At 40.4% G+C, this 71,188-nt stretch overlaps 7 protein-coding genes and 1 long non-coding RNA gene across 8 annotated transcripts; 7 read left to right on the plus strand and 1 right to left on the minus strand.

Moving 5' to 3' along the window:
- Positions 1 to 4,212: 4,212 nt before the first annotated feature.
- LOC130139064 (protein CANDIDATE G-PROTEIN COUPLED RECEPTOR 7-like) lies at positions 4,213 to 5,404 on the plus strand. The gene is made up of 2 exons (XM_056315288.1): positions 4,213 to 4,996; positions 5,067 to 5,404. The coding sequence occupies exons 1-2, from the start codon at positions 4,213 to 4,215 to the stop codon at positions 5,402 to 5,404; spliced, it is 1,122 nt and encodes a 373-aa protein (XP_056171263.1).
- Positions 5,405 to 7,556: 2,152 nt separating this feature from the next.
- LOC115687965 (protein CANDIDATE G-PROTEIN COUPLED RECEPTOR 7-like) lies at positions 7,557 to 9,451 on the plus strand. The gene is made up of 3 exons (XM_056315289.1): positions 7,557 to 8,430; positions 9,213 to 9,319; positions 9,428 to 9,451. The coding sequence occupies exons 1-3, from the start codon at positions 7,557 to 7,559 to the stop codon at positions 9,449 to 9,451; spliced, it is 1,005 nt and encodes a 334-aa protein (XP_056171264.1).
- Positions 9,452 to 9,562: 111 nt separating this feature from the next.
- Positions 9,563 to 10,353, plus strand: LOC115687930 (uncharacterized). The gene is made up of 3 exons (XR_004006526.2): positions 9,563 to 9,854; positions 10,044 to 10,173; positions 10,276 to 10,353. It is a non-coding gene; the product is annotated as an uncharacterized LOC115687930 (long non-coding RNA).
- A 9,874-nt stretch (positions 10,354 to 20,227) lies between these two features.
- LOC115687964 (protein CANDIDATE G-PROTEIN COUPLED RECEPTOR 7-like) lies at positions 20,228 to 21,496 on the plus strand. The gene has a single exon (XM_030613680.2). It carries the CDS (start codon positions 20,228 to 20,230, stop codon positions 21,494 to 21,496), a length of 1,269 nt encoding a protein of 422 aa, XP_030469540.2.
- Positions 21,497 to 26,641: 5,145 nt separating this feature from the next.
- LOC115687963 (protein CANDIDATE G-PROTEIN COUPLED RECEPTOR 7-like) lies at positions 26,642 to 28,030 on the plus strand. Its single transcript, XM_030613677.2, has one exon. It carries the CDS (start codon positions 26,642 to 26,644, stop codon positions 28,028 to 28,030), a length of 1,389 nt encoding a protein of 462 aa, XP_030469537.2.
- Positions 28,031 to 41,835: 13,805 nt separating this feature from the next.
- Positions 41,836 to 42,384, plus strand: LOC115687962 (protein CANDIDATE G-PROTEIN COUPLED RECEPTOR 7-like). The gene has a single exon (XM_030613676.2). The coding sequence runs from the start codon at positions 41,836 to 41,838 to the stop codon at positions 42,382 to 42,384; it is 549 nt and encodes a 182-aa protein (XP_030469536.1).
- Positions 42,385 to 45,840: 3,456 nt separating this feature from the next.
- On the minus strand, positions 45,841 to 49,296 carry LOC115687961 (protein trichome birefringence-like 9). Its single transcript, XM_030613675.2, has 4 exons — positions 48,926 to 49,296; positions 47,541 to 47,930; positions 47,267 to 47,425; positions 45,841 to 46,171 (listed from the first exon to the last, which is right to left on the minus strand). The coding sequence occupies exons 1-4, from the start codon at positions 49,294 to 49,296 to the stop codon at positions 45,841 to 45,843; spliced, it is 1,251 nt and encodes a 416-aa protein (XP_030469535.2).
- Positions 49,297 to 57,206: 7,910 nt separating this feature from the next.
- Positions 57,207 to 57,986, plus strand: LOC130139065 (agamous-like MADS-box protein AGL82). The gene has a single exon (XM_056315291.1). The coding sequence runs from the start codon at positions 57,207 to 57,209 to the stop codon at positions 57,984 to 57,986; it is 780 nt and encodes a 259-aa protein (XP_056171266.1).
- The last annotated feature ends 13,202 nt before the right edge of the window (positions 57,987 to 71,188 follow it).

A 71,188-nucleotide genomic window follows, 5' to 3' on the forward strand; every position in this document is an offset into this window, starting at 1 on the left:
GGATTTGTTTCGAACCCTTTATGTACCAACTTTTTCCCGCAATTTAGTTTCTTTGCCAAAACTTGATGTAGCGGGATTCTCTTTTAAGTTTGGTTGTGGGTCTTTCAGTTTGTATAAGAATAATAATCTCATTGGAACTGGAATTTTATGTGATGGTCTCTACAAGTTTAAACTTGATAATGCTTTTGCTGAGACTTTAATGACCTTGCATCATAATGTTGGCACTAAACACAGTTTAGTGGATGAGAATTCTGCTTACTTGTGGCATAAACGTTTGGGTCATATATCCAAAGAAAGAATGCAAAGATTAGTGAAGAATGAAATTCTTCCAAATTTGGATTTTACTGATCTTAGAGTGTGTATAGATTGTATTAAGGGTAAACAAACAAAACACACTAAGAAAGGTGCCACAAGAAGCACAGAGCTTCTTGAAATCATACACACCGATATATGTGGTCCTTTTGATGTTCCATCTTTTGGTAAAGAAAATTATTTTATCACCTTTATTGATGATTTTTCACGTTATGGTTATATTTATCTATTGCATGATAAATCTCAATCAGTGAATGCACTTGAGGTGTATATTAAAGAGGTTGAAAGGCAATTAGATAAAAAGGTGAAAATAGTACGCTCGGATAGAGGTGGTGAATATTATGAAAAGTATGATAAATCGGGACAATGTCCGGGTCCGTTTGCTAAATTCCTTGAAAGACATGGTATTTGTGCTCACTACACAATGCCAGGTACACCACAACAAAATGGTGTAGCAGAAAGGCGTAATCGTACCTTAATGGAAATGGTTAGGAGTATGATGAGTTATTCATCTCTACTCTTATCATTGTGGATGTATGCTTTAAAGACTTCTATGTATTTATTAAATAGGGTTCCTAGTAAGGTAGTTCCAAAGACTCCCTTTGAACTGTGGACGGGAAGAAAACCTAGTTTACGACACTTGCATGTTTGGGGTTGTCCAGCAGAAGTAAGAATTTACAATCCACATGAAAAGAAATTGGATTTAAGAACAACCAGTGGTTACTTCATTGGTTATGCAAAGAAATCCAAAGGGTATAGGTTTTACTTTCCTAATCATAGTACAAGAATTGTTGAATCCGGAAATGTTAGGTTCATTGAAAATGTTGACATTAGTGGGAGTGAAAGAATGCGTGATGTTTGCATTCAAGAAGTTAGGGTTGAAGTTCCTCTACCCAAAACTTCTAAAGTTGTTGTTCCTGATATTGTAGTTCAACCCAACAATAATCAAGAACAACAAATTAATGATCAAACACTTCATAATGAAAATGTCAATATTGAACCTACAGTAGTTGAGCCACAAGAAATAGCATTAAGAATATCTCAGAGAGAAAAGAGGTCGGCTATTTCTAACGACTACGTGGTTTATCTACAAGAGTCAGAAATTGACTTAGGAATTGATAATGATCCAGGTTCATTTTCACAAGCCATGAAATGTGATGATTCTACTAAATGGTTCAATGCCACGGAAGAAGAGTTAAAATCTATGGATCAAAATCAAGTTTGGAATCTCGTTGAATTGCCTGAAGGGTGCAAAAAGGTCGGGTGTAAATGGGTCTTTAAGACCAAACGCGACTCAAAAGGTAATATCGAACAATATAAGGCCAGACTTGTTGCTAAATGTTTTACTCAGAAAGAAGGCATTGACTATAAGGAGATATTTTCACCAGTCTCCAAGAAAGACTCACTTAGAATCATTATGGCTTTGGTGGCTCATTACGATTTAGAGTTACACCAAATGGATGTTAAAACTGCCTTACTTAATGGGAATTTAGAGGAAGAAGTTTATATGGACCAACCCGAGGGCTTTTCAGTTAAAGGAAAGGAACACATGGTGTGTAAATTAAAGAAATCAATATATGGACTTAAACAAGCTTCCTGACAATGGTATCTTAAGTTTAATGATACCATAACTTCTTTTGGATTTAAGCAAAACACTGTTGATCGGTGTATATACATGAAGGTCAGTGGGAGCAAGTTTATTTTTCTAGTTCTGTATGTTGATGACCTTTTGCTTGCTACTAATGATCTTGGTTTGTTACATGAAACCAAGAAATTTCTCTCTAAAAATTTTGAAATGAAAGATATGGGAGAGGCAACGTATGTGATAGGAATAGAAATATTCCATGATAGATCACAAGGATTGTTAGGGTTGTCTCAGAAAGCCTATATTGATAAAATTTTAGGGAGATTTAATATGGATAAATGTTCAGCAGGAGCAGTTCTAATTCAGAAAGGTGACAAATTTGGTCTTATGCAATGTCCGAAAAGTGAATTGGAACAAGAACGAATGAAAAGTATTCCTTATGCATCTGTTGTCGGAAGCTTAATGTATGCACAAACTTACACCAGACCAGACATTAGTTTTGCTGTAGGAATGCTGGGCAGGTATCAAAGTAACCCAGGATTAGATCATTGGAAAGCTGCAAAGAAAGTTCTCAGATACTTGCAAGGAACGAAGAATCACATGCTCACTTATAAAAAATCTGATCATCTTGAGGTGATTGGATATTCAGATTCAGACTTCGCCGGATGTACCGATACAAGAAAATCAACTTTTGGTTACTTGTATCTTTTGGCTGGAGGCGCAATTTCATGGAAAAGTGCAAAGCAGTAAGTTATTGCTACATCTACTATGGAGGCTGAGTTTGTGGCATGCTTTGAGGCCACTATTCATGGGATATGGCTGCGGAACTTTATTTCAGGGCTTATGATTGTCGATAGTATTGCCAGGCCGCTGAAAATTTACTGTGATAACTCTGCAGCAGTTTTCTTCTCTAAGAACGACAAGTACTCCAATGGTGCTAAACATATGGAGATTAAATACTTGTCCGTTAAAGAAAAAGTTCAGAAACAAAGAGTGTCAATTGAGCACATTAGCACCAACCTTATGATTGCAGATCCCTTAACAAAAGGATTGCCACCCAAAATATTTAAAGAACATGTTGAAAGGATGGGTATTATTGGATGTCATTAATGATTGTATTCTGAGTGCATTAAGTTTATTTATTTGACACTATGAGCTCAATTATGTGTTTATGATATTTACTGTTTTCTATTTGGTATATATGATGGAAATAGATGAATGTATAACAGGACAGTCTCTAACAGAGACATTATAGTTGGACCATTACTATACTTATCATTTATGGATCATTTTAAGTAGGGAGCTATAGTTGTAGTACATGGAAGGGACTATGTCGATTAATGGCATACAACCGCTATGACTCGCATTAGTTTCTTTATTGAACTGTGATCATTATGTGATAGGCAATTTAAGAAAGGTTTTAGCATAATGTTATTGTGCACATTATGGTCTTTATTAAACCATGAAAGGAAGGTCATATGGGCCAAGTGGGAGAATGTAAGAATAATGTGGCCCACATGATATTATGAATTAATGGTTTAATAAATATTTAAGTGCTAAAACATATTGGCTATGAAAATAGATGAAAATGTATAATTCTATTGAGAAGTTAAAATTCCTCCGAAGAGGTACGACTCTTATGAAGTGGGATATGCTTTGATGGAAGGCACCACTTGAAAAGGGTATATATAAATAGAGTCTGGTCCTCTCTCCACCCAATATAACGCACGAAAAGAACGTTCTATTTTTATCCTCCATCGATAAGATACGTTAAGAGAAAAGTGGGTAAGGGAGAGAAATCAGATTTCTTCGTTTCTTCCATTTTCTGCAACAATTATCTTCAAGGGAAACGCTATGGATAAAGGTATGTCTTCATATCTCTTATTGTGAAAATCATGAAGATCTAAGATCCTAGATGTCATAAATTTTCCGCATAAAAGGATTACTTTATCACTTACAATGTAGAGTAGAGTTGGATGTTCTTCATTATTATTCAACCGGCGACGTCTCAGTTTCCGAGGGTTATGGACTTTTACCTGGTAGTTCTCTTTGGATAGATGTAGCTTAGTTCTCTGGCCATTTGCCATCTCTTTCCTCTGTAGAATCATCTCTTGTCTGGACATACCTGTCCTTTACATGGGCGCATGGCATTGCTTTCGACGTCAGCCATTGTTCCTGAAGTAGTAGACCCTTTTAAAGTCGTCCGAGGATCGCCCCAGCTCGCTCCCATCCACAACAACGTTCAGGATCTTTAAAAGAAATGGCAAAACTGTATTACGCTCTACTCCTCCTCGTCTCTCTCATTTCCCATTCTGATGCCGTCTCTCATTTCCCATTCCGATGCCGATATCAAAACCCAACGTCTAACTTCTGATCCTTGTCCGATCATCCTTCTTGATAAGTTCACCTTCACACACTTCAGCCGAGTTACAATCTCCGTTTCTGATGTCTCTTTCACTAGTTCATTACTCTGTCCAAATCCTTCTTGTTTGGACTTTTTCCTTCTCTCGGAGGAAGTTGGGATCCAAGCCGTCCTCCAAGCCAGACAAAACCCTAATTTCTGCATCCTCGATTCGTGCCACATCCTCGTTCTCGACACCTTCCACGACTTGTCTCCGCCACCACACAGCTTCTTTAACAGAGCTTATCGTGTTACTTGTCCCAGTGGATACTCCCTGTTCTTTGCCAACTGCGATCTGGTGGCCCGTGTATCCATGAAGGTCCACACTGAATTGTACAATCTCGATCTTGGCGGCTCCAAGACTTACCTCTCGCCTGGACAATCGAAGCTAATTCCACTATTCTTCGAGTTCTCTCTTGCTTACTTCTTCGTCTTAGTTCTCTGGGACTATTACTGCTTTTGCCACAAGGAATTCACGAATCGGGTCCATCACTTGATCATCGGACTAATTGCCACGAAAACACTGAGTCTCATCTGTGCCGGGCTGGATAAGTATTCCGTTAAACTTACTGGGACACCTCACGGTTGGGAAATCTTAATTCGAAGTTGCTCTAGTGATGTCATCATTTATCATCACGTCAATGATCATAATCGGATTCTTGTTCTTCAAGAAGTTCTTGCCAGAGAAGGAGGCCAAGGTATGGATCGTCCCCATTGCGCTTCCGGTTCTCTCCAATCTCACTTTCCCTTTTGCTGTCATGATGGCAGTCACTTGGCCCAACGTTTCGTTGGTGCTGGCTTTGCTGGACATGATCTGCACGTGTACCATCCTCGTTACCGCGGGGAGGTCTATTTGGTTGCTGAAGGAGGTTCCAAAGACTGACGAGAAGGCGGCGATAAGATTGGCAAAGATTAAAAAGTTTGCCTTGTTCTACGTCTTGGCAATCGGTTATTTTTATGTCGTGCCGATGGTAGCACTCGCTTTGAGGATCTTCAGGTACGAGTGGGTGAGCAACGCGGTGGAGGACGGTGCGAATCTGACGATATATGTGGTCACGCTTTGTATGTTTAGGCCGGTCAATGATTACACTATTCTTCGCGCATAGGATGAGAAGGAAGAAACAATGGCAGAAGCAAATGAAGAGTCCGAGGTTTGAAGGAGAGAGGAGCAATTATATTTGAAACCAGGACACAAGTACTTATTTCTCAGTAAGTATCCATATTCTCTCTGAGATTTAAACTGGTTGTGGTGAATATTTTCTGCACTACATATGTTGTTGACGAATAATAGAACAACCTGTAGAGACATGCTGCGAGTGGACAAATTAGTGCCTTGTAATATCTATGTAATAATTCAATCTCGCAAATAAAGTACATTTCTCCGCTTAATGTGATAATATATTTTTTCTTAAATCGCTGAACTAAAGAAGTTATTACATAGCCATAGACCACGTGGGTCCTATTTTGGAGCCCCACATTCAATTAGTATGATGGTGTTGGTTTACATAGACTGAGTTTATATAATATATTTTTGGTAAAAACCAATATGAATTGTAAGTTTGTGATAATTTTCCTCCCATAATTGGAGGAAAATACTGGTCTTTTGGAAAAAAAAAAAAAAGCATGTTATCTGTGTGTAATCGCATCAGTCAATGTGCTAGTGACTAGTGAATGCATGGTTGCAAGAGAACATGACAGGGAGAAAAGAGACGGACATCTTTTTTTACCTCCGAAGCATCTGACTGCACCCGCACGACGGCGGTACTAGGAGGTTGCTGCCGCCGTCTTCTTCTTCTTCTTCTTCTTGCTCGGAAGTCCAAAGCATAGAGACGTAGCAAGCGTAACATAATTATGAAGACCATGTCAGTCAACTGAGACTAGGTTGCATGATAACAAAAAGGAAATGATACAATCCAGCTAAGAATATTTGTATACGATCTGATGTACTCACCCCGGTATATTACACAAACCGCAACTGCCAATGCGCATCGCCCGAGACATCAAACACGTTTATAGACTCCATGAAAGCATGAGGATTTGTCCCCGATACTGACGCTGCACCCAAGGAAAAAAACATAATTACCTTTTGGGACTACAAGGCAGAAAAGACAACAACTTCATATGGAGGTTCCCACAATCGCAACTAATTGATTAAAGAATGACACAGCGGTTGTCATTTAGTGGAAACAAAGCAACAAAGCTAGCGCACCGAATTGATTGAACAAATTGAGATCCTCACAATCACAATTCCACTATTGCATGATTCCTTCTCTAGTACCGTCGTCCCCACGATTGCACTGACAACCCTATTTTTACCCTTCGAGCCTCAATTTTGTCCTCAGAACCCTAATTTTTCCAGCTAATCGATCCAAGCCCCCTTTTCTCTCTCTGTCTCTCTCGGCTTTTATGGTGGCCGGCCACCTGCTTATTCTACTCTCCTTTTGCTCTACGTCTCCTCTGCCTGGCTGTGGAGCGTTCTGCCCGTTGCTTGGCTCTCCAGCGTCCACCGCTCTTGTCAACTTGCGTGGGGAAGGAGGAAATGGAAGAAAGAGAGAGGGAAGGAGGAAAAGCAAGGAAGAGAGAGGGAAGGAGGCCGGGCCAGGGAGAGGGAGAAAGCGGCTAGGCTAGGCCCAGCGAGGGAGAGAGGGAGAGGAAAGGGAGGCCGAGCTGGGTCTTCCTCGGCTCAGTTTCCCTTTTTTTTTTTTTTTTAAACTTATTAATTAATTTTTTAAAAAATGAAAAAAGGAAAATATGTCCTAGTAAATCCTATTTATGCAAATGCACCTAATGTTTATATCCCATGCATTTAAATGAAAATATTTTTGTTTGGGGGTTAAAATTTAACCCCTAATTTTTGTGCAATAATTTTAATCGGGTAATTAAAATTTAGGTGTTACCAGATTTCGAAAATGTGAGTGTGAGTAAAGTATGATGTTCTTCATTATTATTCAACCTGCGAGGTCTCAGTTTCCGAGGGTTATGGACTTTTACTTCGTAGATCTCTTTAGATAAATGTAGCCTTGTTCTCTCGCCATTTGCCATCTCTTTTTTCAGTGGAATCATCTCTTGTCCGGACACACTTCTCCTCCATAGGCGCATGTCTTTTTGTCACCTTGTCTCATCTTATTGTAATTCACATCCCCAGCTTGTGCATTGCATTGCTTTCGACGTCGGTCATTGTCCCTGACCCTTTAAAGTTGTCTGAGGATCGCCCTGAGCTCGCTCTGATCCACGACAACACTCGGGATCTGCGAAAAAATGGCGAAACTGCATTACGTTCTGCTCCTTCTCATCTCTCTCATTTCCCATTCCGATGCCGATATCAAAACCCTACGTCTAACTTCCGATCCTCGTCCGATCATCCTTCTCGACAAGTTCGCCTTCACACACTTCGGCCAGGTTACAATCTCCGTTTCCGATGTCTCTGTCACTAGTTTATTACTCTGTCCAAATCCTTCTCGTTTGGGCCTTTTCCTTCTCTCGGAGGAAGTTGAGAGTCAAGCCCTCCTCGAAGTCAGACAAAACCCTAACTTCTGCATCCTCGATTCCCGCTACATCGTTGCTCTCGACACCTTCCGCAACCTGTCTCCACCACCACACTGCTTCTTTAACAGAACCTATTGCGTTCCTTATCCCGGCGGATACTCCCTGTTCTTTGTCAACTGCGATCCGGTGGCCCGTGTATCTATGAATGTCCACACTGAATTGTACAATCCCGACTTTGACGGCTCCAAGAATTACCTCTCGCATGGACAATCGAGGCTAATTCCACTATTCTTCAAGTTCTCTCTTGCTTACTTCTTCCTCTTAGTTCTCTGGGCCTATTACTGCTATTGCAACAAGGAATCCACGAATCGGGTCCATCACTTGATCACCGGACTAATTACGGTGAAAACATTGAGTCTCATCTGTGCCGGGCTGGATAAGTACTTCGTTGAATTTACTGGGTTACCTCACGGTTGGGATATCTTGTTCGAAGTTGCTCGAGTCATGTCATCGCTTATCATCACGGCATTGATCACAATCGGATTCTTGTTCTTTAAGCAGTTCTTGCCAGAGAAGGAGGCCAAGGCATGGATGGTCCCCATTGCGCTTCAGGTTCTCTTCAATCTGGCTTTCCCTCTGGCTAGAGGTGAGCGCGGTTCCAGGGTAGAACCGGGAACCGGAGAACCGGAACCGGGTCCGGTTCGGTTCCAGGTTCCATGGACATAGGGTCCGGTTCTTGGTTCCCCATTTTTATGACCCAACTGTTCCGGTTCTGGTTCCCGGTTCCTATAGGAACCGGAACCGGAACCTGGAACCGGAACCGGATCGGAACCGGGAACCGGGAACCGGAACCAAGAACCGGGACCAGGAACCGGATCCCTAAAAATTAAAACATAAACTACACATTTGGTATTTAGAAACCCTAATTCACCTTGTCCCTCCATCTTGTCCCTCCTGCTTCCACTTCCGCCTCGCTCCCGCTTCTGCCTCGCTCCTTGCTCCCGCTTCTTGCTTTCGCCTTGCTCCTCGCTCCCGCTTCTGCCTCGCTCCGCCTTCTTCGCCGCAGGTCTCGTGATCTCCCCACGCAGATTCGCTGCGATTATTCGGGCTCGCCGCCGTCTTCCTCCTCTGAAGCTCCGTCGCTTTGGTACGTAACGTCTTCGAACAACCCCTGCCATTCACGCCTTCTCTCTTTGAATTCCCACCGTTGCTTCTGTTCATGTTTTGCATCGATCTATTGAATTAAGTCACGACGATCGTGCCTGAGTTGCGTGAAATCGTGCTCTTGCGTGCACATTCATCTGGATTCATCGCTTAGTGAATGTGAGGAGAGGGAAAATGCGGTGGATCTGTCCCCGATTGAATGTGAGGAGAGGGAGGGGGGGAGTTAACCGATTGGTTAATTGTCGATTGCGATCGTCTCTTAAGGGCCTTCGAGATTTGCTCTTTTTGTTGCTGCTGCCAAAGGGGAAACAACCATGAGTGAGCTCATGGTTGGCCTCACTCTCATTGAAGGTTCTTTGCCAAAGGAGCTGGTACTTTCTCGGACTTTTCTTATGACCCCCATTTTTTTAATGACTTTACGCTTGTAAGTGGTGCGGGATTCATAGTTAAGAAGGTTGGTGTTTCTCTGTATGTAGTAGTGTCTGGGTTCGCTTCATTCGTAGGCAACTTATGGATTTACAAGATTTTGGTCTTTCTTGTTTATTAAGTTGCGTTATTTTGTGTCCCCGGTTAGAATTCTGCTCTCGCTTTTCCAGATATTGATTATTGGGCTCGTGTCTTATTTCTTGGAGATTTTCTTTTGGTTGATCCACTGTTCTGTTCCTAACATCCTCGTGCCATTGGTTGTTTTGCCTGTTTCGTTTGAGCTCACGGTAGAATGACAAGGTTTTTCTTTTTTTTTTTTGGGTGTTTTTTTGAGAATATTCGAAGCTGAAAAATTGATGTTTGAGGTTCTCATTTAATCTTGTTCTACAATGTTCAGTCTGCTTAGATGGTACATTGCCCGGTTATCATCTTCACAATGGCTCTGGATCTGGTGCAAACAGTTGGGTGGTCCATTTAGAGGTTTGTTGAATGGACTTTATGTTATATGATTTAAAATAGCATACTTAAGCTAGTTAATTTTGCAAACTTATGTTATTTCTTCTCTACTGCATGGTTTTCTTGCTCAGTTCTTCATGGCACTCCAATTCTTGATTCTTTTTCTGTCTGCATTTTCTATAAGCCATTTGATGTTGTTTTACATTGTTGTAGGGTGGGGGATGGTGCAATACAGTGACGAATTGCGTTTACAGGAAAACTACTCGTCGTGGTTCATCAAAGTTTGTGGACAAGGAAGTAGCTTTCACAGGAATATTGAGTAATAAAGCTGAAGAAAACCCTGGTATTTAAAATCTATTAACGATTCAATCTGTCTCGAAACGATTCTTTGCCATAGTTTATTCAAATTGGAACTGTCATACGAGCAATTGTGCTTTGCTGGCAGATTTTTTCAATTGGAACAGAGTAAGGATACGGTACTGTGATGGGGCTTCTGTCAATGGAGCAGGCCAGGACGAGGTTGGTTGGAAGATTCTAAGCTTTTGTATTCTCTATTATTACGTAGAAATGATTACTGTTGTGGTCTTAGTATACAATCATAAGAGTCTACATCATAGGCCAGCCAAATATTTAAATGATTCATGAAACACACCTGGGAATGAGCATTTATTCTTACAGTGGTCTACCTTCACCAAGATCCAAGTCTTAACTCTTAAATAAGATTACCAGCTCTCACTCCCTATGCTAAACTAGCTAAAGACGATGCTAATATGTTCTCGTGTTGTTTGCTTGGCCAGCGTTGTTTGATTGACATATCAACTATCAAGAATTCAAGATAACATGTCAATGGAGGTTGATGGATGTGAGGAGATGACTCCGATCACAGAATTTGAATTGTCGGGCGATGAAAATGAAGAAGAGCCATCCCCTACCACGAGTGCAACAAACAAGGTACTTGGTTCTCATCGTCCTCCTCTTAATAAGAAATATACATCCGATTGTTGGAATCATTTTGCAAGAATCAAAGATGGGGATGGAAAAACATATAAGGTGAAGTGCATTCATTGTGGGTCTGAGTTAAAGTACAATGTTGCTCATGGTACTTCCGCAATGAGGAAGCACTTGAAAACATGTAAGAAGTTTCCTTGCAATGTTGATAAGAGGCAGAAATTCTTTGCACCGCGTAACGTAGACTTGGCTGACAAGGCAGGGGGAGGTTCTAGTACTGGTAGTGTCTTATCGACATGGTCATTTAATCAAGAATGTTGTAGGCAAATGCTTGCTTGGTTCATCATAGTTGATGAACAACCGTTTTCTTTGGTTGAGCGTGTTGGATTTCGCGAGTTTGTCACCGAGTTACAGCCTCTCTTTAAACATTTGTCACGTTTTACAGTGGCTAAAGATTGTATGAAGCTATATTTCTGTGAAAGAACTTGTTTGAAGACTTACTTTGGTAAGATAAATTCTAGGATCGCACTCATGACCGATACATGGACTTCCATTCAAAACCTGAATTATTTGTGTCTCACTGCACATTTTATTGATGAAAATTGGAAGTTGCATAAAAGAATCATCAATTTTGTGGTGATGCCTAGTCACAAGGGTAGGGAGATTGGGAGAATGGTGGAGAAATGCATCAACGAGTGGGGAATAGAAAAGAAGGTATCCACAATCACCGTGGATAATGCTAGTTCGAATGATGTTGCAATTGGTTATTTGAAGGAAAAACTTTCAAGAGAAAAGTTGTTGATCTTAGATGGTAGTGTTTTACATATGAGATGCACCGCTCATATATTAAACTTGATTGTTAGAGATGGCTTGACTACGGTACGGGAATCTATTGCACGTATATGAAACGTGGTTAGGTATGTGAGGAGTTCTCCCATGAGAGCCAATACATTTAAATCTTGCATTGAGGGTGAGAAGATTACTTACAATGGTTCGGTTATTCTTGATGTTGCCACTAGATGGAACTCCACTTACCTTATGTTAGACACCGCCATAAAATTTAGAAAAGCTTTTGAAAGGATGGAAGAAGACGATTCAGCTTTTGCTAGTGAGCTTAACCATGATCTTCCTAAAGATGATGATTGGGAAAATGCCATTATTCTTTCGGAATTTCTAAAAATATTCTATGATGCCACCAATCGGATGTCGGGGAGTTCATATGTTACTTCAAATGATTATTTTGAATGGATAGCTCTTTTGTATAAAAATTTGAAAGATGCGGCGGATGCTTCGGATCCTAAGCTTCAAGCTATGGGTATGAAAATGAAAGATAAATTTGACAAATACTATGGGAGTTTGGATAAAGTGAATATGTTGGTGTTGATTGCGATTGTGTTGGATCCTAGAGCCAAGTTGAGTTATGTGAATTTCTTGTATGGACAAATTTATGATGATGAATTGAAAGTCAATGAGATGCATTACAAGGTGAAGGATGCATTGGAGCGTTTATATGAATTTTATGAACAATCTTCTCTTGCTTCAAGTGATAGAAATTTTGGTGCCCAAAGTTTGAGTGCTAGTAGTAGTGGTTCCAATGTCGATGCCGGTGATAGTGAAGGTAGCAAGATCAAGAAGTATGACGCCCAAGCTTGGCGAAAAACCTTTATGCACTCGAACCAACAAATGTGCAATGACAACAAATCTGAGCTTGATCAATATCTTGAAGAAAAAAATGAAAATATTCTTGATCTTGACCTTTTGATGTGGTGGAAGACTAGTGGCTCAAAATATAAAATCCTATCTTTGATGGCTCGGGATGTTTTGTCTATTCCTGTAACTACTGTTGCTTCGGAGTCGACTTTTAGTACATCGGGTCGTGTGCTTGACGGCTTTCGAAGTTCTTTGACTCCCAAAATAGTGGAAGCTTTGATTTGCACTCAAGATTGGTTGAGAGCCGTTCGTGTGCCGATTGATGTTGAAGAGTGCATCGAAAATGCAGAAAAATTTGAGATGGGTAAGTGATGTTTATATCTTTATATATTGTAATTCCTTTTATATATCTAATAAGTGAATATTTTATTGAATCTTTCTTTTTTTTAGATATGGATTGTCTGAATGAGGAGATTATCGTCAGTAAATAGAGTTTACCAGCTGAAGCGGAATGAATATATGTGGTAGGCTTTCTAATACTTATTTTATTTTACCAATAAATTGATATGGATTGTCTTAATACTTTGGTTATCTTTGAAGGAGCAGCTAAGGTTGTGTTATTTGTGATTCTGCCAATTATTTGTGCGTGCCTTTGACCTCATGGTTGTTTAAAGGAGGAAGAAATTTAATGCCGGAGTGGATACCAAAGAAGCTTTTGGTCTTCTGCTTTTGTGCTTTTGCAGCATGTATGGGGAGAAAGGTGATATGTATTGAGAAAAATGTGGCATCTTACCTTGGAATTTAAAGTCATATGTATTGCATCCCAACAATTACTATTTATCGTGCTATCCCCTTTCTTTTAAGAAAAAATGTGACTTTTCTATAATTTGTCTTTTGTATTCTTTTTTATGAATGTTCATTTTCATTTTGATTAACTAAAAATAAAATAAAATAAAAAGAACCTGTTTTAACCTGGAACCGACCCTGGAACCTGTGACAGGGTAGGTTCCAGGTTCCACGTTCCGACGGGTAGGTTCCAGGTTCCTCATTTTGAGGAACCTGTACCCGAGGGTAGGTTCCAGGTTCCAAGCGGAACCTACCCGGAACCTGGAACCGCTCACCCCTACCTCTGGCTGTCATGATGGGAGCCACTTGGCCCAGCGTGGCGTTGGGGCTTGCTTTGCTCGACATGATCTGCACGTGCACCATCCTTGTTACCATGGGGAGGTCTATTTGGTTGCTGAAGGAGGCTGCAAAGACTGACGAGAAGGCAGCGATGAGATTGGCGAAGATCAAAAAGTTTGCCTTGGTCTATGTCTTGGCGGTCGGTTATTTTTATGTCGTGCCGAGGGTAGCACTCGCTTTGTGGATCTTCAGGTACCAGTGGGTGAGCAACGCGGTGGAGGAGGGTGCAATTCTAATGATTTATGTGGTCGCGGTTCGTATGTTTAGGCCTGTCAATGATTACACCATTCTTGACGCACAGGATGAGAAGGAAGAAACAATGGCAGTAGCAAATGAAGAGTCCGAGGTTTGAAACACGAGTAAATTGCAAATGCTTATTTCTCGTTGAGTATATATATTCTCTCTTTGAGGGAGATTTAAACCGGTTGTGGTGAATCTCTACAGACGTTGTTTACGATAATAAAACAATCTATAGAGAAATGCTGCGAGTGAACAAATAAAGTACAATTTCTTGACTTGATGTGATAATACGCGATTTCTTAAATCGGTGAACCAGAGAAATTATTGCAGAGCCAAAACCATCATGTCCATGGACCACGTGGGTCCTATAGTGAAGCTCTACATTCAATTGGTATGATGGTGTTGGTCTACATAGACTGAGTTTATAGTACATTTCCAGTAAAAATCAATATGAATAGTAAGTCTCTGATAATTTTTCATTTGATAGAAGAATGATGAGAGAGCAAATGACCCACCTTAAGTTTCTCTACATACATTGAAGTCATTGTATGGTAACCACCAATCGGAGGTATGGTTGAAGAGACTTTCCTCCCATAATTGCAGAAAAATACTGGCCCTTTGGAAAAATCATGTTGTCTGTGTGTAATTGCATCAATCAATGTGCTAGTGAGTGCATGGTTGTAGGAGAACACGAGAGGGAGAGAAAGAGAGGGTCATCTTTTTTACCTCGAAAGCATCTGTCGCGACCCTATCCTCGCGGCAACACCCTGTGCAACATCAACTATTAAGGCACACAAGATCACACAAAGAGAATGAGGAATAGATCAAAATAACTAGTTTTCCATCGTCATGACTACCTTGAATTGCATCGTGAGGTTTCTGCTCAAAATCAAGAATTTGAGGGCACAATGGATACTGTGGGAAGCTTGTGATCAGAGGAGGAGCCTCCCAAAGGCTCTCTTTGATGATAATCGTTCCAATCCAGTGCATTACATCCGTTTCCACTGCATAATACATGAACCAAGGATAAAATCTTTTGGTGATTGCACACTTCATGAAGCAAAAGAACTTGAGAAACGAAACAGGAAACCAAAATCAGGACCTAATATAGTACCTGAAATCGGGGGAAAAGAGGGTTGGGAAGAAGAAAGGGTCGTCTTCTTCTTTAGCCGCTGCTTCATAATTGCACCAGGACTTGAGTGACCTTCTTTCCATGGCCAACCATAAAGAAATCTTGGATGAATGCACCACCTATCTAACCTCTTCACAAAATCGCCATATTAAATAGATCCGATTGTAAGGAAGTAGGCGTGCATAAATACGCGTACATTAAAGGAGTAGACGATGAGATGTACAGATGCATTCGTATTGTCTTTCACCTAGGGTTCGGCTCATGGATTATTAAACCTCGACCTAACTTGAGCTCTTCCAAGTTCGCGACTTATGGTTCAAGTTCTTACATGCAAATGATTTTTAATTAGGAGTCACTACTAATTAGTTTATGGTGAATCAATTAGAAACTCAAATAAAGTATAGGGAAATATACTTTATTCATACGAACTAGAGATTATGAGTACGGGGACTTAATTAGGCCAGTTCGGTACATTTACTTTTAATGAAAATATTTTAGCAGGCAGCTTGGATTAATTTTATTACTTCCTAACATGTGAGATCATCATGCGGATGCGCAAATCACCAAAGTAACATTGAATAACCAAAGCGATAAATAAATTACGAAGGGAGAATGTACTTACCTTGAAACTACGTAAGCATCTGCGATGTTAGTTAAAAAATCACGTCAACAATCCTATATGATTTCTAATTCACGAGCAATTCCACTCATGTATTTTTTGGTTTTCTCTTGATTATATGAAAACTAACCTATATGCAATGATGTGCAGAGCATGACATGCGATTAAATAAACCTAACATACAAGCTATATGTCAAGCAATTAAATGACCTAATTTTAATGATGGGCATTTGATTTACTTTTTGAGGGAAAGTGTTTTCTTGGAATTTGTTTTCCGGACTTTCATTTGTTTGTTTGAGAGAAAGTGTTTGCAAGAATTTGTTTTCTGAACTTTCAGCCGTTACCGAAAACACTTTCCGATTAAGGAAAACATCCATTTATAAAATTAGGAAATTGAATTCCATAATCTAAGAAGGTGAAAACACTTTCTGAAAATTGTTCATCTTGAATTTTTTAATATCTAATATTTTCTTTTCTTTTCATTTCTTTATTTTTTTTCTTTTTTCTTTTCTTTTCCTTCTTCTTCCCTTTGCTGGTCGCTGGCCTTTGCGACGGCCTGCGACTGGCCACAAGCATGGGCCGGCAACGGCCGGCCTCAGGCGAGGCCGATCTCGCCAGATCCCGGCGAGCTAGAGCCTCGGCGAGGCCGACCTTGCCCTAGGCCCGACCTGGCCATGTCCGGCGAGCTCACGCCTTGAACTTGCCGCCTTGACCTCGTTGCCTCGTGACCTTGCCTTCGAGCTCGTGTCTCAACCTCGCTCGAGGTTGGCGAGCCCGAGCTCCACCGAGGCCAGCGAGCTTGCTGCTCGGCAGATCCAGGCAAGTCCGAGCTCCGCTGAGACCGGCGAGCTCGCGGCTCGCCCGATCCAGGCGAGCTAGAGTTCACCAGCCCAAGCTCCATCGAGACCGGCGAGCTCGCGGCTAGCCAAATCTAGGCAAGCTCGATTCTCGGCTAAGGCCGGCGAGCTCGAGCTCGCCTGTGTCGTAGCAGAGGAAGGAGGTAAAAGAAAAGAAAAGAAAAGAAAAAAGAAAAAGAAAAAGAAAAAAATTAAAAATAATTAAAAATTCGATTTTTTTAAAATATTAAAAAATTCGATTTTTCTTTTGCCTGAAATAAATTCATGAGATTGAAATAATTTTTCAAAGAAATCCAAACATTAGAAAACTATTTCGATCACGTATCACCAAATAATGGAAAACTAATCGTATTTCTAGAGAGCATTTTCCTTTATCATTGAGTTTTTCGCCAAACAAACGCGCCCTCTGTTTCAAAGTAAAAAAAAAATTGTTCCTTCTTGCAATCATGAGTTCATTAATTTGCTGAACACATACAGTTGTTGAATTGAGTTTGCAGACACGTCAATTTTGACCTAAGATTTTCAAGATTGACCAAAATTTGTGCAACTTCAACCTGAGGACAAACCTCGTCGAACACAGATCAAATTGTGTAAATGGGTAGTATTCGTTAGGACCTTTCCAACGATCTCCAATTTGGCCCAATCTGACTCCCAGATCATGAGATATCGCATATTATGTTATGGACTGTCCGATCACGATGACCTGAGCAAACTCGTGATATATTCCGATTTCAAAGTGATTTTCAAAATTCAAGTCACAAGCTTTGGACACATGAAGAATTGGGTCAATACAGTTAAAAACAAAATCATTAGTCAAAGGCTCCATTTGTCTCTCCTCTTTTTCCGGCATTTGGTTGCTTAGAAAAATGAGTCAACGGAAAATGTTTCTATAGTCAACTATAAACATATGCTTAAATTTAGGAAAATGATTTTCTCTTTCAAAAATCGAAAATCAATTTCGAAATATGATTAGATATCAACGCTTTACCCAAAACTTTACGCTTAAGCATGAAAACCCCAACAATATTTCCCAATCCCCAGCGTCCAAGAGCAGGTCTCCTACACCCAGGCTCGACTATATCAAGGCCGGGCCCGTGACCCTGATGCTGGTGTCAGGCCATTGACGCTTAGTTCGGGACTTGGTGCCCATACCCGGGCTAGAATCTTTGGTACCCAAGCCGGGTCCACAAAGGCCGATCGCGGGATCCCGATACTCAAGCTTGGATCCCCAACACCCGGACACGGACCCGAGACCTAGGTTCCCATGCCCTGATCCTCGGCGCTCTAATCGGGGTCCATTGAGGCCGGTCTTGACACTCTAGTACCTGTACCCGGTTATGCGGCTACCCATGCGCAAGTTGCTAGTATCCGAATAGTGTATGTCTATTAGAAAATCAAATCAAATTTTTCATACCAAATGACGGAAAATATTTTCCAGTTCGTTTTCAAGTTTCAGCCAAGCATCGGAAAATGTTGTTAGAAAATGACTTCCTCGAAAATATGTTTTAGAAATGTCACATTTTTCGCGAAATAAACAGAGTCACAGTTTAGGTCAATTTTTCTTAGAAAAGAGCACCAAAAGATGAAATAGGAATAAAAGGACAAAAGGCGTGTTACTTTAAGACCAATTTCAGAAATCTACCATAACTAAGAGAGAGGAGAGAATTAACTCTAAATAAACTAGAACCGAAATGGCCATATCGGTTAACTCCTAAGACTTCGTTTTAAGTTTTTTGACAACCGAATTGTTCAGAATTCAGTCGGCCAAGTCATAAAAATACGGTCCAAGACCTCGCTCAAAAATCACGATCTCGAAAATGTGATTGAATGAATATTTGAAAACTAGAGATATCAAGCTTTCCAACTGCGACGCGAATATGATTTCAAGAAAGTTATGGACTTCTAAAGAAAACACAAAAATTGAAATATAACCAACCAAATAGCGTCACTTAAGTCGCTTTGGTTCACCTTGAGCCAAATCGGAGGAATCCGTCTCACGGTAAGTTGGCCAAAATTGTTCATGAGCTGGGAAAGCCCTTTTTCTTGCTCACGGTGAGCATGGGGTACCGTACCGACTCACCATGAGCCGAGTACCCCCCCATTCAGGCTCAGGGTGAGCTGCCCATTAAAATTGCACGTAAATAGGTGTCGAGAAAATTACCAAAAAAATTTCTAAACATATTTTATGGATGCTAATTCAGTCCTCAAGTTTTCAATTTGGCCAATTTAGTCTTAAACCTGGTAAAAAACCGTGCCAGGTTTGATACTAAACTGCAAAAATTATCTGGTCATGTTTAGGATTAAATTGGCCAATTTGAAGAGTTTAGAATTGAATTAGCATCCGTACAATAGGCTTAAGGCTTTTGTTAATCATCCCAATAGGCGTCCCTCCCCCTCATTCTCTCTATGGTGAGTTCTCCTCTCTCTCTTTTTGTGATTAGAAATACTCTCTCAAACGTGGCACTTACTTTGGATTTGGTTTTCTTTAGTCCGGAGGAATTCCCAAAGGCAACAATAGAAATCCCTTATTCATCAAAAGCAACAACCCATAAGATGAACAAGTTATGTTCAATTATAAACGATAAAAAGTTCAAAACATGCAACATAAAACGTAAATTATAAAACTTCATTCCTCATCCATCCATAAAAATATTGCTCCGAAGTCCAATCACCTGAAAACAAAACAAACAACGTAGTTAATCACTTAATGATAGTTAAAGTGAGGGCGAGTTGAGAACGAGCAAGGCTTGAATGAGTGATAGTGAGCCGCAAACGAATGAGGAGGAGGGTGAGTTGCGAGCGAGAAAGACTCGTAAATTGTCCAAGTGAGGCAGGAGTCTTGGAAAGAACGGAGAAAAAGATGCCAAAGGAAAATTAAGATTTTTATATTTTATGAAACCGGTTCCAAAATCGGTTTGGTTGGTTCGAGTCATAGGCCAGCAAGGCTCGAGCTCGTCAAAACCTGGCTATGTTCAATGTAGTCCCTGAACTTTCAATTTGTTCAATGTGGTCCCTGAGCTTTTGATAATTGTTTAATTTAGTCTCTAAACTATATGAAAATGTTCAAAGTAGTCTCCGAACTTGAATTAATGGAATGACTATATTGAACATTTTCATATAGTTCAGGGACTGAATTGAACATGTATCAAAAGTTCAGGGGTGACATTGAACAAATTAAAAGTTTAGAGATCACATTGCATATTGGGTTAAAGTTCAAGGACTACATTGAACAAATTAAAAGTTCAGGGATCAAATTGCACATTGGGCCAAAGTTCAGAGACTGTTTGTGTCATTTTCTCTTTTCAGAAAGGTTACATATTTCGCTAAACGATCATAGCTGTAGAGTAAAGTTGGATGATTTTCGTAAATTATTCTAAAGAAAATCTCTCGTTCTTCAGAAAGGACCATTATTCCTATCCAGCCACGTCTCAGTTTCTCGGGGTATGGACTTTTTACCTTGTAAATCTCTTTGGATAAATGCAGCTACGCACACTGGTTTTGTTCTCTCAGCCATTTCTTCAGTTTGACTTGTGATTTGCCATCTCTTTCCTCTGTAGAATCATCTCTTGTCTGGACATACCTGTCCTTTACATGGGCGCATGTCTTTGTCACCTTTTCATCATATTGTAATTCACACCCCCCAGCTGTGTATTGCATTGCTTTCGACGTCGGCCATTGTCCCTGAAGTCGTTGACCCTTTTAAAGTCGTCTGAGGATCACCCCAGCTCGCTTTGATCCGCGACAACGCTCAGCATCTCCGACGAAAATGGCGAAATTGCATTACGCTCTGCTCCTCCTCATCTCTCTCATTTCTCATGCCAATGCCGATATCAAAACCCTAAGTCTAACCTCCGATCCTCGTCAGATCATCTTTCTCCGTAAGTTCGCCTTCACGCACCACGGCCAGGTTTTCATCTCCGCTTCTGATGTCTCCGTCACTTCTTCATCAATCTATACACTGGATTCACGTTTCGGCTTTTTCCTGCTCTCGAAGGAAGCTCTTCGCCAAGTCCTCCTTGAGGACGAGCAAAACGCTGACTTCTGCGTCCTCGACTCCTTCTACACCGTCCCTCTATTCACCTTCCGCGACCTCTCTCCACCACCACACCGCTTCTTTAACAGAACCTATCCCATTAATAATCCCGGTGAATACTCACTGTTCTTTGCCAAGTGCGATCCGGTGGCCCGTGTATCCATGAATGTCCATGTTGAGTTGTACAATCTCGATTCCAACGGCTCCAAAAATTACCTCTCGATTGGACAATCGAGGCTAATTCTACTCTTCTTCATGTTCTCTCTTGCTTTCTTCTTCCTCTCAGTTCTCTGGGCCTATTGCTGCTATTGCAGCAAAGAATCCACAAACCGGGTCCATCTCTTGATCACCGGATTGATTACGGTGAAAACACTCAGTCTCATCTGTGCCGGGCTGGATACGTACTTCGTTAAACTTACTGGGACACCGCACGGTTGTGATATCATGTTCCAAGTGACTCGAGTCATATCATCACTTATCATCACAGCATTGATCATAATTGGATTCTTCTTCTTCAAGCCATTCTTGCAAGAGAAGGAGGCCCAGGTACTAATTGTCACCATCGCGCTTCAGGTTCTCCCCAATCTGGCTTTCCCTTTTGCGGTGACGATGGGAGATGCTTGGCCTGGTGTGGTGAGGGGGCTGGCTTTCCTGAGCATGATCTGCACATGCACCTTTCTCGTTACCGTGGGGAGGTCTATTTGGTTGCTGAGAAAGGCTGCAAAGACTGAAGAGAAGGCGGCGATGAGATTGGCGAAGATTGAAGAGTTTGCCCTATATTACGTCTTGGCAATTGGTTATTTGTATGTCACGGTGATGGTAGCCATCGATTTGAGGATTGTCATGGCATATGAGTACAACTGGGTGAGCAATGCGGTGGAGGAGGGTGTGAATCTAACGATTTTTGTGGTGACGCTTTGTATGTTCGGGCCTGTCAATGACTTCATCCTTCTTGACGCTGAAAATGAGAAGGAAGAGACAATGGCTGTAGCAAATGAATAGTCCGAGGTTTGGAGGGGAGAGAGAGAGCAATTATATTCGAAATCAGGACACAAGTAGATTGCAAATGCTTATTTCTCGGTAAGTGTCCATATTTTCTCTGTTTAACGGAGATTAAAACTGGTTGTGGTGAATCTTTTCTGTGAATAGATGTTGTTTACGATCATTACAAAATTTGTAGAGAAATGGTGCGAGTGGAAAATTTGGTAAATTGCGATATCTGTATAATAATTCAGTTTCATAAATGAGCTACATTTGTCTTGACTTAAATGTGAAAAAATACGTTTTCTTGGACCGGTTTACGAAGAAGATATTACATTAGTTTATGTCAACCAACACCATCATATACATGGACCGTGTAGCTCCCATTGTGGGGCCCACAAATTAAATGAGTATGATCAATTTGGTCTACATAGATTGAGTATGGATAATTTTTTTCTGGTAAGTCAATATGAACCGTATGTGTGTGATTACTTCTTCTATTGGAAAACAACGAGAGAGCAAATGATAGTCCATAAGTTTCTCAATTTGGACTGAAGTTGGAGTATGAACACCACCAATTAGGGGTACGGTTTGAGAATCTTCCTCCCATTGTTGAAGGAAAATACTGGCCCCTTGGAAAATGCACGTTGTCTGTGTGATTGCATCAATTAATGTGATAGTGAGTGCATGGTTGTAGGAGAACATGAGAGGGAGAGAAGAGAGAGACATCTTTTTCACCTCGGAAGCATCTGACGGCCTGCATGAAGAAGCTACTAAGAGGTTGACACCGCCGCTGTGCGCTTTTCCTTTTTCTGGTTCTTCTTCATGTTGCTTTTCCTTCTTCTCACGGGAGTCCTAAGAATAGAGCCCAGCATGCATACATAATTATGAAGGCCACATCATCATTTGAATCTAGGTTGCATGAGAAAAAGAGGAAATGATACAAGCTATCTATGAATATGGTATTTGATTCAATGTACTCGCATGAGCACACAAAATGCAAGCGCTAATGCACCGCCAGAGACATCAAAGATGTTAATACTCGATGGAAGCCTGCAGACCCATCTTGCCAATGCTAACTTTCGCGCAACAAAGATGATGTCCGAATTCCCTGAAGAAAAAGGAGCTGGGAAGAATCCCCACAACTGGTACGGCAGCGACAATTAAAGATAGTATCAATAGCGCAGAGGCCTTCCAAGCCCACGACAGAAGGCCTTGGTGCCTTCTCGACCACATATGTACGCATATAAGGTTGTGCTGCCTTAGAGCGAGTCGAGGAAGAAGAGGGTGGTTCCTGAGAGGGTGTGAGCCTACCTAGGAGAACAATCGCCAAAAGGGTCATCGTAGACATCCAACTTCTGGCGTTTGATATCATAAAAATGAAGGGCAGGAGAGCCTGCTAATACAGGTGCATGATGATGATCTTAGGACCCCTGGCTAAAGGAAAGGGGAGCAACGTTTGGGAGTTAAGGGCACGTCTTTGAGGTAGTGGAGGGTGTTTTGCCGGAATTGCTCCTGTGGCGAAATTTAATTCACCGAATGTCGTTCTTAAGTTTTTTATGAGAAAGGACAGGGTTCAGTGGCGACTTCGGACATGAGATATCCAAGCGAGAAAAAGGAACCCACTTGTTTCAACCAAGCAGTACAAATTCATGCCATGAAAATATTTGATCGATGAAAAACTTAAGTAACATAACTAATTCAAACAAACCCAACCAGCCACTGAAAAAAAAAAAAAAGAATCAGCCACTGTCTGGCAACATCACACTCGAATTTCATCGATGCCATGTTACATTGATACTGGATTTAAGACATAGATATCTACGGTTAAGGAAACTGAAAGTACAAAGCATAAAGCTTTAAAGATAAAAAAAGACGGCATTTTGATTGTGCTTTTTGGGGGGTTCTAGCGGCTATCAGGTGGTATTTACGTCAGATAACCTCCATCGATCTCATCTTCATCCTCCATTTTCGCAACTCTATGTTACTCATGTCTTCAAGTAACCGTATCTATCATGTGCAAAAGCATACACTCCTATCGACCACAACAGACTCCTCATGAGATAACAGTTTCGTTACTAACCTCCATGACCAAATCTTCAAGTGGTAACTGTTCCCTATTTGATTTTAGCCCTTTTCAAGTTTCAAACACTCAAAATTTCCCATCAACATGATTGGCAGCTGCCAGCTGTCTGTCATCCTACTTCAACAACTAAGTCTGTGGCAGGCTTACGTTATCTTCTCATCGATGGACTTGGATTTTACTAAACATTATGCACAATGAGCATTTATTGTTTCTATTTCGAATATTCTTTAATTTTTATGTGATTTGTTTTACTGTCGACGACCTGAATTATTATTGGTGTCAACAGAGGGATGACCATTCCCCGGAATACATGTCGTACATCTGATCCTAGATCGATTGGACGACGTGAATTTAGGTGGACCATACGGTTCTCCAAGTCTCCCATAGTCATAGAGATACAATCCTCCGCTGTGACGGCCGCAGGGTCTACACGACAAGTGACCATACTAGGACCAATCCTTCGGTCACTCATAATCACAAGAGTAAGAAAAGGCGTCTAGGTCTATGTAGATCGTATACAGTGAGGGATCCAACCTCCGCCAAATGCTGACGGTGTTAAAGATGGTGGAGATTCCACGAGTTTCAATATATACGAGATAGGGCTCCTTCTGCAGGCGGTTTTTGTAATCGAGGAACGGGAGCTTGCGCTCCTGCGAGGGCCTCCGCAACCTATTCTTCTGAGGGGCGAGCTTTACGGATGCGTTCCTTATTTTAAGGAGCTTGTGCCCGCACACCTCGCATCTCCTAATTTCTCTTGTATTTTTCAAGAGAGGGAATACCCTCTTCTTGCTGTATATCTAGAGGACTCCGAGGTCCGAGCAATCCTCTAAACGAAGCCTTTTAAGGTCATGCTTCGGATTCAGACCCAAAAAAAAAAAAGGTCATGCTTCGGACCAAAGAGAAGCCTTTTAGTGTCTTGTGATTGTTTTCCGAAGAACCCAACCCGTCCCAAGTCCACAATCCACAAATCCCTATCAGTCCCTTCAGTTTGCAATTTGCAGCCCCCACCCTCCCTGAGACATAGCTAGCTCTAGCCGCCTAACATCAATGATGCTTTTGTGAAATGACTATAACCACACACAAAAGTGCACGCCCATTGCTTGTATGCAAAAACTTGACATTTTTAATAATTTTGCAAATTTGCGATATTGTGAAACACTTGAATTGTAGTGTACGGATAAAAATCGAACAATATGGAAGATATTGAACATATATAGAGAAAGAGATAAACATTTTTATATCTGAACATTTTTGGAATGTTACTTATACGATACAAATATTCCAATTTTAAAATTGAAAATATCATACGCATAAACTAGAGTTTTTAACGTATGCATTTTTTAAAATTAATTGATTATTTTGCCTTAACAGTAAAAGGTGCTCTTTACTTTATATAATAGTTGGTGTTATTTTCACACTTTTTTTTGTTAACTTCTTAAAGTACCCTTCAATTACAAGATTTGTTTTGATATTTTTAATTATCATTACCCTTCTCTTTCAATAATTGACCAACTTTGACCCAAGGTCAAACATAGTCAAACAATAGATTAGACTGTGTGCTTGGATAGTAATCGTCAGGAGCTTTCCGACGGTACCCAGTTTGCCCCAATTTGACTCCTAGATCGTGAGATATCACATCTTTTGTTTTGGACCGCTTGATCTCGATGATGGCAGCAAACTCATTATATATCCCGAATTCGAAATAATTTTCATAAAACTCAAGTCATGAGCTTTCTAAAGCATGAAGAATCGTGTCGGTCCGGATAAATTTGAAGAATAATATTTGTATTTAAGGCTCCATTTATTTCGCAAAAAATTAATAATTTGGAAATATTTTCCTAAAACTGACCACTAGTATCACATCCAAAAATGAATGAACAAAAAATAGATTTATCATCTACAGAATTATTTAGATATAAGTTGTTGTCGATAATGAAAATATTTTTCATTAACTAGTTATTTCAAATGATATAAGCGATTATTTATAAGGAAAATGTTTTGAAAATTATTTATTTTTTGCGAAACAACAAAGCCTAGTAACAGAACAATATAATTTTTTAAGGTCTCGCCATTCATACAAAAAAAATGGGGAAAATCACAAATGCCGTCCCGTTTTCTTTATCAAAATTCCCCATCCTCAATGTTGGATTTCACTTCGCCAATGTGCATGAGGGGTAAGTAGGTCTTTTTAGGTTGGGACATATAAAATTTTTTGAAAGTGTGAGAAGGATGACTTCTTTCGTAAAATTGTATGGTTTTTGTAATTATTCCTATCCTGCGGCATTTCAGGACGCAAGTGATAATCATTCTGTCTTTATTTTTTAATTTTTTTGTTCCGAGGAACAGGTTTGAAACAGCAATTCGTTTGGCAACGTAATTTTATTTTTCTATTTCCGGGATAAATTTTTTAGCTGAGAAATAGGTTTGGAAAATAAATGAGAAGTAGATTTTTTTTTCTACCTTTCCATTTCTGAAACAGAAACAGAAATAACAATTCTTCTAAGAGTTCGGCCTTGCTGCCCCCTCTACCCCCTATCGCCCGCTGCTGCCTGCCTGCTAGTTGCCCCATCGCCGCCGACTGTCGCCCACCCACTCACCGACTGTTGCCCACTTGCCGCCGCCTGCCCAGCCCGCCAACGCCGACCGTTGTATGCTCGCTCGCCGGTGGCGGTAGCCGACCGCCGGTGTACGAATTCTACATCGATGCTATCAAACGAATTTTTGTTCTAGGAAGAGTAATTTTATATCATTATCAATCGTAATTTTCTGCTTAGAACCTCGTTCAAAGAATATAAATAATTTTTTTCTATTTTTAATACAAAATTATTTCCGGGAAGAGAATAGTTATCATTCGGGCGCTTAATTTTCGAGGATACAAACTTTTACCTTGAAATCTCTTTGGATAAATGCAGCTACCCACATGATTTTATTCTCTCGTTATTTCTTCAGTTTGACTTGTGTTTTGCCGTCTCTTTCCTCGGTAGAATCATCCCTTGTCTGGACATGCTTGTCCTAGAATGGGCGCATGTCTTTTTGTCACCTTGCCTCATCGTTTTGTAATTCACGCCCCCAGCTTGTGCATGGCATTGCTTTCGACGTCGGCCATTGTCCCTAACCCTTTAAAGTCGTCCGAGGATCGCCCCCAGCTCGCTCCGATCCACGGCAACGCTCAGGGTCTCCAAGAAAAAATGGCAAAATTGCATTACGCTCTACTCCTCCTCGTCTCTCTCATTTCCCGTTCCGATGCCGGTATCAAAACCCTACGTCTAACTTCCGATCCTCATCCGATAGTCTTTCTCGATAAGTTTGCCTTCACACACTTCGGCCGGGTTACAATCTCGGTTTCTGATGTCTCTGCCACTAGTTCATTACTCCGTCCAAATCCTTCTCGTTTGGGCTTTTTCCTTCTCTCGGAGGAAGTTGAGATCCAAGCCGTCCTCGAAGTCGGACAAAACCCTAACTTCTGCATCCTCGATTCCCGCTACATCGTTGCTCTCGACACCTTCTGCGACCTGTCTCCGCCACCACACAGCTTCTTTAACAGAACCTATCGCGTTACTTATCCCAGTGAATACTCCCTGTTCTTTGCCAACTGCGATCCGGCGGCCCGTGTATCCATGAAGGTCCACACTGAATTGTACAATCTCGATTTCGGCGGCTCCAAGAATTACCTCTCGTCTGGACAATCGAGGCTCATTCCACTATTCTTCGAGTTCACTCTTGCTTACTTCTTCCTCTTAGTTCTCTGGGCCTATTACAACTATTGCAACAAGGAATCCACGAATCGGGTCCATCACTTGATCACCGGACTAATTACCGCAAAAACACTGAGTCTCATCTGTGCCGCGCTGGATAAGTACTTTGTTAAACTTACTGGGTTACCTCACGGTTGGGAAATCTTGTTCGAAGTTGCTCGAGTCATGTCATTACTTATCATCACGGCATTGATCATAATCGGATTCTCATTCTTCAAGAAGTTCTTGCCAGAGAAGGAGGCCAAGGTATGGATCGTCCCCATCACGCTTCAGGTTCTCTCCAATCTGGCTTTCCCCTTTGCTGTCATGATGGGAGCCACTTGGCCCAGCGTGGTGTTGGGGCTTGCTTTGCTCGACATGATCTGCACGTGCACCATCCTTGTTACCGCGGGGAGGTCAATTTGGTTGCTGAAGGAGGCTGCAAAGACTGACGAGAAGGCGGCGATGAGATTGGCTAAGATTAAAAAGTTTGCCTTGGTCTACGTCTTGGCAATCGGTTATTTGTATGTCGTGCCGATGGTAGCACTCGCTTTGAGGATCTTCATGGCACGTGAGTACGAGTGGGTGAGCAACGCAGTGGAGGAGGGTGCAATTCTAACGATTTATGTGGTCGCGCTTCGTATGTTTAGGCCTGTCAGTGATTACACCATTCTTGACGCACAGGATGAGAAGGAAGAAACAATGGCAGTAGCAAATGAAGAGTCCGAGGTTTGAAGGAGAGAGGAGCAATTATATTTGAAACCAGGACACAAGTACTTATTTCTCATTAAAGATCCATTTTCTCTCTTTAAGGGAGATTTAAACTGGTTGTGGTGAATATTTTCTGTACTACAGATGTCGTTTACGAATAATAAAACAATCTGTAGAGAAATGATGCGAATGGACAATTAGTGCCTTGTAATATCTATGTAATAATTCAGCCTCACAAATAAAGTACATTTCTCCACTTAATGTGATAATATATTTTTTCTTAAACCGGTGAACCAGAGAAGTTATTATAGAGACATTCCTTGCAAAATTGGAGGAAAATACTGACCCGTTGGAAAAAGCGTGTTGTCTGTGTGTAATCGCATCAGTCAATGCGCTAGTGAATGCATGGTTGCAGGAGAACATGAGAGGGAGAGAAGAGAGGGACATCTTCTTTTACCTCTGAAGCATCTGACGGCGCCCGCACGAAGGCGCTACTAAGAGGTTGCTGCCGCTGTGTGCCTCCTCCTCCTCCTCCTTCTTCCTGCCGCTCGGAAGTCCAAAGAATAGAGACATAGCAAGCATAACATAATTATGAAGACCATGTCAGCCATCTGAGTCTAGGTTGCATGACAACAAAAAGGAAATGATACAAGCTAGCCAGGAATATATGTATCCAATCTGATGTACTCACACGGGTACATTACACAAACCACAAACCCTAATGCACCGCCGGAGACATCAAACATGTTAGTAGACTCCATGGAAGCATGCGGATTTGTCCCCCATGCGGACGCTGCACCCAAGGAAAAAAACTAATTACCTTTTGGGACCACAACACAGAAAAGACAACAATTTCACATGGAGGTCCCCACAATCGCAACTAATTGATTAAAGAATGACTCAGCGGCTATCGTTAAGTGGAAACAAAGCAACAAAGTAGCGCACCGAATTGATTAAACAAAAAGAGGTCCTCACAATCACAGCTTCACTATTTCGCGATTCCTTCTCTAGTACTATCGTCTCCATGACTCCACCAACAACTCTATTTTACCCTTTAAGCCCTAATTTTTCTAGCCAATTGAGATGGGGAGAGAAGATAACAAACCTAGAGCTATAGAGACAGCATGCGAGCAGCTCGATGGCGACTGAGCGAGCGACGACAAGGACAATTGAAGATAGAGTCAGTAGCATAGAGGCCCTCCAAGCCCAGGATAGAATGCCTCGTTGCTTTCTCAGCGACATGTACGCATATAAGGTTGTGCTGCCTAAGCCACCTTACATCCACGAAATAGGATGCTTTTGCTTCTGTAAGACATTTCCAATGATCTCCAATTTGCCCAAATCTGACTCCTTTTATTCTGGACCGTCCGATCACGATGACGAGAGCATAACTCAGGATATATTCCGAATTCAATGTGATTTTCAACATTCACGTCACGAGCTTTGAACCCATGAAGAATTGGGTCAGTACGGTTTAAACCAAAATCATGTGTCAAAGTTTGGGTCATTCTTTCTTAGAAAAGAGCACCAAAAGATGAAATAGGACCGAGATGGCCATATCTATTATTTCAAAATTCACAATGTCTTTTATTTGTGGGTGCTTGGTATTTACATTATTATATCGTTTCCTATTAGGTTTACACAAGATGGGAGATTATTGTGTTCCACTTCGCTCATCCAATATTGTTCGATTCGTCTTTGTTCTCCCAACAAGATAGGCCCATAACCTATTAAGAAATTGCCTTTTAGGATCTTGGGTGCCGTTTAAATGAGTTTTATAGTGTTTTAACATCAAAGTTTTATCTTCCTTCGAATTTGAATTGTTCAGGCATAAGATTCAAGGACATCCACCTCATTCTATGCGTACAGATGGCCAATTGATTTTCTTTTTATGTTTCAGTTTTGTTTAATTGTTGCAATCCTTTTTAGGAACAACTAGTATTTTATGTTTTATCTTTTTCATTTATTTATATGCTCATAAAATGGTGGGGGATTGCTGTAGTAATTCATAAGTATAAGATAGATAACTTAATCGGGTTGATAAATAACTTAAATTAAAGCTAGAAACTTTACATAAGAGTTGCTAAATTAAGGCGTCATTAAGAAATGTAAATAAAATTTGGTAAAAGAGGAAATGAATAATAAACTTGGTAAGTATGTCAAACGAGATTTGGTAATGGTAACCCTAAACTGGTGGGTAATTCAATCAGAGAAAGTTGGTTCATCGGTGTAATTAAAGTTGGTAGTTTCGACAAAAGCTGATAAATTTAGGCTGTTGCTAATAAATGAAAATAAAAGATTGATAAGAAAAATTGGCAAATTAAAAAAGACATCGAATGAATGTCAATAAATAATTCAAATAGGAGTTTGTAACTCAATACTTTGTCATAATTTAATGGGATAAAAGTTTGTGAGTTGTGATAATTTGCGGTAGTCATCGCTAAAAATAGCTAGTACATGTAAGGAGTTATTAACCAAGACAAATAACGATTGGTAACTCAATAGACAAATTAGTCAATTGAAAAAAATTAATTAGGATAATCATCGCAAATGAAAGCTGATAATCCAAAATTTATTAGTAATTTAATTTGATAAAATTTAATAAATCACTCTAATTTAAATTGGTAATTTTATATATGATTAATACCACGAAAAACCTAAAGCTGGTACACTCGTGATAAATTTACCCAAAATTAATTTTTTTACCACGAAAAACCTCAAACTGGTATACCCATGACAATTTTATTCTCTATTAGTTCCTTTAAATTTTACCGTCAAATTTCTAAGTTGGATGACACGTGGCAGTTGTTGGGTGTACCAATTTAGAGTTTTACTCTTCGTCTCTCACATGTATATCATTTTGTAGTTTTTTGTGATATTAATTCAATTTAACGGAGGGTAAATTTATCACAAATGTGCTAATTTGAGGTTTTTCATGGTCAAAAAATTAGTTTATGGTAAATTTATCATAAGTGTACCGATTTGAGATTTTTTATGATTAAAAAATTAGTTTGAAGTAAGTTTGTCATATGTGTACCGGGATTTTTGTAGTATTAACCATTTTACATGTGAGGTAATAAATTGGAAAAATTGTACAACGTCTCTTTCGACTAAAAAGAAAACAGCGTACGACATCTCTCAGTTTCCGAGGGCAAGGACTTCTACCTTGGAAATCTCCTTACATAAAGTCAGCTGCCCACATTGGTTTTGTTTTCTCAGCCATGTCTTCAGCTTGACTTGTGTTTTGCCATCTCTTTCCTCGGTATGATCTTCTCTTGTCTGAGCGTACTCGTTCCTTACAGGCGGACGTTTTTGTCACCTTGCCAATGCACCATATTCTAAATCACACCGCCGGCCGTGCATTGCATTGCTTTGGACCTCAGCCATCGTCCATGAAGGCTTGACCCTTGTCTGAGGATCACCCCAGCTCGTTCCGATCGAAGATAAACGCTCGGGATCTCCAAAGAGATGGCGAAATTGCATTACGCTCTACTCCTCCTTGTCTCTCTGATTTCCCATTCCAACGCCGATATCAAAACCCTTAGTCTAACCTCCAATCCTTGTTCGATGATCATCTTCCTCCATAAATTTGCCTTCACACACCACGGCCAGGTTAAAGTCTCCACTTCGAACGTCTCGGTCACTTCTTCATCACTCTGTGGACTGGATCTTCGGGCGTTTTCCTTCTCTTGGAGGAAGCTCTTCCCCAAGTCCTCCTCGAGGTTGAACGAAACACTAACTTCTGCGTCATCGACTCTGGCTACATCATCACTCTCTTCACCTTCTGCGACCTGCCTCCGCCACCATGCTTCTTTAACAGAACCTATCCTGTTACTTATCCTGGCGTATACTCCCTGTGTTAAATTGTGTCTCGAATTTGAGCCCGTACACGATACCCAATCCGCACGCTCAATGTTTATTAATACTCTGGAAAGGAGAAAAACATCCGTGTAGCATTCAACAAGAACAGCGTCAAGCATTAAATGGACAAATCTTCTGCACATGGGTTTATGTGCATGCCTTCACGTTCATTTTTCTTCTGCCTCATAAATGCATGCACATGATGTGAATGCATGCCCATAGAGGAAAAAGTGATAGCCACTGTCCTCTTTCTCTCTATATTTGGTCAACTTTTGTGGACTTTCTTTGTCCTTTTGTTATTAAAAGAAGAAGGGGGGAAGACAGAAGCTATGGTCATTTTTTTCTCGTGGCTGTGCATGATGGTCATACGCACATGCTATCATTAATTGCATGGAGACGCATGGCTTCTGAAGATGAGCGCCATTTGTCTTGTTTCTCCATTCTTTCATCTATAAAAGGTGGAAACGCAGAGAACGTAAAAAAAAAGCTAAGAGGGAAGGGAAGTCCAGAGACGTTGAGAGCTCAAGAGAAGAGAGGCGTGAGCTCGGAGGGACTTGTGCGTAGGGAGAGTCCATTGAGTTGAGTTATTAAACACCGTAGCTATTGGGTATATATATTAGGGCTGGGAAACACTTGAGCGTGAGTGATTGTAATCATGTAATTCTCTAATTTATTAGTGGATTATTTGCCGGTTCTCCCCGTGGACGTAAATTCCGACATTCGGACCGAACCACGTAAATTTCTCGTATCCTTTTATAGTTCTTCGTTTTATTTCTCTATCAAGTTTCTACGGCTCCCGACTTAATTACAAAGTTACTATCCGTTTTCGCCACGTCGCCGATTATACAACGTTCTTTGCCAACTGCTATTCAGAGACCCATGTATCCATGAATGTCCATACCGAGTTGTACAATCTCGATTCTGACGGCTCCAAAAATTACCTCTCCGATGGACAATCGAGGCTAATTCCACTATTCTTCGAGTTCTCTCTTGCTTACTTCTTCCTCTTAGTTCTCTGGGCATATTACAGCTATTGCAGCAAGGAATCCATGAATAGGGTTCATCTCTTGATCACCGGATTAATTACCGCGAAAATGTTGAGTCTTAGTTAGTGTTTGCGGAAGCGTAATTTGTTTTGTAAGTGAGGGAGTGATTAGTGAGTGCAAGTGTTGGTACGTGGACTTGGAGCAACAATAGAACAGAACTTTTGATAGTGGAAGACAAGTGGGGAGCAAAGAAGACAAAAGGAGTATTGTATTATGAAGGCTTGTACAAGGGACTTGGTTTTTTCTTCTGATGGGCGTATCCTTCAAGTGGAGAGGGGGGTTGGCTATTTATAGCCCTCTTCCACTGCCATTGAGGAAAAATCTAGAGCATGTTACATAGATATTTTTCTAGAGTTTTCTACGTATATCACATTAGTCTTCTAGAAATATCATGGATATTTTCTAGAAATTCTATATTTCTCACAACTTTCTAGACTATTCATCTAAATATCTATTCTCCAAAGATCTTGAGCATGCTCGAAACTTCTAGAAATTGGATCACTATTTCAACACTCCTCCTTGATCCAATTTCGTGAAACTCCAAGCATGCTTCTTAACATCTCGAACTTGACCAGTGGTAGTGCTTTAGTGAATATGTCCGCGACTTGATCTTCGGTCTTGCAATATTGTAGCTCGATCTCTTCATTGTTTTGCACTTCACGGATGAAGTGATATTTGATGTCTATGTGTTTGGTTCTTCCATGGAAGACAGGGTTTTTTTATATGGCGATCGTGGACTTGTTGTCGCAAAATATCGGAGTTGATTCCATCTGTGCTTCTCCAATGTCTTCTAGAATTCTTCAAAGCCATATTGCTTGACTAGTAGTCGTAGCAACCGCGATGTATTCAGCTTATGCAGTAGACTGTGCCACTGAGTCTTGTTTTTTAGATGCCCAAGAAAATATTCCAAAGCCCAATGTGAATGCATAGCTAGTGGTGCTCCCCCTATCGTCATTTGATCCTGCCCAGTCACTATCGGTGTAGCCAACGAGCTTAGCGGTTGAACTTAGCCACTACCAAATGCCATAATCTATCATTCCTCGTAAGTATCTTAAAATTCTCTTGGCAGCTCCAAAGTGAATTTGACTCGGACTCTGCATGAATCGTGATAGTAGACTTGTTGCGTCCATGATGTTCGGTCGTGTAGTAGTGAGATATAATAGATTGCCAATTAGACTTCTGTAGAGGGAGGCGTCGGCTTTTTCTGCTCCATCTTCCTTTAATAGTTTCTCGTTTGTCACGAGCGGTGTTGTAACTGTTTTGTAATTATTCATCTTGAATTTCTTAAGGAGGTTCTTGGCATATTTCTTCTGTGAGATAAAAACTCCTTCATTTTGGTTGATCTCGATGCCGAGGAAGTAGCACATCAAGCCCAAGTCCGTCATCTCGAATGTCTTCATCATTTCTTCTTTGAATTCTTGAATCATCTTTTCATTGTTCCCTGTATATATAAGATCATCCACATACAGAGAGACAATGAGAGTGTCGGACTTACCTTGGGTCTTGATGTAGAGTGTTGGCTCACTCATGCTCCTCCTGAATCCTTGCTTGGTAAATTATTCGTCTATTCTGCTATATCACACTCGTGGTGCTTGTTTTAACCCATAGAGGGCCTTCTTGAGCTTGAGGACTTTTTCTTCTTGGCCTTTGACGATAAAGCCTTGTGGTTGTTCCACATGGATTTCTTCTTGAAGATATCCATTTAGGAATGCTGACTTTACATCTAGTTGATGAATCTTCCATTCCTTTTGTGCTGCTAGGGCTATGAGTGCCCGAATAGTATCAAGGCGAGCAACAGGAGCAAAAGTTTCAGTATAGTCGATACCTGATTGTTGCAAGTATTCTTTCGCCACAAGCCTTGCCTTATGCTTCTGAATTGATCCATCTGCATTGAGCTTTGTCTTGTAAACCCACTTGACGCCAATGAGTTCTTTGTCGTCGGGGCGATCAACGAGCTTGCATGTTTCATTCTTCTCTAACATCTTGATTTCTTTCTCCATGGCCTTAATCCAAACTTCTTCTTTGGCAGCCTCTCCATAGTTCTCTAGTTCTAAAGCTGCAAAGTTACATGTGTCATAAACTTTTATAAGAGATTTTACCCTTAAAATAGGAGATTCTGAAGTAGATTCTTCTTGCATTGCACTAGGAGAGGATGGTGGTGTTACGTCTTGAGTGGTTGAATCTGGCACTTCACCTTCTTCTTGTGATGTTGAATCCTCTCGAGCAGGTTGCGTGTCTAGCAAGGTGACATACTTCTTCTCAATCTTTCCGTCCTCCCAATTCTAAGTGGCATTCTCGTCAAACTCAACGTCTCGACTGATCATGAGCTTCTTAGTTCTTAGGTTGTATACCCGATAGCCTTTTGATTGGTCATTGTGGCCGAGGAAGATTCCTTTTCCGTCTTCTCATTAAGCTTGCTCCTCTTTTGAGCAGGAATGTGGACGTAACATATGCAGCCAAACACCATGAGATGCTTCGCTGAAGGCTTCCGTCCGCTCCATGCTTCAACCGGAGTTTTATGTTGGACTGCTTTAGTTGGACATCTGTTTAAGATGTTTACCGCTGTATAGACTGCTTCTACCCAAAACATGTTGGGAAGGCCTTTCTCCTTTAGCATAGACCTTGCCATCTCCATGACGGTTCTATTCTTCCTTTCTTGTCACGCCTCGAACCCCCGTCGAGCCCGCGACATCCCACCTCCGGTCGAACAGAGTGCGACGTCCCAGGAATAACGTCGTCGACCCAACGATCCATCAGAGTTAACTCGCAGCGGAAGCAATCGAAAAATCCCGGACAATAAAATTGGAGAACACCAAGAAGGAACAAATCGACAAACCACCAAGCATATATTACACTTCCAAATATTTACATCATCCGCCAATACAAACCACAAAATAATTTATAAGCACACCGAACTATAAACTCCAAACCACCAAATTATTAAGATCAGCTCTCTAGGTCAGCACTATCCAAAAATGGGGCGCATCCTCCTCCCAGAACTATCCCCTACGCCCTCTCGAAGGCGTCCACTCTGACTCACTGTCCTCGGCATCACCACTTGAATCCTCCGTGGTATGCCTCGCTCACCCGACGACCCGAGTCGACCTCAACCTCGACATTCGGGCGGGGCTCGAAATGGTTTGGTTGAAACAACCATGAGATCACATCTCAATAAGTCACAACCTAAGCCCCACTTAGGCTATCACGTAATTCCAGACACATCCAAACGCGCAACCAAACAACCACACAACCAGCAATCAAACATTCACACATACCTGGACTCTCTGCATACGCACCATGCCCGTTAGCCCACAATCCCAACATACAATTCTTGCACACATGCCATCACACACTTTCCACATATCAATACACACGCCAATCATACCACAAAAAGTACATCACAGCCGCGCGCAGTGCTCGATTATAAAGCAAAACCTACTTGGGCACGTCCCATACCATGCCTAGCGAGATTTTACCCCATAATCGCGCACTGCATTACGCGATACAAACACACTCGCACACCAACTCACACCACGCGTCACTTTCTCAAACCTCGCACCTCAAGCCAATTCCCGCTCATTCTCAACCTTTCCACCACTACCGCGCCCGCGTAAAACGCATCAGGCCAACGGTCTTCTGACCTCGTCAGGCATCGACACCCCGTCGGGCCGGGCATCGTCACCTCGTCAGGGACGGCATCGTCCCGCGTAAACGAATACGCCTCAGGACGGAATCCTACACACACTTTCCTTCTACCGCGCCCGCGTAAAACGCATCAGGCCAACGGTCTTCTGACCACGTCAGGCATCGTCACCCCGTCGGGCCGGGCATCGTCACCTCGTCAGGGACGGCATCGTCCCGCGTAAACGTACACGCCTCAGGACGGACCTCACCCCGCGTAAACGTACACGCCTCATGGTCTCACCTTTCGAACCAATCCTACATTCCAGTACCTTCGTTCCACTCAAACCACATTTGTCACACGGCCACACCTACACACTGCCAAACACGCACACCTCACACACATTTCACAATTTCACATTCTCGTCACACGAACACGCCACCCAATCACACATTCTTGGCACGCGAATACAATACGCGAATGCACTATCACACCACCACATCTCACGGCCAAGTACACACTGCATATCACCAATCCACATTCAGCCCAAGCATAATCCAAATCAGCCCACGATCACAAATCACACAACCACGTACACAATTCAATTCATAGCATAATTCCCACTGATCGATTGCACAATTCAACCCCAATCCAGTCACAACATCACGGTCCTACCCAAGCTTTCATACCTCAAATTTTCGTCGCCAAATCAGTCCACAACCACCAAATAACCAGTCTCTCAATTCAGCCCCAAACAGCCCCTAAAACAGTCACAATATCCCCTAAACCGAACCCTAAACAGTGACCGGAATCCCATCAAAATAAATAGTAAAAGAACTCCAAAAATTCTAAATTTTGGACACGTCGCAAAACACATCCCGATAAACATTTCTTATGAAGAACACGAAATCCGGTTCAATCTACAACCATGCCTTTTTGTCCCTCAAAATCAGACCAAAATCAGTTCGCTCTAACAGACTATTTTGTCCTCAAAATACATTTATTTCAACACCCAAATCACCTTGAAAAGATTTGAAATTTTTATATGTTATAGCCACAAATGTCCCCAACAGGTTTTGTGAAGGAAGTGTTTCGAGAATAGGCCTGGAAAAATTTATAAAAATTCGAACAGACCCAAAGGTCGGGTGAACAGTAAATCGGGCAGTTTTATTTCGGTCCAAAGATGGACTTCCGAATGGCATCAAATGATTTCCAAAAATTCCCAAATTAATATATGTCATACTTCAAGATGTTGGGAGCAACTTTCATGAATAAAATTTTCTCAAATTCGGCCCCCAAAATTCTCTACAAAAATAGCAAACCGGGCAGGTACAGTAACCGCGAATCCGCGATTCACCCCGAACCTCACGGATTCAAACCCGAACCGATTCCTACCGAATTCCAACCGCCTAAACTCATTTCCCGACGTCTAATCCAACCCGCAACACCCGCTAACAGTCACGGTCAGCCATCAACAACCACGATCAGCCACCAAAAACCATTATCGACACCTTAATCACCCTCTAAATCCTCTAAACCATACCCGAACGAGTCCGAAAATACCCGACGTCCTAAATAGGGATTAGATCGCGACTTACCGGACTCTAGACTAACTCGGCTAGAGCGGGAAGGTGGAACGGCTGGCCGGCGTGGCTCCGGCGAAACTCCGGCGAGAGAGAAAATGAAGGAAAATGGAGAGAAAGTGGAGAGAAAAGGTGGGAAAATGGGGAGAAAATTTCTGAAGAGGGCTGGTCTGCACGTGAGAGTGAGTGAGGAGAGAGAGAGATCAGCCAACTTGGTCAAATAATTTAATTAGGGGTGCCATGTGTCAAGCTTAGGTAAAAAGGACTAAAATGCCCCTAATTAAATGGTTCCTATTCATTCTTATCTAAAAAGAGAGGGGCAAAAGGGTCAATGGTCCCCAAGGATGCAGCTGATATTTATCCATAATTATCCCAATTTATCCAAAAAAAATTCGGACCCAAAAATTAGCCCAGGGGGCAAAATGGTAATTTTCCGGTCCCGGGGCGAAATTCCAATTTTCGCACATACGCGTTCCATATGTGCGTGGCCAACATAATGTGGTGTCGGAATCGCGAAATTCACTTTCTAAGCCCTCGAAAATCAACTGCGAAGTTCCGAGAATAAAATAATATTATTTTTTCAATTTTTGTCGAAATTCCAATTTTTGTCCAGAACTGTTCCAAATGCACGTGGCCACCCCAAAATGACGCTAGCCTCGAAAAATAACCACAAACGACTTCAAAATCCAACATTGGTGTCCACATGGGCAAAACCGTAATTTTTCCGGCCCCGGATCGAAATCTATTTTTTTTTTGCAGAAATGGGTGGCCCCAAGGTTGGCCAAGCCAAAAACGTCATCGGCCGCTCAAAATTATCACTTTTCAAAATTCTCGATTCCCGGGCCCGAATTCTAAGAAATGACTAAAATTGACTAATCGCGACTTTAGCTTATCTCTTGCTAACGGGTGGCTCATTAGGATTACGCGCTCTCAACCCGTGACCGACACCGAGTCAAATCACGTTTAAGTTTACTCTACCTGGAACGACCTCGGTTGTCATATAATTGCGAGGGTGCGTCACTAGTGCCCTTCGGACACGATCAATCAAATAGGCTGGTCTCGGTTGGCTCAAAACATTCCCTCGTCAATCCATATGGTCGAAGATCGAACCCAGGTCGAGTTCTTTGGTCGTGCGAACTCAATCCCGTAATAGCCTTACCCCTAAGGTTAGCATCCCGAGAATGCGCGAGTCCCGGGTAAGATCTCACTATAGTGCATTGGTCAAATTCATTTCTTAAATCCCGGGAAAATGATTGAAAATTCAGACTGTTACATTTCTGCTACTCCATTTTGCTCCGGAACGTAGCCAACAGTTAGTTGATGATGGACTCCTTCGTCTTCACAGAATTTATTGAACTCCCTTGAGTTGTATTCCGTGCCTCTGTCGCTCCTTAGGACTTTGATTCTATGGCCACTTTGATTTTTGACGTGGTTCTTGAATATTCTGAAAATAGAGAAGACCTCTGATCTTTCTCGAAGTAAGTAGACCCACGTCATTCTTGTGTAGTCATCGATGAATAGGATGAAATATTTATTCTGACTGAGTGTGAGGGTCCTCATTGGACCACACACATCCATATGCACTAGCTCCGATGGCTTCTTCGCTCTCCATCCACCTCCAGATGGGAAGGACTGTCTTTGTTGTTTTCCAAGCAGACAGCCTTCACAAGCATATGAAATTTCTGAAATAGCTAGAAAATCTCTCATTATATTTTTTTGATGGAGAACTTTTAAACCAACGAAGTTGAAGTGGCCAAATCTTCGATGCCAAAGCCATGAATCATCAAGTTGAGCTTTCATGGCTATATCTCTGATATATTTCCATTGAATAGGAAAATTCATATTCTCCATTTTAACAGAGGCAATGATATTTTTATATTTATCATAGATAATGCAGGTATTTTCTCTAAAGTATAGAGAATAACCACTTTGTATCATTTGGCCCACGCTCAATAGATTTTGACCAAGACTGGGGACAAGATATACATTATGATGGGCCTTTATTTATTTCAACAACGATAGTGCCTTTTCCTTTCACTTCGACCAATGTGCCGTTGCCCAATTTCACTTGGGATTTCACCAATGTATCAATATCGGTGAATATAGATTCGTCCCCCGTCATATGATTGCTACACCCACTATCAATGTAGCATGTATCATCATTTTTTTTTTATTATTTGCTACTTGGCCTGCGTAGAATGTGTTGTCTTCACTTTCTTTTACTTCAACATAGTTGGCTCGATTATTTATTTTAGAGTGACAATATTTTTCTATGTGGCCATATCCTTTACAAAAGCGGCATTGTGGTTTATTTCTAAACCAGCAATCTTTCTCCATATGATTAGTATTCTTGCAAATACCACAAGGTGGGTATTTTTCCTTTTGAATAGTTTTTCCTCCTCTTTTACTTTTCCATGAGCTCCTTCCACCAATTTTAGATTGATGAGACCATATATTCATTTTAGACTGAAAGGCACTTTCAACTGAATCTTCATCTTGTGCCTTTAGTCTTTTCTCATGTGCTTCTAGAGAGCCAATTAATTCACTTATTGACAAGGTCGTTAAATCTTTAGTTGCTTCTATAGTTGTCACAATAGGATTGTACTTTCTAGTAAGTGACACTAGTATGTTTTCTACGACCCCTTTGATCAGCGATTTCATCTCCATAGGCTCTCATTTGGTTAACTAGTTCTTTTAATTTTCCACAGTATTCTTGAACGGTCTCATTTACTTTCATTTTAGAATTCTCAAATTCTCTTCTCAGAGTTTGAAGCCGAATAGTGCATACCTTTTCTGATCCTTGGAATTCTTCTCGTAGTGTTTCCCATGCCTTCTTTGCCGTCTTCGCTCCAATTATCCTCGGAAATACTATTTCCGAGAGTGCTTGCTGAATAACACATAGTGCCCTTGCATCCTTTTGTAGTTGATCTTTTGGAACGCTTGCACCTTCTTGTAGAGCCTCATGACCCTTTTCTACGATGTCCCATAAATCCTGGGCCATCAAGAAAGTTGTCATTTTAATGCTCCAATAGTCGTAGTTATTCCCATCGAAAATAGGAATGGGAAATGAGGATGATGTAGAGTTGGCCATAGTTTAGTTGTTGGATAGTTGAATGGGTAGTTTTAGGAACGGGTGGTTCAGACAAACGCCCAATACCAACAAAAATCGTGGGTCTGATACCACTGTTAGTGTTTGCGGAAGCATGATTTGTTTTGTAAGTGAGTGAGTGATTAGTGAGTGCAAGTGTTGGTACGTGGACTTGGAGCAACAATAGAACAGAACTTTTGATAGTGGAAGACAAGTAGGGAGCAAAGAAGACAAAAGGAGTATTGTATTATGAAGGCTTGTACAAGGGACTTAATTTTTTATTGTGATGGGCGTATCCTTCAAGTGGAGAGGAGTTGGCTATTTATAGCCCTCTTCCACCGCCATTAAGGAAAAATCTAGAGCATGTTACAAAGATATTTTTCTAGAGTTTTCTACGCATATTACATTAGTCTTCTAGAAATATTATAGATATTTTCTGGAAACTCTTCTAGAAATATCTAGACTATTCATCTAAATATCTATTCTCCAAAGATCTTGAGCATGCTAGAAACTTCTAGAAATTGGATCACTATTTGAACAGTCTTATCTGTGCCGGGCTGGATAAGTACTTTGTTAAACTTACCGGGACACCTCATGGCTGGGAAATCATGTTCGAAGTCACTCGAGTCATGTCATCACTTATCATCATAGCATTGATCATAATTGGATTCTCGTTCTTCAAGCCATTCTTGCAAAAGAAGGAGGCCAAGGTAATCATTGTTGCCATCGCCCTTCAGGTTCTCCCCAGCGTGGCTCTCCCTTTTGCAATGACCATGGGAGACACTTGGCCCGACGTAGTGTTGTTACTGAGTTGGTTGCACCTGATCTGCGTGTGCACCATCCTCCTTATGACAGGGAGATCTCATTGGTCGCTGCGCAAGGCTGCGAAGATCGACAAGAAGGCAGCAACGTCATCGACTAAAATTAACAAATTTTACTGGTTGTACATCTTGGCAATGGCTTATTTGTATGAAATACCAGTGTTAGCAGACTCTTTGAGGGTCGTCATGGCATATGAGAACAGCTGGGTGAGCAATGTCGTGGAGGAGGGTGCGAATCTAACGATTTTTGTGGTGTCGCTTTGTATGTTTAGGCCTGTCAATGAGTACACTATTATTGACGCACAGGATGAGAAGGAAGAAACTATGGCTGCAGCAAATGAAGAGTCCGGGGTTTGAAGGAGAGACGGCAATTATAGTTGAAACCGGGACCCAAGGGCTTATTTCTCAGTAAGAATCCATATTTTCTCTACGGAGATAAAACTGGCTGTGGTGAATCTTTTCTGTGTAGAGATGTTGTTTAGGATAATTTGGAGAATTTGTAGAGAAATGCTGCGAGGGGAAAGAATTGTGCCTTTTGACATCTGTGTAATAATGCAGTTTCATGTATGAAATACGTTGGTCTTGGCTTAATGAGATTATAACACGTTTTATTAGACAGTGGACCAGAGAAGTCATTAGATAGATTTAAACTATGAAAATCAACACCATCATAGCCATGACATATTCAATGAGTATGACGATGTTAGTTTACATAAACTGAGTCTATTTAATTATATTCCGGTAAAACCAATACGATTTGTAAGTCTGTGATAACTTTTTTGATTGAAAAATAAGGAGAGCAAATGACCGTTCATATTTTTCTCTATTTGGAGAAGTTTCTCTACTTGGATTGAAGTCGGAATATGAGCACCCCCAATCAGAGGTATGGTTGAAGAGACTTTCTCCAATGGTCGGAGAAAAATATTCATCCTCTATAAAATGAGTGTTGTCTGTGTAGTTGCATCAATTAATGTTCCAGCGAGTGCATGGTTGTAGGAGAACATGAGAGGGAGAGAAGAAAGGGACATCTTTTGTCACTCGAAAGCATCTGACAGCCCGTAAAAAGGCAATACTAACAGGTTGCTGCTGCTTCACGCTTTTCCTTTTTCTTGTTCTTCTTCTTCTTGTTTCGTTTCCTTCTTCTCGGCGGAGTCCTAAGAATAGAGCATGGCTGCGTAACATCATTGTGAAGACCACATCAGTCATCTGAGTCTAGGTTGCATGAAAATAAAAAGTAAATCATACAAGCTAGCTGGGAATATGGGTAGTCGATCCAATGTACACAAGGGCACATAAACTGTGAGTGCTAATGCACCGCCAGAGGCATCAAACATGTTAGTAGACTCGACGGAAACATGCAGATCTATCTTGTCAATGCAAATTTTCGCGCAACAAATACAATGTCCATGTTCCCTGATGAAAAGGAGCTGGGAGCATCCCCACCCTGCTCAAAGGAACTAAATAAGTAGGGAGAAACAGTAGCGACAGTTAAAGTTAGAATCAATAGTGTAGAGGCCCTCCAAGCCCCAGACAGAATGCATCGACGACATGTCTGCATATAAAGGTTGTGGTGCCATGGGGTGCGTGGAGGAAGAAGAGGGTGTGAGCCTGTTTAGGAGAACAATCACCTAATCGGTCGTGTTAGTCATCCAACTTCTGGCATTCGATATCAGAGAAAGGAAGGGTCCGAGAGCCTGCTAATACAGGTGCATGATGATCTTAGGACCCTCTGGGAAAGGAAAGGGAAGCAAGTGTAAGAGTCAAGGACAAAACGTCTTTGGGGTACTGGAGGGACGACCACTCCCCTGAGTGTATTTCGTACACCTCAGCCCAGATCGAACTGGTGACGTCAAATCCAGGTAAACGGTAGGGTTCTGCAAGTCCCCCCGACACATAGATACAATCATTGATGGCGACCGCCGCCGGGACTCCACGACAAGTGACCGTACTAGGACCAATCCTCCAGTCCATCTTATAATCACCAGAGTAAGAAGAGGCGTCTAGGTCTATGTAGATCATATAGGGAGAGGGATCCAACCTCCCACTACATGCCACCAGTGTTAAAGATGGTGGATCTTACTGCGGCATAAGCGAAAAGAGGTTGATATACACAGTACATCCTGGGTTTCAGCATATAGGAGGCGAGGCTCCTTCTGCAGGCGGTCTTCGAAATCAATTGCAACTACGGAAGCTAGTGTAAACTTCATCGGTGAAGAGCAGACCGACGTCAAACAACTTCCCCCTGTTCCTCCGTCCTATCTTGAGGATCACTAATGGAACAGCAGCTGCAAGATCTCAAATTGGTTTTTACTGCTTCTTCTCCGCCTAAGAACAGCAAAACACTAGTAGAGAAGACTATATCATACGACTTTTTAGCGGGTGGATAAGGTTACTTTGTCTTTAGCAAGAGAATAATTTCCCCGGTCCAGGAGATTACTTAAGTGAAATCCAGGAACGAATATATTTTACATCATGTTGCTCTATGGTGCGATAATGAGGTGGCAAGTTATATGGTCGAAAGGAAATGAATTTCGAGTTTATTGAATTGATATCAAATAATTCTCTTACAAAGAGATGAACTTGTTGAAAGTGACTGTAGTCATGGAGGAGATAGGATTGTCATTGTTTAAATAAAGATGTTCGAATTGTAATCTACTCTATCACTTGTAACACAACTTGTTAGAGTTCAAAAGAAAATTAATCAATTTGAGATCGAATAAAATGGTAATGCCGAGATTATATTTTCAAACATCACTACTGGTGGACTGATTTAGTTTCGACAATGCTAAGGTCGAACCGAATAATTTTATCGAACCGATAAAATAACTGGAGGGAAAATTTGTTTGCGATCGCTCATGATGGGATTTGCCTTTTGGAGTGTGGAAGTCGTGATCACTTCGCATGAGTATTGATAAAACGCTGAAGTGTTTTCTAAGCCGAGATATGTGCATAACCTGTTAACACACTGCCTTAAAAGAGCTAGTGATGTTTCGTACCGTTTGTATGATTTATATAGTGTCCTAACATCAAAATTTTATCTTATTAGGTTCCGTTTGTTTGACAGAAAACGTGACATTTTTGGAAAATATTTTCCAGAAAGTTATTTTCCAAGTTAATAATAATATTTTGGTGTTTGGCTGAAACCTGAAAATGAATTGAAAATTCTTTTTATAGTTTGGTTTAGAAAATCCGATTTGATTTTCCTAAATAGACATACATTATTAGGCGGTAGTAACTTGTGCATAGACAATTGGGAAACCTGGCATAGGCACTAGAGTCTCGAGTCCGGGTTTGATGGACCTCAGGGGTCGGGGAAGAAGCACTTGGGTCTCGATGGACCCGGGCATTGCCTTTGTGGACCCCACCATGTTTTGGATTGCATTCATTAGAAAAATCAAGGTCTTTTAAGACAATACCAAAACCACCCCTTACCCCCAATTTCTTTCTACACATTTTTTACTTTTTCCGTCGATTCTCTTCCAAAAATGACAATGTAGACAAACAATCGATTTTCCCGAAACCCTTCTTCCTAATAAAAATTCTATATCATCGAACGCAAGTACCCTCTGGCAGGCTGGAACGACGTCACCTTATGAGTATTTGTATTCTCGTTTGCTGTGATTTTCAAATTGCATTGAAAAGAACGAACAAATCAAATTCAGCCTCCGGAGGCGAATCGTCACGGCGAACCTCGCACCATCAACGAATATGTCCGCAAACCGGCACAAACCACTTCCTCCGACATGGGATTGCTTCACGACCGGCTATATTCCGCACGTCGTCGCGTAATCTCTCTTCTGTCTCCTGTCAAGTTCACTCGTGCACATAGCTTCTGGACACAAGCTGAGCATAGAGAAGCTCGTTCCAGGTGTCCGGCACGCCCGGCAGGCACCAGTGGCTGCAGTCCTGGGGAGCAGTGGGTGGAGTGCCGGGCTCCCGGTGGCTCGACGGGTGGCCATCGTTCCGGAACTCGGTCATGTGCGTAATGTTCAGGAAGTGGACCTTGCTGTCGTTTCCCTCCCCCATTTCTCTGATCGCCTCGTAGATGAGCGGGTTGTACAAGGGCACCGAACGCGGCCCTGTGGAGTCGAATTGCGGGTCTTTGCTGATGTTACATTGCCCTCCTTTATCCCACGAGCCACGACTGCAATTCAACACAAGTCCTGAAAGGTCAGATGATCATCTAACGCAGAGATCTTGAGATGTATTCTTTCAAATTCTCACAAGATAAAGACCAAAAAGATGGGCAAATAATTCTTGTCAAATTAAGAATATTTGTATGTATGTATGTGTGTGTGTGTGTGTGTGTGTGTGTGTCTATATATGACAGACAATCCATTTATGTTAATTAGATAAAGAAAATTTAACTATTCTAGTTAAATCTATTATTAATGTTCGCAAGATAAAATATCACCATCAATTTGTATTGCTCGTTATGGTGGACTCCATTTGATCCAACAATTAAGAATTTCATATGAATTTCTTTTCTTTATAGGATTGATATATAACGCTTCTAATTACTAGTAAAGAATTAAAAAATTTGTGTAGGGTCATAGGGCTACTTTTTTTTTTCCTTCGAATCTTCAATTTATCTATAAAGCTATTGATGCACGAACATGATCCCGTGGAACTAGGTTACCGAAAATTGATACGTTATATCATTCTTCTTTAGCCAAGTACTAAATTTAAGAAAGCTAGTAGTTAAAAAACTTTGATTAAGTTCTAGTATTTATTTTTTTGGAAATTCAATGTGGCAAAATAATTCTATTTAGTGTTTATGTTTTTAAAAATCTAGTCCCTACCAATACAATTATCACTACCACTATTTTACTCATCGATTTACACAAAATCCCCTTATAAAATACGATTACATCGAAACAAACGAAACACCATATTAATAGCTAACAACTACCTCCACGAATAAAGAAAATAAATCAAAATAATTCTGAATTACTATATTTTATTTTTATTGGTTATAAGTAAGTTGTAACAATCTCAAAATGAACAAGGGCAGCTTACAATGAGTCACTTAGCAATGTAATGATCAGTACTACTACGTATGTGTACTGTTCGGTTGATAAATACGTGCCATTTGTGTAATATAAAACATGTAACTTTTATAGATTACATATTGTTATATGACCATATCATCAAAATAAAAAATATTTAGTAAGTCAATTTTCAAATTCTTCTATCAACTCGTATAAGCGTTCTCTTCATGCTTCTCCAGATTACTAACCTGTAATGCACTGGGGAGTAGCTTCGGAAGAACACATGACTTGTCTGAAGGTCCAAATCCCGCTCTGCCCAGAGCTTCCATGTCTGAAGAGACCTCCTGAATGCTGTAGTCGAATCCATAGTCGTATTGACCGCTCCCTTTTCCTCGAAGTAGAATCCCCTGAAGAAGAAGAAGAAGACACCAAGACATCATTCGATGAATCAAATCGTAGGACCGAACTGTAATTCACTACAGAGAATGAGAAATTCGATCCATCTACGGTTCATGTTCATACATCTTTGACGTTTTCTCTTGGTTCCACCAATGCCCGGCATTGAACATGATCACATTCGCGCCGACCCACATCCTCGAGAACCAGTGCAACTCGTCAACCCGGATGGTGCCCCGGACTCGGGCCGGGGAGTTCGGGGGGACTCTGGCCGTCGTGACCAGGAACGGCACCCGGTAATACTCGATGGTGAGGTTGTACTCGTGGAATAGGATTGAGAGGTAGCCCTTGTGTTTTCTTATGGGGTTCCCGTTGGCTTCGTATACGGCGGATCGGTTGGAGACTGCTTGCCAAAGCATGCACACCAAGGACTCCCATTGATTTCTTCCCAAGGAGTCGCCGGCAAACACTATTCTTCTGTTTCGGCTACTTTCTAAGAGCTTGCTTGCATTAAATCTACGACATTAGAAGAGTGGAAGAAAAAAAAAACAAACTTGAATGAGATCGGACTCAAGAGTGTTTGAATGCCGCAAAATTAAAGGAGGCTTTTCATCTTAGACAAATTAATGGACATAGGACAGGCTGTGCTACTTGATGAACGACTAATAACTCCAACTCAAATTACTACTTTGTGCTAGCCTCATACCCATGCTCGCTCTTTTTCCTCCGCGCACACTTCCGATCTAACCTTATCCAATCTCTTTCAAAGGAACCACCGAGTGCGGTAAACAGGTTCACACGTCTTTCACGAGATCAAAAGTTTGAATAATCGAATCTTTAGATGCCCTGGGCTTATGTTACATTCCATACGGAGATTCCTACTTTTTGGCAAACAAGTGAATGAAGTTGCAGTAACAGATCATGTCTATTGTATCTCTCAACGCCTTCGTAGCGATTATGAAATTGATAGCTGTCCAAAGCTGCGCTTCCTAATCTCTTCATTAGCGAGATCATTCTCGCCAAAGTCGCTTCCATCGGTCTTTATCTTCCAAAGATCAACAAGTTGTGATGCCAATTAGCTCAGAAATTTAAATTAGAGAACTCTCAAAGTTTTGATTAACTCCAAGAGGCTAAACATGTTTGCAAGACACTTAAATAACCTTATTCAACGCCTAGCACCGAAGTCTTGTATGTTCAAACTAGGAAACAATAAAATAGAGATTAACTAGGATACTCGAGATAGGCTATATGTTAAGCTAATCAGATACCAAATTAAGTACGTAATATCACTAAAAATCCCAGAGCATTATCCGTCGTTCAATAAAGATAGAGCAAGTAAACTAAGAAAAAAGACAATACTCAGATTTCTTGACTTATTATCCATAATGTTTCTGTATTGGTGATTGAACTTGAACATATAATGAAGGGGTAACAATACATGCAATGCAGTATGCTCTCATCGACAATTAAATTTTACCAAAAAGAGTCCTCGCTAAGATCAAGCTGCGTACCTGGGAAGATCGCAGCGATAAGGTTGCCAGCGCCACTTGAGATAATCATCATCTTCCCGCCCGTTCTTGTGGCACCGGAACCCTGGGTCGAGGAACGGGCAACTCTCGTCATAGTGCCTGAAGGCGTTGCCCTCGTCCCTGATCCACCTCCCTCTCCAGTAATCGCACTCTCCTCCGGCCGTGACCCGCTCGGCGTCGCCCGGGGGGACGAGGCTGCGATGAAGAAGTGACGACGGGTACAGCTCGAAGGGGCTCGGGCAGTTGAGCACGACGTAGGAAGAGAGCAGGAGGAGGAGGAAGAGGAGGAACGGCAGCGCGCATTTGAACTCTCGCAGCACCTTGTTGGGGAAGGACAGAAGGTGAAGATCCATAAAAGGGATGATCCCCACAGAACGAAAAACTATGAACAACGCCTCGGATCTATCCCCCTCCACTAGAGAGAGATAGAGAGAGTTAACTTATGTGGTTCGGCTTGCCGGCGAAGCAATGATTTCAGGGTTTTATGATAGATTAACATGGTCGTCGTGGAGGTCTAGTTTATTATATGAGGAGGTGGAGATGGAGATGGAGATGGAGATGGACTCCGTCATACACGTCTCGACGACATGACGGCCTGTCATTGCCGGTTTCGTACTCTCCCTGATAGATTCCGCCGGTTTGGTGCCAAAAACGGGGGGGAATAAGGAGAAAAAATTTTGTTGCATACTCCACCCGTTTGATAACCATGGAAGATTTGGTGGGATCGGCTTTAATTAAATGAAGGCTTAGCTGGATATTTGGATATTCTGACATTTCATCGAGTGTGGTTATTATGATATAGTATGTTATTTGGTAAGGTGGGTATATCTTTTATTACCGTATAGGGAAAATTGTGGGTATATCTTTTATCACCGTATAGGGAAAATTGTCCAAAAAGTCATAAATTTATTGTATTTTTGCCAATTCGATCCTAAACCTTTCAATTTTGCTAATTGATTCATAACATTTTCACGTTTTTCCGATTGAGTCCATCTGGTTAATTTTGGACAGATATCGCTGACGTACGCCGGCCTTCTTACGTGGCACGGCCGACGCTGACGTGGATAATTTTTAATAATGTTTTTCTAATTTTTGTATTCTTTCTTTTCTTTTTTCATTTCTTTATTTTTTTTATAAACCTTTGGGCAGCAAGGCGGTTGGGCGAGGGCGTTACTGCCCTCGACAGCCACAAGCAAGGCCCTTCGCATCCTTGCCAACCATAGGCAAGGGTCGACACCCAAGCCTGTTGGTCGGCAAGGGCCGCGATGCCCTTGCCTAGATCTTGGCGAGAGCCCTTGCCTGTAGCCGGCGATGGTCGCCCAACAAGGTCACTGACCAAAGGTTTAAAAAAAAAAAGAAAAGGAAAGGAAAGTTTAGGAAAAGAAAATTAATAAAAATATTCGAAAAATATTAAAATATTATTAAAATTTATCTACGTCAGCGCCAACTGTGTCACGTAAGACGCCTAACGTCTACGTTAGCGATTTCTGGCCAAAATTGACTTGATGGTCTCAATTAGTAAAAGGTGAAAAAGGTTTATGATTCAATTAGCAAAACGAAAGGTTTGTGACTGAAATGACAAAAATGTAATAGGTTGTAGATTTTTAAACAATTTTTTTTCCCATTTAGGCCCTGTCTAGTCATAGTGGTTAAGGAATGGATGCTTGTGCAGATGAGATGCATAGAATAGGTTCGATTCTTCATATCGCCGCACGGAAATAATCCCACCCTGGATTTGGCTCGTGTTTGACCATGTCCATGAGGTTTGTACCTTATTATAAAAAAAACATAGTGTGAATATGTTGATCTATTAACACGAGTTCTAACAATAATGACCAGCAACGCTAGGTTCCCTCATGCTAAAAGTACCCAAAATTAAGTGTACTTGATTTAGAATACTAGATAGTATGGTTCACTGTAAATTGGTATTTAAAAGGAATTGAAACACGAGATGGTGAATTTATGTATTGATTGTTGGCTAAACGAACTCATACATTTGTATATTTGACACCATTACTTAATCTCCTTTGGTATTTCAATGTTAATATACTTTCTTAAAACATTTATAGCGTTGCTCAGTAATGATGGGTAAACAGAAACAAAATTACCAAAGAAACCTATATGTCTGTGTACGTAGATATGTAGATAACAATGACTAAATGACCAAGTGGTAAGCATATTCATCCTCCTCACTCAAAGTCCCGGTTCAAATTACCACGCTTGCCCGTTCTCTTTGGGCCGCTCCCAAAAGCACAAACACGTGTCTCTAGAACTTATCCGGTGTGGGTGGGACGGGAAGACTGTCACACCTGATAGAGATCAGTCATGTGCTTAAAGAGCTCCAGACACTCAATTGATTGATATGAAAAAATAAACATTCACTAGCAAGAGAACATAAGGAAACTCCACCAGGATTGATGCCCCCTTCCACTCTCTTTTGGCTCCAAGGATAATTTTTTTTTTTTTGTCAACATAACATTTCATTCACTTTCTCAGATATACAAGAGAGAAACAACGTAGTTCAACTCTAAATTAAAACAAATCCCAGACAACAAATGAATCATTAAAATAATGTAGGGTCACTCTCAAATAGCAAATTTGTGACTTCTTCAAATCAAAATCGGCGATTTTGCCGGAGGATAATTTAAATGCCATTCATTGACGGAGTTTGCAATATGGTAAGTTAATTCGCTTTTCGCCTATAGGCCATTCCGTCGATTACAGAAGGAAAAGGACAAGCAATCGGATCATAATTTTCTGGCCTCATGCGAGGACATCTAAATATTCATTTTCATACAACTTCTGCTTGACATTTTCCTATGTTTGTCATTGAAAAATTATTTACGGATCTTGTCATATTCCTTTGGAAGAGTTCGGACTACCATTGTCAAAATCTCCTTTTGAAAGATAAACTTCCAAATTTGGTCTATGAACTTACACGGTTTTACCAATCATTCTTGTCCAACTTGCAAAAAACGCCAATTCCTAACAATCACCGCTGATCTTCCATAGCTTCAACTGAATAAAATCATCCATCATTTCTCTGCAAAAATGCAGAAGATCTAAGAAAGTGAACTTTGACGAGAAAAATAGTTAGCATAACCAAATGGAAGTACTTAAAAGATTCATTGCGAGTCTTCGAAGAAGATGATCTAGGCATTTGCATCGAATTGGCACATCCTTCCTGAATTGCTCATGGATTGCAGTCATATGACTTTGAAACTTGGCTCCCATATTCTTCTGGGATTCCGCTTTTTGCTTTGGGGCATCAAGCTCCTCGCAAAGATGGCGCACTCCCACTTCTAGTGCTGCACTTTTTGCTGCAGCCTCACCCTCTTCATTGGTTGTTCTCCTAGGTCGTTCTACCCATGCCGAGACCACGAGTGTGGCCAGGTCTTGATCCAATACAATCGCGAATTTATGAGCTAATAGAACAAATGCATCCTCAGTCTCCTCCTTGTAAGCATCTGCGACAACAGTGAGTTTATTCTAGCATATCCAAAATCGTTCTGACGTATACATTCCCCAGTAATTTGATCCCTTTATCATTAATATCAAAATATACAGATCATTTGGAAGATATCAGCAACATCATTCATGTACACAAGTAAATTATCAAGGACATATGGAGCATGGACATATCAAACGAAAGCATTTCACCATGTCATAGGCAACATGAACTATGGATTTAGTACCTGTTGTGCTGCGGATCTCCTGCTTTGAATGGTTTTCTGCATTCTTTTCACTGAGAGCCTGTACTTATCAAACGAAAGCATTTCACCATGTCATAGGCAACATGAACTATGGATTTAGTACCTGTTGTGCTGCGGATCTCCTGCTTTGAATGGTTTTCTGCATTCTTTTCACTGAGAGCCTGTACTTATCAAGCATGATGGCAAAACTTAATTAGTAAGGACAAACATGTAATATATGCCCGGAGTTGTCTCAGATCACAATAAAATACACCAAGAAATATCATAGCAGATCTATTCTTACCTTCAACTCTACCATAGTCCATTTATTATCAATAAGTCATTGCCAATCATTCTCAGATATAGCAAATGGGAGACCCTTGTTACACTTGTGATGCACATGCAATTTGTGTTTATATTCCCTTACTGTCTTTGCATCTGTTTTAGCACGAACCCGCGATTTCTCTGATAGTCCACAGTGATTCCAGCAGCATCAGGAACAAAAAGAAAAATGCATACATCAGAAGAAAAACACCTCAATAAAAAAAATGCATCCAACCACTCAATACTTCTGTAAAAATCACAGTACATGTCTCAAGAATGACCAGTTGGATCCTGCAATATATAGAAGTGAGATTCTCACCTAATCTAGAAAGGAAAAGAGACGCTAAAAGGAAATTGTATAGCCTTATAATTTACTTCTCCTTCTATTTCAGTATCTTCGACCTCTTCTTCCATCTCATCAGCATCGTTGTCAATACACAATTCACTTCCTTCTAGATCAGGACAACTCAACTCGACAAAACTTTTAATGAAGGTGATCGGAGACCTAACCATGAGGACTTATCTTCACTACTCTTCATCGGAGGCGTCAATTGAGAGAAAACGATTGTTGTTCTTAGAAGGGCTAATGCACTTGTCTAGTGTGGATAAGTTGGAGAGGAGAGAAGACCAAATGCCTTTCTCAGATTGGAAAAAAAAAAATTAGGAGAGAGAAGTGGGAAAATATTAGAGGTAAAATGAAAAATGAAAGTGAGAAACTAGAGTAGAAATTTAATTTTGCTTTAACCCAATTAGTAAATCACATTCGCATTTCTTGATTAAATTAACATAAGGCCAATTTATAAGTCCTATGAATGTCAATTAAATTACAAGTCGATACATAGCCCTTAGGGATAATGACACAAACAGTTCCTAAATTTTGGTTCAATGTGCAATGTGGTCCCTGAACTTTTAATTTGTTCAATATAATCCATGAACTATTAATTTGTTCAATGTGGTCCCTGGACTTTTGGTATATATTCAATGTAGTCCCTGAACTTGAATTGATGGAAGGACTATATTGAACATTTTCATATAGTTCAGGAACTAAATTGAACGTGTACCAAAAGTTCAAGGACGATATTGAATCAATTAAGGATTAAGGAATCACATTGCACATTGAGTTAAAGTTCATGAAACACATTGAGCAAATTAAAAGTTCAAGGACTATATTGCACGTTGGACCAACATTCAGAAACTGTTTGTGTCATTTTTCCTGGACCTTAATTAATTTCCCCTCCTGTATTTTATGAAGACAAGAAATTTACACTTAATTTTTCTTTTGAAAGTGGATATATAGATTCCCGAGAAACTTGTAATAATTATAAGGGTCACGTTCTTTTTTTTCTTTTTGCTTTTTTTGGGGGGTGGGTGTGTGGTCAGAGTTTAAAGGTTATGTTAACAATGTTTCAAGCCAACTTGTCGAGCATTTTTTAATAAATAATATTTTAAGTCTAGAAGGTACTAATTACAGCATATTTTAAGAAAAGTCAATGTATTTACCATTTCCTCTTGGCGTTTTGACAAAATAGTTTCACAAAATCCATATTATAATTTTTTCCATTTGGATTGTATTAGTTGAATGAAAATAATAGGGAAAATTCCAAATAATGGCCTAAAGTGCCATCATTTTCTCAAATAAGGACCTGAAATTAACTTTGTGTCGAATAAGGATCTGAAGTGGCATGTGTGTCTTAAATAAGGGCCTGAAATAGCCATGAGAGTTCCAAATAAGGACCCGACCATGCCGGTCGCTCACCGATCGCCGATCGGCAAAATATTCCGGCCGATCAAGGGTATTTCCGTCAAAAAACCATGTTAATTTAAAATTATTTTTATTTCTTTTCTTTTTTCTTTTTTTTTTATTTTTTTTTCCCTTTTTCTTGTTTTCCCTTTGTTCTTCGCCGGTGGCCGAAAGCCCGGGAATGACTGTGCGAGGGCGACCCTTGCTGGCAACAGGCTATCTCCAACTTATTTGTTTATCCTTTCTCTCTTAATACTTTAATCACAATCTCGCCGCACAAAAAAATGCATATAATCTATTGAAATTACGAATATATGTATTTTTGACAAATTTAAAATCTCTTTTTCTCGGAAAGAAATCCAAATCTCTGTCTCCCTGGCTTGGGTTGATTTGCTTTTTTTTTTTTTTTTTTTTCAATGGCCAATAGATATCTTGTCTTGATTAAGTTGTGATGAGCACGCACATCTTTTATTGAAGGTCCGTTTACATTTACTTACTCTTGGAAAGTTGTGATCATATCAACTAATAAACGGTTATAATATTCACAGTCTGGATTTACTACTAATTTGCCTTGGTTGCTTTACAAGCGCAAATTTCAATTGATCAATAAAAAAATATTTTTAGTCTTAGTTAATTCATCAACTAGCAATTCATTTGCTTCAACCTGATCCATTTACTGTCGATTATTTGATAGATTAAATCCTCTATATTGAAATAGGTAAAGAGTCAAATATTTTGACACATCTTCGTGACGATGAATCAAATCTTTTAAACTAGGCTTGGTTATGTATAGCTATATTGTAACTGTATATAAGTGTAGAATTAAGTTCAACTACACATCGTGACGGTGTACGTATATATTTTAAGACCAAATCTAAAACAAACAGATTATTTGTAAAATTACAGAGTTGAGAACATTTTCATTTCATAAAGATTTGTTGCCTTCTTGGTATATTTATTGTAAGTAGTGGACTAATTATCAACTTTCTTGGAAATTTTAATTGATAATTAAGGTCACAATTACGTGCATCATCACCCGCGAAGTCGTTCTTTTATTTATTTTTATTTTTTTATTTTTTTTTGTTTGCCCTTACAAGTTACAATCACCTCCCAGTCATCAAGTAAATAAAAAGCCCTAGACAATTAAATTAGTAATTATTTCAAATTGATAAAACAAAAAAAGCCCTATATAAAAAACTTATCGATTATATCAAATATATAATAATTTGAGATTTCGCGAAATACAAGGTGGTACTGATTAATTTCGTCTTGAAACAATTAAATTATGTAGTTCGAAGCTATTGAAAGCGAATATAAAGGAACATTCTTTTTTCGTTAAAATGGAATTGCTCTAAAAGATAATCTCTTTCTTCATCCCTTCTCTATAAATTGAAGTTCTTTCCTTTCTTCACGGTCCAACACGCAAAAACCAGCTTCCACGACTGAAACACAACGGTCACTTCTCTCTCTTCTCTCCCTGTCTCTCTCTGTTTTGAATAGGGAGAGCAGCGAGAACAGAGACGTACATTACCTCTTTGCTCTGTCTCTCTTTCTCCATTGAAGCTCTGGGGGTTTATCGAAATTGCAGAGGGAGGAGATCTTGGTCGACCGCATTGTGAATCGGTGAGTGCTTTCTCTCACCAATAACCCTAGGTTTTTCTTTTGGTCAAAAGCGGTTTATTGAAATCTCCGTAGTTCTGTGGTGCCCAATTGTCTCTGTTTTTTGTACTCCTGTTCTCTGTTCTCTGTCTGCGCGCGATCTCAAGTTCTCGTTCAATTATTTGTTCTGTTTCTTGCAAAATTCGATGAAGAATCGCCCACCCACACCTTTCTCTCTCTCTCTCCTCTCTCTTCTATCTCTGGAATTGCTCTGAAATTTTCCAGCGACATTTCTGGTGAATTTATGTTATCCTCATTGTTTTTTCTCCTGGTTTGTCTGGATTCTGACATTCGGAGGTGACTCTCAATTACATCCTTTGACGGTGTTCCATTAGGGCAAGACATAAAAGGGAAAAAGGAAACAGGGCAAGAAAGAAGCCATATATAATGTTGTTTGAGGAGGAGAAAACAGGGACGTGTACACAAACCATTGATTGATTTTTTTCCACGATGTCAAAGATTATTTAGGCGTGAATTATGCAGACGAAAGCCTCCATTAAAGACCAAGGTTGTTTGCTTGAAGTAACACTGTACCATCAGTTTACTGTTCAAGACATTCAACCAACTTCAACTGTCTTTTATTTTATTTCAACTGTCCAAAAAATCAAGATCCTTTCTGAATTTTATTTTTAGATATTCAGATAGAGACAAAATCATGAATTAGGACTAGAGGATTGCTTGGTGATCGATCCATATGAAGAATGTTTTTTTTTCCGTCTTTATTTTTTAATTTTTCTTGTCTCTCGTTTACCAAGAATAATCGGTACAAGTCTATTTTTTCTTTCCTAATTGTTGCTGTTTCTACTTTTTGTAGGATTTATACACAAAAAATTAAAAACTTTGAGACATGGGTCGTCGTAAATTGCCTTTAGAGCTTATTCCCAACGAGAAAGCACGTAGAATCACCTACGAGAAGAGGAAGAAGAGCATAATGAAGAAGGCCCAAGAGTTCACCACCCTATGCGGTGTCGACACATGCATGATTATCTACTGTCCCGAGAGATCCGCCGCCAGAGCCACGGAGCCCGAGGTCTGGCCCGCAAACCGCGAGAAGGTAAAGCGCATCATCGAGCGGTACATGAGCGAGGGGGCGGACCGCCGTGCCAAGAAGACGGTCGGGTTGCCCGACTTCTTTGTGAATCGGAAGAGGAAGGTCAACACCGAGCTCGCCAAGGCCCGACTGGCCAATTGGAAGGCCGAGTACCCGATCTCAGAGGCGTTGATTGAGGGCCTATCCAAAGAGGACCTAAAGAGGCTATTGGGCTCTCTGGGGCACAAGCTCGAGGCGGCCAAGGTGAGGCTGGCCGTACTGAAAGAGGACGCAATGAGGAGATCATTGAGCCGTACAAATGATCATCACGCACATGTAAATTATCATATGTATCATCATCATCACATGCACACCTCATTTCAAGATGACTGCCATTTTGGTGATGTCCCTCCTGGGCAAGACTTTCATTTCGCCACCCCAGAGGGGATGATACTTTTGGAGACATCGTCGTATGGCCCCATTATGGGCAACATGCCACTGGAAGGCACTCCGAGCTTTGGGACGTGCTATGACGAGCTGATGGTCCAGCCAGCCTCGCTCCTCATGCCGCTCTCGGTGATGCAGGCTTCGTCATGAGTGGATTTTCAGTTTCTTGATTATCACTAAGATTCTGAGCAAGAAGAGCACACGGTCTGAGTTGCTTCTTCATGCATTATTGCGTGATTTTAGCTCTTCTATTAGTTGGTTGAATTTTAATGTGTAGATATGTCAATACTTTTACGAGAGCAAGGTTGTTACTATTAGGGGCGAAATACTTTGTTTCTCTCCTCATTGAATTGTTCATATTAGATAGCGAGGAGTCTTGTAATTTTTACTTTTTGGTTGTCCAAAAAGATGGACAAACATGAAAATAAATATATAAAATCTGGCGGGTTGTGGTTTTGCTCATTTCCATTAACCTCTCTGGATTTCTTTTTCTATTATTCCGAAAGTGTTAACAGAAGAGCCGTGAGATGATTTGCTTCAGAAACACAAATTCGGACAACTATCAACTATCAATAAAGGCTTTGAAGGACAAAGATAAACATAACACACTCCCAAGTCACAAATCCAAGTTGTTTCATCGTCCCATGTGTAGTGTGGGTCCACTCTAGTTGTGTTGCATGCGAGTGCAAGCTGGGGAATTACTGAGAAAAAACTTGTTATATAGTAAAAAGAATGACAGAGCAACAGCAATAATTTCTGAAAACATAGAGAGTCTGCAATGCGCAGGTCTCTTGTTTTTTCCACTATGAAAGCGCAGTTCCTCAGATTATAGAACGCCATCCCTCTCCATCTCTCTCGTACTTGTCTCCTCCAAGAAGCGACAGATCAACGAGACTCGCTCCCACCGCATCTTCGCTGAAACCAAAACGTCAACCACTCAAACTTTGTAATGGCGTTGAGTTTCAGAGCCATTCTTCCAAATGGGACACGCTCGCTTGCTGCTGTTGTCGCTCTCTCTTCCACTTCTGTCGGTCCCGCGCTGCCGAGCCCGAGCTCAAGTCTTTGACCCAAGGCTTGCTCAAATCGGCCAGGGACCCGGAGTTCTTCCAGTGGACGCGAGACATCAGGAGGAGGATCCATGAGTAGCCAGAGCTCGGGTTCGAAGAGCACCGGACGAGTGCCAACTCTTTAGAGACGAGCTCGACTCTCTCGGGATCAAGTACAACTGGCGTCGTCGCTTTCATGGGGTGCGGAGAGAAGCCGGTGTTCGCTCTCAGAGCCGACATGGATGCTCTACCATTGCAGGTGAGCGATCTTAAATGACATACCCGAGTCGAGGTTGTGTCAGTGTAATGGGTTTTGGGTTATGTTCTTTGGTACAAACGGAGGTGAAGTGTTTGTTCTTTTGTCAGAACGCGTGAAAGCATGTCAAATGTGGGAAAGTGCTCGAGTAAAAGTAATTAGTCGGTGATGTCTGATAGTCGAACAGGGCCATTGATTTCAAATGTCAACTGAGGGCTAAGTTCTCCAGTAAAAGTAATTAATAAATTAATCGGTGATGTCTGATAGTAGAAACAGGGCCATTGGTTTCGGGTATATACGTGGGGCTAACGTGATTGATTTACCCGTAAGAATCACAGGTAATGCGGGTCTTTGCCGACATTTAGTAATTTGAAGGAGGGTGTCTTGAAATTTCGTGTGAACCATTAGTAAATGCAGAGTAGTTCATGTTTTTGACTCTTTGTTGTCTTTCCAATATGCGTTGATGATCACATGAAGGAACTGGTGGAGTGGGAGCACAAAAGCAAGATTGGCACGAGTTCATACAGCGGAGACCGCCAACGAGACTGTTCAGCCTTCGCTAATAGATCACACAGCATAACACCTGTAGTTCTGCTAGGCCTTGAGCCCACCCTGAATTTGGGTACAAGATCTGTTCATATCTGAATACTTCACAATCTACTGGGCATTCGGCCTTGTATTTTTCATGATATTTTCTCTCCATTTATAACTAGGTCCTCATGCAAATAAATCTTCCATACAGTTGTTACATTTACGAACTCATGCAAATGGATCTTCCAACAACATTTTTAGCATTACTTGGATACATATAGTTTTCTTCTGGAAAATTGTACACTAGATATCACACTAATTATCAAGCCATAGATGTTCCTGTTGAAGAACAGAACAATAATCAAAAGGCATGGAGGATAGATTAGCAGTGTGAATGAGAGTTACATTCAGTGGGATATAAACTTCGATACCTTGTCTTCTGGCAGATCGTACTAATCATAGTGAGGAAGAATTTCATAGCAGTCATTTTTCCGTCTTTGTTTTCGATTGACTTTTATTCCCGTAATTGAAAATTCTGCTTGTTCTTCCATATGAATAGATGTCAAGGTTGCAGTATCATCAGAGTCCACGCGATCAGCTTACCTATGATTATGTCTTAATTTAGAGAAAGCTTGATGAGTAAATATAAATTTCCTGCTTATCATTGCGGTAAAATGCTATTTGTTCATCACATTAATGTCAATTTTGTCGGCCTAGGCTTAAGCGTTTCCATCACTTGCATTTGTCTGTTTCATTTAACTTAATTCGTCACATTCAGGGGGAACAACCAGTTGAACATGTTCAGCATCACACTAACCGGCTTGCATTTCTTCAGGAGAAAACATTCTTTGGCAACATGTTTGGGTGAAATGGTTTGCAAGATACTGGCAGTCTTTGTAAACCTGTACATTCTCAGAAATTACAGGTGGGACGGAACAGACGTATGCTTCTCAACTTCACTTGTACATCACTTACAATCACACTGCAGACATCTGGTAATGGGCAGTCATATACGTGGAGTGGGACAGCAAAAAAAAAAAAAAACCACAGTTTTGCATCAGACGCGCAACTAGGTCTGCTCTTTCCTGTTCCCTGATGGAAGAGTACTTGGTCTCTACAGCACTTAAGAGTGGCACTATGAGCATGACTATCCAACTTTGTTGCATTGATGCCTGAAGTCTCAGCTTTCTCTTAGCCGTTCAAGGGAAGAGTGTTATATTTGGGAATGCAATTTGTAGGGTCATCCTGACCGATACGTATCGGTGAAGTGGGTGAATTGGATACATAAATTCTCTTCCGTAACTTGTTTAGATGAGGCAAAGGTTAATCTCTCTTCTGTGTGATGTTGCATCCATGGTAGATCCCCTCTTTAAGACTTCTGACCCCATATGCTTTTAGGCCATAAGTTCATTCTACAATTCAAATTACCCAATTCGTACTTTAGATTACCAGCCGCCATGAAGCAATATATGGATCTGTTTCTGCACTTTATAAAACTTACTACATAACAATGAAATAAGATGCGTGAATTTCTATAGCAATGGAAGACCCTTCAAATTTATTATGCTCTTTGGTGCATGTGGCGTCCAAGTCATAAACAGGGTTGAGGAGAAGAAAAAGTTGTATTTCAAGCATTGCACCATGTCATAGGCAATATGGAAAATGGATCGAGTACCTGTTGTGCTGCGGATCTCCTGCTTTGAATGGTTCTCTGCATTCTTTTCACTGAGAGCCTGTACTTATTCAAGCATGATGGCAAAACTTAATTAGTAAGGACAAACATGTAATATATGCACGGAGTTGTCTCCTTGTATCATAGTACAATACACCAAGAGATATTATAGTAGATCTATTCTTACCTTGGGCTCCTCCGTAGTCCATCTATTTTCAACAAGCCAATGCCAATCACTCTCAGATATAGTAAGTGGAAGACCCTTGTTACGCTCGTGATCCACTTGCAATTTGTGTGTATGTTCCCTATACTGTCTTTGCATATGTTTTAGCACGAACCCGCAATCTTTCTCCGATAGTCCACAATGATTCCAGTAGCATCAGAAACAAAAGGAAAAATGCACACATCATAAAAAACAAGTAACTCAACGGAGAAAATGCATCCCATCACTTAATACATTAGTGAAAATCACAGTACATGTCTCAAGAATGACCAGTTGGATCTTGCAATGTAAAGAAGTGAGGTTTTTACCTAATCTAGAAAGGAAAAAATACCCCCAAAAAAAAATTTGTATAGCCTCGTGATAATTTGCTTCTCCTTCTATTTCAGTATCCTCCACCTCTTCTTTTATCTCATCATCATTATCTATACTTAGTTCACTTCCTTTTAGATCAGGACATCTCAACTCGACCAAACTTAGTCGGAGGAGATCAGTGGCGGTGACCCAACCTGGAGGACTTATCTTGACTAAACTTCATCGGAGGCGTCAATTGAGAGAAAACGAATATTTGTTCCTATAGGCCAAATGCATTTGTATATCAATTGAATATTTAAATATTAAAACACACATTCATCTAATAATTTAAGTTTTTTAAACAGTCGACAGTGTCTCCCACAAAATCTTACATGGTATCAGAGTAGGACGTCCTGAGTTCAAATCTTTCTAGACTTCTATTTGCCTCCCTAATAAATATTTCCACGCTAGTAATAGGCAAAATGACCCTTTTTAAATAGGGTTAATATCACAAAAACCCCAAACTAGCAGACTTGTGATAAATTTACTCCGGACTAATTTTTTTATTGCCAAAAACCCCAATGACAAATTTACCCCAAACAAATTTTTTGACCACCAAAAACCCCCAAACTAGTACACTTGTGACAAATTTACCCTCCGTTAAATTTGATTAATACCATGAAAAATCACAAATTGGTAAATTTATGACAAATGGAGGGGTAAAATCCCAAACTGGTATACTCGTAAACTTTCATAAGTCATCCAACTCAGTAATTCGACAGTAAAATTTAACAGAAACTAACGGAGGGTAAATTTTGCAAATGTGTATCAGTTTGGGGTTTTTTGTGGTAAAAAAATTAGTTTTGGTAACTTTTTCATATGTGTACCAGTTTAGGATTTTTCGTGATATTAACCATTTCAATATTAGACCACGCTTTTATCTAATAACTTAAACTTTTAGAACAGTCGGCAGTGATCTCACAAATCTCACATGGGATAAGTTAGACAAGATAGAAGACCACATGCCTTTGTCAGATTGAAAAAAAAATTGGGAGAGAGAAGTGGGAAAATATTAGAGGTAAAATGAAATATTAAAGTGAGAAACTAGACTAGAAATTTCATTTTGCTTTAACCCAATTAGTAAATCACATTTTTCAACCAAAAAAAATCGCATTCGCATTTCTTAATTAAATTATAATAAGGCAATTTTATAAGTCTTTTGAATATTAATTAAACTACCGATTGGTGTATAGTCTCATAATAAATTTCCCCTCTTGTATTGTTACTTTCTTCAGAGACGTTTACGAAGACAAGAAATTTTCACTTTTTTCCCTTTTGAAAGGGATATATAGATTTCCAAGAAACTTGTGATAATTACAAGGGTTATGTTCTTTTTTTTTGGGTCAGAATTAAAACGATTATGTGTTAACAATGTTTCAAGCCAACTTATTGAGCATTTTTCTAGCAGGTACTAATTATAGCATATTTTAAGAAAAGTCAATATATTTACCATTTCCTCTGGAAGTTTTAACAAGATAGTTTCACAAAATCCATAATATAATTTTTTGTATTAAGATTGTACCAGGTGAATGAAAATAACATTAACACGTCGTGGTTAGGATATGAATTGAAAACTCCCTGAAAAGTCCATGAAAAAAAAAAAAAAGTCTCCACCCATGTTTGAAAAGTCTACACTATCACCTACTTATCTGTTATCCTTTCTCTCTTAATACTTTAATCCCAATCTCGCCGCACAAAAAAAATTAATAAGCAAATAATATATTGAAATTACGAATAAATGTATTTTTTGACAAATTTAAATTCTCTTTTTCTCGGAAAGAAATCGAACTCTCTCTGTCTACCTCTCTTGGATTGATTTGCTTTGTTTGTATTTTTTTTTTCATTGGCCAATAGATATCTTGTCTTGATTAAGTTGTGATGAGCATGCACGTCTTTTATTGAGGGTCCGTTTACACTCACATACTCTTGGAAAGTTGTGATCAGATCAACTAATAAATGGTTATAATATTCACAGTCTAGATTTACTACTAATTGCCTTAGTTTCTTTATGAGCGCAAATTTCGATAGATCAATTAAGAAATATTTTTATTCTTAATTAATTATTTCTAATTCATCGATTAGCAATTTATTTGCTTCAAACTGATCCATTTACTATTGATTATTTGATCAACTAAATCCTTTATATTAATATAGTGAAGAGTCAAACATTTTGACAGGTTATGTATAACTATATTATAATTGTATATAAGTGTAGAATTCAGTTGAACTACACATCGTGACGGTGTACGTATATATTTTAAGACCAAATCTAAAACAAACAGATTATTTGTAAAATTACAGAGTTGAGAACATTTTCATTTCATAAAGATTTGTTGCCTTCTTGGTATATTTATTGTAAGTAGTGAACTAATTATCAACTTTCTTGGAAATTTTAATTGATTATTAGGTCACAATTACGTGCATCATCACCTGCAAAGTCGTTCTTTTATTTTATCTTTTATTTTTTTATTTTTTCTTTGCCCTTACAAGTTACAATCACCTCCCAGTCATCAAGTAAATAAAAAGCCCTAGACAATTAAATTAGTAATTATTTCAAATTGATAAAACAAAAAAAGCCCTAGATAAATAACTTAGTGATTATATCAAATTTATAATAATTTGAGATCCCGCAAAATATAAGGTGGTATTGATTAATTTCGTCTCGAAACAATTAAATTATGTAGCTCGAAGCTATGAACATTCTTTTTTTGTTAATATGGAATTGCTCTAAAAGATAATCTCTTTCTTCATCCCTTCTCTATAAATTGAAGTTCTTTCCTTTCTTCACGGTCAACACGCAAACCAGCTTCCACGACTGAAACACAACGGTCACTTCTCTCTCTTCTCTCCCTGTCTCTCTCTATTTTGAATAGGAAGAGCAGCGAGAACAGAGACGTACATTACCTCTTTGCTCTGTCTCTCTTTCTCCATTGAAGCTCTGGGGGTTTATCGAAATTGCAGAGGGAGGAGAACTTGGTCGACGGCATTGTGAATCGGTGAGTGCTTTCTCTCTCCAATAACCCTAGGTTTATGTTTTGGTCAAAAGCGGTTTATTGAAATCTCCGTAGCTCTGTGGTGCCCAATTGTCTCTGTTTTTTGTACTCCTGTTCTCTGTTCTCTGTCTGCGCGCGATCTCAAGTTCTCGTTCAGTTCTTTGGTTTGTTTCTTGCAAAATTCGATGAAGAATCGCCCCCCCACACCTTTCTCTCTCTCTCCTCTCTCTTCTCTCTCTCTTCTCTCTCTGGAATTGCTCTGAAATTTTCCTGCGACGCTTCTCGTGAATTTGTTTTATCCTTCCATTGTTTTTTTCTCCTGGTTTGTCTGGATTCTGACATTTGGAGGTTACTCTCAATTACATCCTTTGACGGTGTTCCATTAGGGCAAGACATAAAAGGGAAAAAGGAAACAGGGCAAGAAAGAAGCCATACATAATGTTGTTTGAGGAGGAGGGAGACGGAGAGGGAGAGGGAGAGGGACGTCTATACAAAGTACAAACCATTGATTGATTTTTTTCCACGATGTCAAAGATTATTTAGGCGTGAATTATGCAGACGAAAGCCTCCATTAAAGACCAAGGTTGTTTGCTTGAAGTAACACTGTACCATCAGTTTACTGTTCAAGACATTCAACCAACTTCAACTGTCTTTTATTTTATTTTCATTTATTTATTTTTTATTTTTTGCATAAATATATGCTTGAATTTTGGAGTTCTCCTCTGTTGGTGGCTATATCTGAGTTTTTCATTTACTCGTCCAAAAAATCAAGATCCTTTCTGAATTTTAATTTTAGATATTCAGATAGAGACAAAATCATGAATTAGGACTAGAGGATTGCTTGGTGATCGATCCATATGAAGAATGTTTTTTTTTCCGTCTTTATTTTTTAATTTTTCTTGTCTCTCGTTTACCAAGAATAATCGGTACAAGTCTATTTTTTCTTTCCTAATTGTTGCTGTTTCTACTTTTTGCAGGATTTATACACAAAAAATTAAAAACTTTGAGACATGGGTCGTCGTAAATTGCCTTTAGAGCTTATTCCCAACGAGAAAGCACGTAGAATCACCTACGAGAAGAGGAAGAAGAGCATAATGAAGAAGGCCCAAGAGTTCACCACCCTATGCGGTGTCGACACATGCATGATTATCTACTGTCCCGAGAGATCCGCCGCCAGAGCCACGGAGCCCGAGGTCTAGCCCGCAAACCGCGAGAAGGTAAAGCGCATCATGGAGCGGTACATGAGCGAGGGGGCGGACCGCCGTGCCAAAAAGACGGTCGGGTTGCCCGACTTCTTTGTGAATCGGAAGAGGAAGGTCAACACCGAGCTCGCCAAGGCCCGACTGGCCAATTGGAAGGCCGAGTACCCGATCTCAGAGGCGTTGATTGAGGGCCTATCCAAAGAGGACCTAAAGAGGCTATTGGGCTCTCTGGGGCACAAGCTCGAGGCGGCCAAGGTGAGGCTGGCCGTACTGAAAGAGGACGCAATGAGGAGATCATTGAGCCGTACAAATGATCATCACGCACATGTAAATTATCATATGTATCATCATCATCACATGCACACCTCATTTCAAGATGACTGCCATTTTGGTGATGTCCCTCCTGGGCAAGACTTTCATTTCGCCACCCCAGAGGGGATGATACTTTTGGAGACATCGTCGTATGGCCCCATTATGGGCAACATGCCACTGGAAGGCACTCCGAGCTTTGGGACGTGCTATGACGAGCTGATGGTCCAGCCAGCCTCGCTCCTCATGCCGCTCTCGGTGATGCAGGCTTCGTCATGAGTGGATTTTCAGTTTCTTGATTATCACTAAGATTCTGAGCAAGAAGAGCACACGGTCTGAGTTGCTTCTTCATGCATTATTGCGTGATTTTAGCTCTTCTATTAGTTGGTTGAATTTTAATGTGTAGATATGTCAATACTTTTACGAGAGCAAGGTTGTTACTATTAGGGGCGAAATACTTTGTTTCTCTCCTCATTGAATTGTTCATATTAGATAGCGAGGAGTCTTGTAATTTTTACTTTTTGGTTGTCCAAAAAGATGGACAAACATGAAAATAAATATATAAAATCTGGCGGGTTGTGGTTTTGCTCATTTCCATTAACCTCTCTGGATTTCTTTTTCTATTATTCCGAAAGTGTTAACAGAAGAGCCGTGAGATGATTTGCTTCAGAAACACAAATTCGGACAACTATCAACTATCAATAAAGGCTTTGAAGGACAAAGATAAACATAACACACTCCCAAGTCACAAATCCAAGTTGTTTCATCGTCCACTCTAGTTGAGTTGCATGCGAGTGCAAGCTGGGGAATTACTGAGAAAAAACTTGTTATATAGTAAAAAGAATGACAGAGCAACAGCAATAATTTCTGAAAACATAGAGAGTCTGCAATGCGCAGGTCTCTTGTTTTTTCCACTATGAAAGCGCAGTTCCTCAGATTATAGAACGCCATCCCTCTCCATCTCTCTCGTACTTGTCTCCTCCAAGAAGGGACAGATCAACGAGACTCGCTCCCACCGCATCTTCGCTGAAACCAAAACGTCAATCACTCAAACTTGTAATGGCGTTGAGTTTCAGAGCCATTCTTCCAAATGGGACACGCTCACTTGCTGCGGTTGTCGCTCTCTCTTCCACTTCTGTCGGTCCCGCGGTGCCGAGCCCGAGCTCAAGTCTTTGACCCAAGGCTTGCTCAAATCGGCCAGGGACCCGGAGTTCTTCTAGAGGATGCGAGACATCAGGAGGAGGATCCATGAGTAGCCAGAGCTCGGGTTCGAAGAGCACCGGACGAGTGCCAACTCTTTAGAGACGAGCTCGACTCTCTCGGGATCAAGTACAACTGGCGTCGTCGCTTTCATTGGGTGCGGAGAGAAGCCGGTGTTCGCTCTCAGAGCCGACATGGATGCTCTACCATTGCAGGTGAGCGATCTTTAATGACATACCCGAGTCGAGGTTGTGTCAGTGTAATGGGTTTTGGGTTATGTTCTTTGGTACAAACGGAGGTGAAGTGTTTGTTCTTTTGTCACAACGCGTGAAAGCATGTCAAATGTGGGAAAGTGCTTGAGTAAAAGTAATTAGTTGGTGATGTCTGATAGTCGAACAGGGCCATTGGTTTCAAATGTCAACTGGGGGCTAAGTTCTCGAGTAAAAGTAATTAATAAATTAATCGGTGATGTCTGATAGTAGAAACAGGGCCATTGGTTTCGGGTATATACGTGTGGCTAATGTGATTGATTTACCTGTAAGAATCACAGGTAACGCGGGTCCTTGCCGACATTTAGTAATTTGAAGGAGGGTGTCTTGAAATTTCGTGTGAACCATTAGTAAATGCATAGTTCATGTTTTTGACTCTATGCTGTCTTTCTAATATGCGTTGATACAGCGGAGACCGCCAATGAGACTGTTCAGTCTTCGCTAATAAATCACACAGCATAACACCTGTAGCTCTGCTAGGCCTTGAGCCCACCCTGAATTTGGGTACAAGATCTGTTCATATCTGAATACTTCACAATCTACTGGGCATTCGGCCTGGTATTTTTCATGATATTTTCTCTCCATTTATAACTAGGTCCTCATGCAAATAAATCTTCCATACAGTTGTGACATTTATGAACTCATGCAAATGGATCTTCCAACAACATTTTTAGCATTACTTGGATACATATAGTTTTCTTCTGGAAAATTGTACACTAGATATCACACTAATTATCAAGCCATAGATGTTCTTTTTGAAGAACAGAACAATAATCAAAAGGCATGGAGGATAGATTAGCAGTGTGAATGTGAGTTACATTCAGTGGGATATAAACTTCGATACCTTGTCTTCTGGCGGATCGTACTAATCATAGTGAGGAAGAATTTCATAGCAGTCATTTTTCCGTCTTTGTTTTCGATTGACTTTTATTCCCGTAATTGAAAATTCTGCTTGTTCTTCCATATGAATATATGTCAAGGTTGCAGTATCATCAGAGTCCACGCGATCAGCTTACCTATGATTATGTCTTAATTTAGAGAAAGCTTGATGAGTAAATATAAATTTCCTGCTTATCATTGCGGTAAAATGCTATTTGTTCATCACATTAACGTCAATTTTCTCGGCCTAGGCTTAAGCGTTTCCATCACTTGCATTTGTCTGTTTCATTTAACTTAATTCGTCACATTCAGGGGGAACAACCAGTTGAACATGTTCAGCATCACACTAACCGGCTTGCATTTCTTCAGGAGAAAACATTCTTTGGCAACATGTTTGGGTGAAATGGTTTGCAAGATACTGGCAGTCTTTGTAAGCCTGTACATTCTCAGAAATTACAAATGGGACGGTACAGACGTATGCTTCTCAACTTCACTTGTACATCACTTACAATCACACTGCAGACATCTTGTAATGGGCAGTCATATACGTGAAGTGGGACAGCTAAAAAAAAAAACCACAGTTTTGCATCAGACGCACAACTAGGTCTGCTCTTTCCTGTTCCCTGATGGAAGAGTACTTGGTCTCTACAGCACTTAAGAGTGGCACTATGAACATGACTATCCAATTTTGTTGCATTGATGCCTGAAGTCTCAGCTTTCTCTTAGCCGTTCAAGGGAAGAGTGTTATATTTGGGAATGCAATTTGTAGGGTCATCCTGACCGATACGTATAGGTGAAGTGGGTGAATTGGATACATAAAATCTCTTCCGTAACTTGTTTAGACGAGGCAACGGTTAATTTCTCTTCTGTATGACGTTGCATCCATGGTGGATCCCCTCTTTAAGACTTCTGACCCCATATGCTTTTAGGCCATAAGTTCATTCTACAATTCAAATTACCCGATTTGTACTTTAGATTACCAGCCGCCATGAAGCAATGGATCAGTTCCTGCACTTTATAAAACTTACTACATAACAATGAAATAAGATGCATAAATTTCTATAGCAATGGAAGACCCTTCAAATTTATTATGCTCTTTGGTGCATGTGGCGTCCAAGTCATGAACAGGGTTGAGGAGAAGAAAAAGTTGTATTTCAAGCATTTCACCATGTCATAGGCAATATGGAAAATGGATCGAGTACCTGTTGTGCTGCGGATCTCCTGCTTTGAATAATTCTCTGCATTCTTTTCACTGAGAGCCTGTACTTATTCAAGCATGATGGCAAAACTTAATTAGTAAGGACAAACATGTAATATATGCACGGAGTTGTCTCCTTGTATCAGAGTACAATACACCAAGAGATATTATAGTAGATCTATTCTTACCTTGAGCTCCTCCGTAGTCCATCTGTTTTCAGCAAGCCAATCACTCTCAGATATAGTAAGTGGAAGACCCTTGTTACGCTCGTGATCCACTTGCAATTTGTGTGTATGTTCCCTATACTGTCTTTGCATATGTTTTAGCACGAACCCGCGATCTTTCTCCGATAGTCCACAATGATTCCAGTTGCATCAGAAACGAAAGGAAAAATGCATACATCATAAAAAACAAGTAACTCAACAGAGAAAATGCATCCCATCACTCAATACATCAGTGAAAATCACAGTACATGTCTCAAGAATTACCAGTTGGATCTTGCAATGTAAAGAAGTGAGGTTTTTACCTAATCTAGAAAGGAAAAGATACCCCAAAAAAAAATTCTATAGCCTTGTGATAATTTGCTTCTCCTTCTATTTCAGTATCCTCCACCTCTTCTTTTATCTCATCATCATTATCTATACTCAGTTCACTTCCTTCTCGATCAGGACAACTCAACTCGACGAAACTTAGTCGGAGGCGATCAGTGGCAGTGACCCAACCTGGAGGACTTATCTTGACTAAACTTCATCGGAGGCGTCAATTGAGAGAAAACGAATATTTGTTCCTATAGGCCTAATGCATTTGTATATTAATTGAATATTTAAATACTAAAGCACATATTCATCTAATTGTTTAAGTTTTTTGAACAGTCGACAGTGTCTTCACAAAATCTCACATGGTATCAGAACGGACGTCATGAGTTCAAATCTTTCCAGGCTTCTATCTGCCTCCCTAATAAATATTTCCACGCAGGTAATTGGCAAAATGACCCTTTTTAAATAGGGTTAATATCACAAAAACACCAAAGTGGTAGACATGTGACAAATTTTCTTCCAAATTAATTTTTTGACCACCAAAAATCTCAAACTAGTACACGTGTGACAAATTTACCCCAAACAAATTTTTTGACCACCAAAAACCCCAAACTAGTACACTTGTAACAAATTTACCTTCCGTCAAATTGGATTAATACCACGAAAAATCATAAATTGATAAATCTA

This window comes from Syzygium oleosum, unplaced genomic scaffold (genome assembly GCF_021117445.2).
Source record: "Syzygium oleosum isolate NSW1041296 unplaced genomic scaffold, Sole_v2.1 Sole_v2.10, whole genome shotgun sequence".
NCBI lineage: Eukaryota > Viridiplantae > Streptophyta > Magnoliopsida > Myrtales > Myrtaceae > Syzygium > Syzygium oleosum.

What these genes read in the sequence shown, in the direction of transcription:
- LOC130139064 (XM_056315288.1), top strand. Translation starts at nt 4,213, where the DNA reads ATGCCGTCTCTCATTTCCCATTCCGATGCCGATATCAAAACCCAACGT. An exon ending in TGCCAGAGAAGGAGGCCAAG is followed by an intron (nt 4,997 to 5,066) that starts GTATGGATCGTC and finishes TCATGATGGCAG; the next exon opens with TCACTTGGCCCAACGTTTCG.
- LOC115687965 (XM_056315289.1), top strand. Translation starts at nt 7,557, where the DNA reads ATGGCGAAACTGCATTACGTTCTGCTCCTTCTCATCTCTCTCATTTCC. An exon ending in GGCTTTCCCTCTGGCTAGAG is followed by an intron (nt 8,431 to 9,212) that starts GTGAGCGCGGTT and finishes TCGTCTCTTAAG; the next exon opens with GGCCTTCGAGATTTGCTCTT. An exon ending in GTTCTTTGCCAAAGGAGCTG is followed by an intron (nt 9,320 to 9,427) that starts GTACTTTCTCGG and finishes TGTATGTAGTAG; the next exon opens with TGTCTGGGTTCGCTTCATTC.
- LOC115687962 (XM_030613676.2), top strand. Translation starts at nt 41,836, where the DNA reads ATGTCATCACTTATCATCATAGCATTGATCATAATTGGATTCTCGTTC.
- LOC115687961 (XM_030613675.2), bottom strand. Translation starts at nt 49,296, where the DNA reads ATGGATCTTCACCTTCTGTCCTTCCCCAACAAGGTGCTGCGAGAGTTC. An exon ending in CAAGAGAAAACGTCAAAGAT is followed by an intron (nt 47,426 to 47,540) that starts GTATGAACATGA and finishes CTTCTTCTTCAG; the next exon opens with GGGATTCTACTTCGAGGAAA. An exon ending in TACTCCCCAGTGCATTACAG is followed by an intron (nt 46,172 to 47,266) that starts GTTAGTAATCTG and finishes GTTGAATTGCAG; the next exon opens with TCGTGGCTCGTGGGATAAAG.
- LOC130139065 (XM_056315291.1), top strand. Translation starts at nt 57,207, where the DNA reads ATGGGTCGTCGTAAATTGCCTTTAGAGCTTATTCCCAACGAGAAAGCA.
- LOC115687963 (XM_030613677.2), top strand. Translation starts at nt 26,642, where the DNA reads ATGGCATTGCTTTCGACGTCGGCCATTGTCCCTAACCCTTTAAAGTCG.
- LOC115687964 (XM_030613680.2), top strand. Translation starts at nt 20,228, where the DNA reads ATGGCGAAATTGCATTACGCTCTGCTCCTCCTCATCTCTCTCATTTCT.